Genomic DNA, 71482 nt, shown 5'->3' with positions numbered 1-71482 from the left:
TTTCCCTGCTAGGGAGACGTGTCCCTTTTGCTTATAGTCCATTGGACAGAACTGGTCACATGGGCCCCCTAGTTGCAGGGGAGCTGGGACATTTGGGGGCACACATGCCTATGTGGTGAATGCCAACTGTAGCTGATGGATCTTAGCTTTCTGAACTTTACTCTTTCCTTGGCAAAATATCACCCAACTCACATAGGGGTTGTGAAAACCAAAGAAGATAAGGGCAAACTCTTTTTTCTGTTGACTTCCATGATCCTGTTTTGTCCTGTTTTTTTTTTCTCCTGCCTACATGGCCTGAGTGTTAAAAACAAATCCCACCCACTGAACCCTGACTGTCTAATAATAAGAGCCAGAATTTATTCAGTGCTTACTATGACTCAGGTACAATTCCAGGCACTGCCCCATGTACCATCACAGTATTCAGTGCACTATTTCTTCCATTTCTCAGACAAGGGAACTGTCTCATGCCTAGCACAGTGCCTGGCACACAGAAGGCATTCAATAAACATTTGGATAAACTAAGCAACTTGTTCAAGTCACAGATTTAGCAGCGGGCAAAGTGGCACTCAAGGACAGGACTCTCAGCTCAGTGCTCTTACTTCTATGTCACCATCTCTTCTTCATTTACTCAACTGCTGCAGATCCTCTGAGATGTCTGGGGGTATGGATTTAGGGCTGAGGATGATTTAGATCTTCCTGATCCAAAATTTAATCATGGCCAGGTATGTTAGACTAAATAATGGTCCCCCCCAAATATATCGAGATCTTAATCCCTGGAACCCGTGAGTGTCACCTTATATGGGAAAAAAGGACATCACCATAATTCAGTTGTGATTAAGTTAAATTTAATCCAGATATGGTTAAAAATCTCAAATTGGAAGATTATCCTGGATTATCCAGGTGGGCCCTAAATGCAATTACATATCTACACTAATAAAAGAGAAACATGGTAATTGGCGTACGACCGCTACCCTTCCCATTGGCTAATCAGTGAGTATATGCAAATTAACTGTCGGCCAAGATGGCGGCCGGCAGCCAGGCAGCTGGAAGCGAACATGAGGCTTGCTTGCTGCGAACTCCAACGTTCCCCAACGTTCCCCACCTCACTAGCCAGCCTCTGAGCTACAACTCTAAGAAACTATGTACTATGTTGCAAATAAGAAGATAAACAAAACACCAGAAACCGGCTTTCATTCAGCCGGGCTTTAGCAACATTGTATCGATGTTTTCAGCAGCCAGGCCTCAGAGCTAAAGCTGGCCCAGAATAAAAAAAAAAAAAAGAAAACAAGGAGCGGTTGGGAGCTTTAGTCACTCGCCACCTGGAAAACAGCCCTCAGCCCCTCAGCCAGACTGGCCAGGCACCCCAGTGGGGACCCCCACCCTGATCCAGGACACCCTTCAGGGCAAACCAGCCAGCCCCCACCCATGCACCAGGCCTCTATTCTATAAAGTAAAAGGATAATATGCCTCCCGGCACCGGGATCAGCGTGACAGGGGGCAGCGCCCAAACCCCTGATCGCCCTGCGGCTCTGTGAGTGACAGGGGGCGGGGCCACAACCTCCCTATCCGCCCTGCTCTGTTCGTGACAGGGTGCGGCACCCCAACCCCCCCCCCCCCCACAGGCCCTGCTCTGTGCCTGATAGGGGGGAGCTCCCCAATCCCCTGATCGGCCCTGCTCTGTGTGTGACAGGGTAGAGCCATAACCTCTCCATCGGCCCTGCCCCGAGTGTGACAGTGGTGGCGCCCCAACCCCCTGATGGGCCCTGCTCTGTGTGTGACAGGGTGCGGTGCCCCAACCCCCCTCACGGGCCCTGCTCTGTGTGTGACGGGGTAGAGCCATAACCTCTCCATCGGCCCTGCCCTGAGTGTGAAAGTGGCTGAGCCCCAACACCCTGATCGGCCTTGCTCTGTGGGTGATAAGAGGGTGGCGCCCCAAACCCCCCCCACACACACGATCCCTGCTCTGTGTGTGATAGGGTAGAGCCATAACCTCCCCATTGGCCCTACCCTGAGCGTGACTGAGGGTGGCATCGCAACCTCCCAATCCGCCCTGCTCTGTGCATGACGGGGGCGGCGCCCCAACTCCCCAATCGGCCCTGGTCTGAGCCCGACGAGGGGCTGCACCTAGGGATTGGGCCTGCCCTCTGCCACCCGGGAGCAGGCCTAAGCCAGCAGGTCGTTATCTCCCAAGGGGTCCCAGACTGCGAGAGGGCACAGGCCGGGCTGAGGGACCCCCCCTTTCCAACCCCCGAGTGCACAAATTTTTGTGCACTGGGCCTCTAGTATCTTATAAGAGGGAGGTAGAGGGAGATATAACCCACTCAGAAGAGTAGAGGATGATGCGACCTTCATCTCCTAGAGGCAGATATTGGAGTGATGCAGCCACAAGCCAAGGAATGTTGGCAGCCACCAGAATTGGAAGAGACAAGAATGAATTCTTCTCTTTCCTTGAGCCTCTGGAGGGAGTGCAGCCCACCCAATTCCTTGATTTCATCCCAGGGATAGTAATTTCAGACTTCTGGCCTCCAGAACTGTGAGACAATAAATTTCTGTTGTTTAAAGTGCCCCATTTTATGGCAGCTTGTGATGGTAATCACAGGAAACTGACACACCAGGTTTGGGGGATGACCCAGGAAGCTCAGAGTCTGACCTCTCGCATCTGGGAGGTCAGTTGGTTGAGCACCCATCCTGTGCATCAAGAGGTTGCCAGTTCGAAGCCCCATGAGGCACATGCTGGGGTTTGGGGCTTGATTTCTGGTAGGGGGTGTGCAGGAGGCAGCTGACCAATGTTTGTCTCTCACTGATATTTCTATCTCTCTCCCTCTCCTTTCTTCTCTAAAATCATAAAAAAAAAAAAAAAAAAGAGAAGAGTTTCCTAGTGGCCTTTATGCCTGAGACAGAAATGGAGCAGAGGCTGAGCTTCGTTGATGTTGAACTGAAAGATTTTAACAAAATGGTCTATAGACTCCCAGGAATCAGAAGTTGAAAGCCATCCATCCAGGAATCCTTATTATGTAACTGCTGGGTGGTAGACCTACTAGGAATACAGATATAATAATACTTGGGATGGGGTGTGGGCTGGAGCTGTTGGGACACAGGAAGTCCCAGGCCCATCCTGCTGGCGGTGCTAAGGGGTCAGGCACCTGGTCAGGAAGGGACTGGAATCTGAAATCTCTTCCCCCTGAAGGCAAATGTGAGGAGGGTGCTGGCCCCAAGGATGGGCATTTGGCTTAGGTTTCTCCAGGAGTCAATACGAGGGCGGTGGGGGAACAAGCCTGGCACTGTGCTCGGTGCCTTAGTGTATCAACTCACTTAATCCTGCAACAACTTCCTGAGTAGGTACTAGTATCACCTCTGTTTTACAGGAGAGGAGATGGAGGTACAGAAAGGTTAAGGTACTTGTTTCAGGTTGCAGAGCTATTAAGCGGCACAGATGGGATTCAAACCCAGCAGTCTGGCCTCAGACCTCACGTCCTTATGACATTTCCTCTTTATTAAAATGTTTCTTATATTCAGTTATATTGGCTGGGCCGCAAACATATTTGCTGTGGGCCGCATGCAGCCGGGGGGCTACGAGTTTGACATGCTTGCTCTAGGCCCCAGTGGTCGGCAAACTCATTAGTCAACAGAGCCAAATATCAACAGTACAACGATTGGAATTTTTTTTGAGAGCCAAATTTTTAACCTTAAACTATATAGGTAGGTACATTGTTATTAACTTAATTAGGGTCCTCCTAAGGCTTAGGAAGAGCCACACTCAAGGGGCCAAAGAGCCGCATGTGGCTCGCGAGCCGCAGTTTATTGACCACGGCAGGCCAGTGGTTCTCAACCTTGGCTGCACATTAGAATCACCTGGGAATCTTTTTAAAATCCCGATTTCTGGGCCTCGTCCTCCGGAAATTCTGTTTCTTTGTTACTAATGTTGTGGCCCCACCCCATAACAAAGAAACAGAATTTCCGGAGGATGAGGCCCAGAAGTCGGGATTTTAAAAAGATCCCCAGGTGATTCTAATGTGCAGCCAAGGTTGAGAACCACTGCCCTAGGCGGAGATGGGGCAGGCCTCATCTCTTCAATGGGCTCCTCAGCCTTTCCGCAGAGTGTGACCCTGTTACCTGCCATCCAAAAACTTGAATCTTCTTAAGCAACCACACCGGATGTGTGTGCTGTTGGCCCTACTCAGGAAATTTAATCTTAAAATGATAGCAATCTAGATTCTATCAAAATCTTGGCTCTCTAAGTATGTGCCGGTTTCAATGGTAATTATTGCATTTATGTTCATTGCTAGAAAGTTCTATCCAGAAACTACCTTAGCCCAGTATCCTAGCAAAAGAGCTTCACTGTGTTGGATTTTATGTTAAACCTTTGGAAGAAACAGCCACATGAACACTCTGGCGAGTTCCAATAAAACTTTAAGGATGTTGCCACTATTTTGTTCATCATATAATATGGTATTTTTCTCTGGGGGAAAAACACACACCTAAAAACATTTAAATGTATCTATAGAGACCCTGTGTGCATGTCACAGACCATAACTGAAGGTTTCTTCATTAACTTCTACATTGGTTTTTGGCCTTGGAATACATGTATTTAATGTTACTGTTTTAGCTCATGCCCTATCTTTTTGTCTTGCTTTTCTGAAATGACCATGTTATCCTTCATAGTTTCCATGATTTCTCCTGGATTTTTGTGTGATTTACTAAACAATGTCATTTTTTTCATGCATAGCAATGTCTTCTTAAAATGTGGAATACGAAGAACAAACAAAAATCATAATAAAAAAAAAAGAGCCGGAACCGGTTTGGCTCAGTGGACAGAGCGTCCGCCTGCGGACTGGAGGGTCCCGGGTTCGGTTCCGGTCAAGGGCATGTACCTGGGTTGTGGGCACGTCCCCAGTGGGGGGTGGGCGGGAGGCAGCTGATCGGTGTTTCTAGCTCTCTGTCTCTCTCCCTTCCTCTCTGTAAAAAATCAATAAAATATATTAAAAAAAAGAATCGGCTAGATATATCTCTTGGTATTATGCTGCTGTCCTTGGCATTCAACATTTCAACAAATGTTTATTAAGACATTGGCTGTTGAGAGTTACTGTGCCAAGTGCTAGAACTATAGAGGGAAAGACAGATTTCCAAACTTTTAAGGAGCTCACAGCCTGAGGCAGGGTGTAGGGGTGTGTGGCATTGGAGTGGACAGACCAGTAATAGTCATTTAGGATACAATTTGTTAAGTGTTGTGAGAGACCCACATAGGGCAAGGTGCCAGGGCAGCCTGGAGAGGGGAGGCTGAAGAAGACCTTCTGAAGGAGCTGAGTTTTGAAGGTTGAATAATTAATAAATGTGAGGAATGGGTAAAAGCACACTCCCAGCAAAGGGAACAGCAGATGCAAAGGCGTAGAGAAACGAGAGGGTGGGGTGGAGGTGTTAGGAACTGCACGCTGCCCTGCAGGCCCCTGGCTGAGGCAGGGAAAAGAGTAAGCCAGGCACCTGGGAGAGGCAGCCGGGCTGGTCATGTGGACTCTTTGGCAGGTGATTAGATCCGAGGCTTGGAAACGTCGGCCTTGTCAACATAAACTGCGCAAGGAAGAGGCTAAGAAGGGAAGCGGTGGCAATATTCCAGGGGAGAAACGATGTGGCTTTGACTGTGTGGAGACAGGTGGACACAAAGAGGTGGAGAGAGAGTCAGGGATTTTAAGGAAGAGGAACCTGCAGCAGGGAGGCTGATGGGGGAAGGAGGGCCCTCGCTGGACGTTTGGATTGGGCGATTTTCAGGCAGATGAAGGTTCCAGGAGGAGCAGGTGAGGGCCAGGAGGTGTGGAGCTTGACAGCGGATGTTTTGCGAGACGGGTCAGTCAGACCCGCAGGAGGAAGGTGAGATTTAGGAGTTGCCAATGCCCAGGTGTGGAGAGCGGCTACAGCGTCTGCACAGGCTCAAGCCTCAGACTAATGAGAGGGCACGGTCCTCTCGTGGCAAAGCCACGTGCAAGTCCCAGCTTGGAGGGCAAAGCCCTCCCAGCGCAATGATAGCCAAAGGCTATGGTTGTAAGCTCGACCTTCTGGTCCGAAACTGTGCTCCCAGGTGGCTGAGTGATATGGGCGGCGGGAGGTGCAGCAAGTGCTGCCAAAACAAAGCTCGATAGAGTTCAGGTGCATGTAATTGAGTAGATTCAAAACCCGAGAGAACATTGTCAACATCTTGACCTCGCCCTGACTTTGCCTCGTGGAATCTGGCTATAAAATAAAGACTCGGCTTGCAGGCCGTGGCGCTCTTCATCAGCGTCCCACCCAGCTCCCAGCTTTATTCTCTTGTCTGTCTTCTTTAATCCTTCACTGCCCCACCCGCCTCAGGCTCACCCCTGACGGTGCTGAGTGAGGCACACCCAGGTGCCGGTGAGAAATGGGAATGTGTTCCTACGTGGTGAACATTGTGATGGGCCTGCTGAGGTGTGAGACGGTGTTAATCCATCAAAAATGCTCCTGGGATGCCAGCTGTGGGCCCGAAAACTTCACCATTACCTCCTTCGCCCCCCTGTAAGCCTGTGAGGAAGGGCTTGTTCACTGATGGCGGCCCCGTCTGGAGAAAGGACTGGGTCTGTACGCTTCATTATTTGTCTGGCAGTGAGGTTAGAGAAGTGAACTGAGCACCTCCAGCTTGGACCACACAACAGGCGGCAGGGGGGATTGGGAGCAGGTTTTTAAATTTTTATTTTTAAAAACGTTTTTATTGCTTTGAGAGAGAGGAAGGGAGAGGGAGAGAGAGAGAAACATCAATGTTAGAGGGAAACATCGGTCAGCTGCCTCATGCACACCCCCCACTGGGGATCAAGCCCACAACTCGGGCATGTGCACTGACTGGGAATCGAACTGTGTGATCTCTTGGTTCATAGGTTGATGCTTAACCACTGAGCCACGCCGGCTGGGATTTTATTTGTTTAAAAGAAGTCATAGACGGCATTATTACCGTGCGATGCCACACTGGTCTTGTTGCTGTTCCTTCACAGTTCACTGGTTTTCCTTCTTCCCTCCCTCTTCCCCCATTCCGGCTCACAGTGCATGCTTGCACGGTAGCTCGCAGCAGCCATGTGCTTATTCCACATCTCTAACACCCTCATCCTCAGGGGCAGGAAGCTCCGGGCCTGGGAGAGAACGTGTGCTGAGCCAGGCCTCCCGGGATGGCTAGCTCCAGGGAGACGGCCATGGGAAGCAGCAGCTCGCCGGTTGTCACTTACCTGGACGTGGTTGAGAAACTTTCAGCATTTGTTCAAGTTTTCACTTGTGTTTACCAGTCTATTCTTGGTGCATGAGCCTTGCTCCCCCCAGATCTTCTATGATTTCTGAGCCATTCTGGTCGGTCTCTGCAGCAATCTGCTGAGAATGCTCGATACTCGCCCTGGCCGGTGTGGCTCAGTTGGTTGGGCATTGCTCATGCATGGAAAGGTTGCGGGTTCTAGTCCCAGTCAGGGCACATGCCTGGGTTGCGGGCTGGATCCCTGATAGGGGACATGCAAGAGGCAGCCGATTGATGTTTTGCTCTCACATCGATGTTTCTCTCCCTCCCTCTCTCTCTCTCTCCTTTCCTCTGTCTCTAAAAATTAAATAAAAGTAAAAAGAGAATGCTCACTACTCTGGGCGGCCCGGTGCAGGCTGGCAGTGCCTGGTAAAAGCAACGCCCGTGGAGACTGCTGGTTCTCTACAGTGTCTGTGCCACATGTGACCTTGGCCCCCAGGTGTGGCCGTCAAAGGTGAGCTTCTCACTGCCCGGTGGGGCTGGCAAGATCCTTCGGTAGATTTGACACTTACATCATAGGGCTCTGGAAAGATAGCAGTGCATAGCGTACTTCCTCCTCCATATCTGCCAGCATCTCACTTGCTTCCTGTTGCTTTTCATCAAAATCTCTGATCAACTTCTCTTCTGTCCTTCCAGTCCCCAGGAGCCACTCTGCCCACCCCCCACCCCCTCAGGTCTTCATGGAGGCTGCGAAAATGTGCGGCTTCTTGAAATGCTCAGAGGAGGCTGTGGAGTGGCCATGGCTCGGATTCTGGGACCCTGACCCCTCCTACCCCGGTGGTCAGCCGCCCAACCCCGCAGGCATTTGGGTGGCTGAGCAGGAGATGCTTAGATTGAGATGGAACTGGATGCTCTCAGGGGGTTGCAGGAGTCAGTGGAGCCAGGACGACCTGACCCTGACCTTGACCCAGCCAGATTCACACACTGGGCTCTGCATCTAGTCCCCCCTGGGGAGACTCAGCACAGTGACCTCCGGGTCATGTTTGGAGCGGGCGTGGCACCCAGTGAGAGCGGAGGGCTTCCTGATTCTCAGTCCTCCGCCTCCCCTGCTGCCCTAGCGGCCGGAGTGGGGGACGCATTGAGCCAAACGACACCCGGGCAGGCCTGCCCCTCCTGGGCCAGGGGCTCACCAGCCTCAGGTGTTGAAAGGTTTGCACCGGGGGTGGGAGGCGGGGAACAAAGGGGGTGCGGGGGGCACTTAAGCAATGACACATGTAGTACAAGGCTGGTGCAGTGGGTTGAATTGTGGCCCCCACCCCCGTCCCTGTCCCACCAAGGTGGTCCAAGTCCTAGCCCCCGGCACCCGTGCATGTGACCTTATTTGGAAAAGAGGTCTTTGCAGGTGTAACTAACAGACTCCAGATGAGAGCATCTTGGATTTAGGGTGGCCCTGGATCCCTAAAAGCTGGGTCCCTAAATCCAGTGTTTTCCTTTTTTTTCACTGAGTCAACACAGTCTATTACTGGGCGGCACTTTCACCTTCACACACTGTATTCCAAAGAGCTGCCAACAGGTGTGCGGTGGGGGCTGGGGCTGGACAGGTGCTCCTCGTAAAGGTCACGTTGGGAGGAACCAGGCGTACCAGGCACGTTGCCGTGCGGAATGGATCAGAGCTGGATTAACAGCGTTCTTCCAAGACTGGACCACGAGCATCAGATACGGTAGGAATTCAACCGGGGCTTGCAAGGTAAGTTAGGAAAACAATGAGAATCTGCTTCTCTGCAAATGTACCAAAAACCACTGAGTTGTACACTTTAAATGAATGAATCGCATACCATGTGAATCATCTCAAAAAAAAAAAACCACAAAAAAAACGATACACCCATTTACCCACCCACAAAAGAGAAGAATTAATGCTGAAAAATAGATGGTTCCCTGGAAAGGTAGTTTCTAATTTTAAGATATAATGGCTCAGTGGAAAGAGTGTTAGCCTGCGGACCAAAGGGTCCCGGGCTCGATTTCAGTCAAGGGCACTTACCTTGATTGCAGGCTCCTCCCGGGCCTGGTTGGGGTGCATGCAGGAGGCAACCAATTGAAGTATTTCTCTCACGTTGATGTTTCTCTCTGTCTTTCCCTCTCTTTTCCACTCTCCCTAAAAATCAATGAAAAAATATCCTCGGGTGAGGATTAACAACAACAAAAAAGACAGAAAGACCAGCCTGGGTGGGACTTGGTTTTCTCTCCTACCCTATCCTGTTTAGAAATACTTGTGATCACCCATCAACACCACGGAACCTGGCCCATCCCCACCCCCACAAATCATGGTCCGATGAAAAGGGTGAGATTTGACAAATCCCCCCAAAAGCCAAAGAGGCTAGCCATTTTTTTTACGTTTGGGTTTCAAACTGTATCCTGACTACCATTAATATTAGTAGCTAGCATTTAGCATTGAAAGAGTTACGTACCGGGCACCGCCTAAGCATGTTCAACCCGTAAGAACTCTATAAAATAGTGCTAGTCTTACCTGCATTTCACAAGGGAGAAAACGGAAGCACAGTGTGAGGGAATTGCCCCAAATCACACAGCTGGTACAAGGCCAAGCCAGAGTTCAGCCTCAGGTTCTAACCTTAGTTGCACATTGGAAACATCTGGAGAGCTCTACAATCCCATGGGCCCGATTCCTGCCCCTGGAAATACTAATTTTATGGGTTTGGGGTGTGGCCTGAATGCCAGCTTTGTTTTGGTTTTGTTTATAAGGCACCAAGTGATCTATAATAAAAGGGTCATATGCTAATTAGATCGAAAGTCCTTCCTGACAATCTTCTGGACAAAAGCTGGGGCTGCAAGAGAAGCCCAGGTCCCGGGTGCCAGAGGGAAGCCTGTGCCGGCAGCTGGGGGAAGGAAGGCCTACTCTTGCACGAGTTTCGTGCATCGGGCCTCCAGTTCTATTATAAAATACCCTCCAGAGTCCAAGGTCTTCCTGCAAGAGGCAGCTGATGCTCTGCAGGCACCATGCTCATGACTTGGTGGGCGGGCACTTGCAGCACGCGGAGACTCCTCTGTTTGGGGTTAATAGAGAGAAGAGGAATGTGAGTCTGGGGCAGTGGCCGTGGTTGCAGGCTCCTGTGCCATTTGTCAGGGTCTGTCTGATGTTTAGCCTCTGCTCGCCTCCTCTCCCCACAGTTGGAAACCGTGATCTCACCCCCGAATCCAGTCCCACTCCACCGGAGCCCACTGCCCAGTATCATCCTGGGGAGGAGGTGGGGAGGAGGAAGATTCGAGGCAGCTCAAGAGTGCGTCATCAGCAAGAATTCCTGGTTGTTTATGGACCCAACCCTGTGCTAAGTTCCTATCACCAGCCTTTGGACTTTGTTCTGGGCCTGCACTGTGGACCTAGTTACGGTTCCGCCCAAAATGTCAGGAATGCGGCTCCTTTCTCAGGGGCGATCCCTGCATCTCACTTAGGGAGGGACAAGGCTCTCTCCAGCCTCTGGTCCCTGTAGCTGCCTCTTTGGAATGACAGTCGCTGGTTCCTGTGCCTCAGTCTGGTTTTGTGCTGGTTTCCCTTGGAGTCCTGGCAGGCTTCTTCCCCGGAAATGGTTCCTTTAAAGACCCACAATCTACACTTTCCACTCTGTGTAAGGGTCTGCTCTTCAAAATGGAGATGTAGAGTCCTCTGAAGTCAATATGGAGATGAGGTTAGAAACACACAGTTAAAAGGAAGTGGGAAACCTGGGCCTGAGAAGACGGTGGCCCACCCTCTGGAGCTCTCCGTGGGGGGCTGCCCCCCTTCCCTGGCATGCTGGGGTGGCCTCTCTGCCTGCCCTCCCAGCCCTGGGCTGGCCTCCTCTCGCCTCTCCCGTCAGGAGGCAGCTGCAGGAAAGAAGCAGAGTCGCCCCAGACTTGACCAGCTGAGCAGGAAGTTGGCTCAACTCCACGGAAAAATGTGAGCCTGGTTAGACCCTCGGCTCTCATGGTTGACCTCTGTTTAATACGGGTCTCTCTCGTGGTTGCCCATAGAATGCTCTGATCGGATGGCTTTCAACCCTTTTCTCACTGCCGAGGGCCTTATCAAGCCGTTCAGTTTGCCTTTTAGGAACTCTTCCATTGACCACATCCCTTTCATGGCCGCCAACTCCTTGCGGAACCTCCCTCTCCCTTCTTGTGCTAAGGACCATAACTGCCTGCAGCCGTTGTGCGTGGAGGTGGTTTGTTCTCACACCCCCGATCTACCTCGGGCCGGAACCCAGAGCTGGTTTTCTTGTAGCCTCTCATTGCTGTTCATAGGCAGTCCGTGTCACCGTCCTGAGATCGGTGCCATCCTCCCACACCATCTGCAATGTGCAGGATTAGTTCCTCTCCTGACAGAAACCCTAAAATAGCCATCGCCAACACACCAGATTTTATGTTTTAAGTTAAAGATGTCTCAGAATCAGACAGTCGAGAGCAGGGGGATGGGTTTCAGGAAATCCTCAGGGACCTAGGCTTCTGCCCCTTCACCATCCGCCATTCTTAGGATGGGACCCTTCTCCTCAGGAGCCGAGATGCAGCCCAAGCTTCAGTCAGCACAATGGCCTTCCACATCAGCCACAGAGGGAGGGACACGGGCCTCCAGAGGCACCAGAGGGCAGTCCCTTGGCCACTCCAAGCTGCCAGCTCTGCTGGGCAATGTGACTTTTAAAAATCCGGTGACAATGGTTCCAGCGAAAACTCAAACTGCTCGTTGCTGAGGCAGAAGGGGCGGATGGGTATTGGGTGGCAGCTCTCACTTCCCCACACCCTTCTCTGCCATCTTGATCGCTGCCCTCCACGTGCAGTTTGCAGTTTGGTTCGTCCTCCCGAGCTCTGAGGACGTTGGTGCTAGTTTCCCTCTCATTTGACCATCGTCCTGGGAGACCTCAGCATCCCTGTCAGTCACCGCTCTCTGATCTCCGTCCCAGCAGCTGTTACCTCCATCCCGTCTGCCCTCCAGCCGCCCCACCTCCCTGCGCGCTGCTCACTGTGGCCCGGCAGAGCCTCTGAAGTGCAGGAGACGATGCTGGGAGAGGGGAGGGCGGGCAGGGCTGTCTCAGGAGTGGAAGGCCTTGTATCCAGCAAAACTCCCGGGAGGCTGGGCTTGTGGGCGGTGAGGCATCCAGGGCTGGGCTCTTTATTTTTTGTTTTTAAATCCTCACCTGGGGATGTTTTTTGTTTGTTTTTTGTTAATCCTCACCCCAGAATATTTTTTCCATTGAGTTTTAGAGAAGGTGTAAAGGGAGGGGGAGAGAGAGAGAGAGAGAGAGAGGGAGGGAGATCAATGTGAGAGAAACAGAGATCGGTGTATAGGATGACGCTCCAACCTACCGAGCTACACTGGCCAGGGCCAGGGCTAGGACTTGTTTTTAAAGAGACCGTAAGTGGTGTGGGGCTTGGCCAGGAAGATGGCTGTTCAGACCCGGCCTCCCACTGTGTGGGGACAGTTGCTGTTGGGCTCTTTGCTGGACTCGGTTTCTTTGTTGGGAAAGAGCCTCGCAGGAGCCTGGAAGCCTGGCCCGGCAGCAGGGAGAAGCAGCCGCTCTGGGATGGAGGCCCTGTGGGAGGCCCAGAGCCGTGCTCTCCGCCTGCCCTGCTCCGCTCGTGGCGGGGGAGGAGGAGGAGGGAGGGCTGGTTCAGTTCCTGGGCCCGTAGAGACAGTGGCCGCGCTGACAGTCACACGGATTAGGTCCTGCTTTAAAGAGCTCTAAGCCATCTCTGTAATGCGCCCGGAGACACTCTGCAGAAGAGAGGAGAATGGGCGGGTGGGTGCCGAGCAATAGGGTGATGTCCTGGTCGGGTGGCTCCTGGCACTGCCAGGGTCTGGACCCTGCAGGGGCCTTCTCCTCAGCTGGGAGGGCCTCTCACAGGTCAGGGAGCCCTAGCTCCGGCCAGCGAGCAGCTCTGCGCGGCTTCCCATAGTTCTAATGTCGAGAAATATAAAATCGAGATTCACCAACTGTGCAAAGCTGAACGAAGAGCGGAGCGCTCGGACAGTCTGGAATTCTGCCACCAGGGGTTCTGGGGTTGATCGCTGAAGTCAGGTTCTAAGAGTAGGCCCGGAGGAGGGTAATTTTCTAGCTGACAAATGAGAACATGCAGATGGCAATTCCTGCAGATAAACCACACTCAGAGAACACTGGAGCCCCTGTGAGGCTTTACGCATGTTCTCTGTCCTTTTGCATAAAAGCGATGATTGGCGTGAGCCTGGCTGCTCTGTTAGCCAAACACAGATGTGCACTCGCAGCTGTAGCTACCCTCTGGCTGGCAGGAGGAGACTGTACATGGTGCGTAAAGAAGCAACTAACGAAACAGGGGCAGCTGACCGTTCACCTGTGGGGGCTGTGTTTCCACTCTGACAGCACAGGATGACCAGGAAATGCCCTACCACCTGGGAGGACCTGGTTGGTCTACAGCAAACCAGTTACACCCAAGGCCCCTCTGTGCAAATACTAGTACAAAAACCAACCCCGTTTTCACGACAGTCTTCTTTCATTTGTTAGTCTACTTCCAGAGAGTAATGGAGGCAACTGACAATTAAAAACACATATGTAAACGGGCATCTTACATATGTCAGAAAGAGATCAGAAACCAGAGAGGCAGTGGGGAGAAAATTCTACCGAGAACCCCGGGCAAGAAATAGACAGAGTCCCGACTCTCTCTCTTATCGCGTTGTCCACCTTCCTATACATGTGGCCCTGAAGACGGCGCATTTGCCATAGCTCCCTCCAAAGAAGTTACAGAACATTTCAGCAGGAGTTCAAGGTGGAGCCTGGATCAGCGTCCAGCAGCTGTCGGAGCCCAGAGGTAGTGCTTAGGGCCATTGTTCTTGGTCCTGTGGCGCCTGCTCTGCTGCTCTCTCCTCACCCCAGATGGTCACCGCTCACCCCCCTGTTGTCACAGTCCACAGGGTGGGTGTCCAGGTGGGTGTCTGGGGGAGAGGCAGCCCCGGTAAGTACAGCCTGAGGCCGGACGCTGGTCCTGAGCACAGGTCCTAGGGACAGGCTCGCAGCTGGTGCCCACACCTGTCCTGATTCCCCTCTGGATTGGGGGTGTGGGACCAGCAGCCAGGGAGAAGCCAAGTGGGGAGAGACAGGAGCCCGGAGAACAGGCAGCCTGGCCCATCAGCAGTGAGAAGCAGCTGCTCTGGGATGGCCTCAAAGGCCATGTTGAATATGAGCCTCTGTTCGTGTTTAAAGTAGGGAAGTGACCTACTGCTCAGATCTGATCCTCCTATTCATGCAGCACTGTGACCCCAGCAACCATGTGGGTGACATGTGTGAACGCTCAGCCCACCAGAGAACCGTGAGGTGTCGAGTTCAGCAGTGGACTCTGGCGTGGGTTCAAGGTGACAGGTCCATCTGACAGGCTCCTGTTCCATCTGAGCTGCCTGCCTCACTCATGTCACTCCCCTGGTCGCCCTCTCTCCCCACACCTGTTCTCTGGGCTCCAATCATCTTGTGGAGCTTTAAGTTCCTCAAAAGGGCTTTGTTCTCTCTTGCCTCTGGGCCTTCTCATGCCAGTTTCTCCTTCCATGAACACAAACCTACAGCCTTCACCTGAGTGAGGTCTGCTTCTTCATGAGGGAGCACGTCCCTGACACCTCACCCCAAGTCAGTTTCCTTCTTTGCACATTGCAGCTCCCCTTTCAAATGTTCACCTCACTTGTAATTGATGGGTGGGGTGAACATGTGTTTAAGTCTGAGATCACTCACTCACTCACTTCCACTGACCTAAGGTGGTGATGGTATGAGCCTGAGGTTGCTTGGGCCACCATTCACAGTGTTGAGAGAGAAAACCACAGACCCAGTATGGCGTCACTTGTGCTAAGGGCTCACGGCCTAATTGCAGTTTTGGAATACACCAGAAATATAATCGTAAACAACCAGTCTGGAATATTCTGGTCAACACCAATGAGGTGTTCAGCGTGGGCCCTCTCCATCCCTCCCATAGGAAGAGAGGCAATCTGCATGATAAAACCCTGCATCCCTCCCCCCTCCCCCCAACCCCACCCCTTAATAAAGCTGTCTTGGCCTAAAAATAATCCTTTCTACTCTTTGCTAATAGCTCCCCTCTTCTACCTTTCTTCCTATAAAAACCTTCCATTTTGTATGACCCCTCAGAGCCCTTCTTGTTGTTAGATTGGATGCTGCCCAACACATGAGTCACTTCATAAAGCCAACTAGATCTTCAAATTGGCATGGTTTTGTTCTTTAACCGTAGCCTGAAAACTTACCCAACCCAGAGGGAGCAGAACCAAGGGACAACTCCTAGTGACATCATTTAAGCGCTGAATCAAGCTGTATCTAAAGCCAACTCCATCCCTGCACATTTCCCTTAGAGAACCTTCCAATTCCCTTTTGACACATAGACCTGTTTGGGTTGGATTTGCTGTCAGTTGCAATTGAATTACTCTAAATGACAGCCTTGGCTTCTGTTGTCTTCCTTTCACCATGAACGCAGGGAATTTATCTGTGTCCTCAGGGTCTGGCTCAGTGACTGGCCCATAGGAATGTTCAACAAGCGAATCAACCAATGAAAAGAGGGGCCTCAGAGCTTCTCCAACGCCATGACTTCTTCGTTTGAGACCTGGAACTGAGGCAGCGGGTTGTGGTTCTTCCTGGGTGATGACCTTGTGATGGAATCCCATTGGAACCAATTGTTTATGGAGCAGGGAACTTCAACTCCAAGAGGGCAGCCACTTACAAGTCATGACGAAGGGGCCCTGGGAAAGGCCTGTTGCTCAGTGAGGGTGTCAGTGTCTGAAGTCCTACTGGCAGCAGGATTAACAGAGTCCTGAGAGCTCTTGAGAATTCTCTGTAATTATATAATCTGTACTTGCTTGTATGAGTATAAAGTGACTCTGAAAAGAGACACAAAAACTAACTAAAATGGTCACTTCCACAGAGTTGGGATGCAATGGAAGGCATACAGGCGTAGGAATGAGAATTTCTATATTGTTTGAATTTTGAGCCCCATGAAAGTATTGTCTTTTCAAAAATTAAGTTAAAAAAGAACCATGAGAGCGCAGAACCACTAGGAGCTATTATCAGCTCTTAACAGATGGTGGAGGGCACTTATTTATCAGTTCTTTTTTCGGGGGGGGGGAGTTGTTTTCAGTGGGGGACACCCTGATAGACTTAACAGGATGGTTTGTTTTGGTTGAAGAAGGGGAGAGGAAAAGAGGGGCGAAAATCCCAGGGGAGAACCTGGAGAGATCTGGCCTGTGCAGGTCACACCCTGGACAAGTTGAGAGGAAGAGGGATTAGGCTAAAGGGCAGGCAAAGCATCAAAAATACTCTTTCCTGGGACCCACCTGCTCCTGGCTGGACTTGATAATTTCCAAGACTCCCGACACCCAGATAATCGGTGCCAGGAACTTCCTCAGCCACCTCTGCCAAGCCTGTCACCTTGGTTCCCCACCTCTTGTTGTAGGTGAGGAATTAGCGCATTGCTCCTCTTTAACTTTGAATCCTAGAAGTGTTTAAAGGTTTGGTTTTTGAGGTGAATCAGTTAACACGTTTCCATTTCCTTTCACAAGCTCAAGATGACAAGTGCTTTTGAGTAAATTTCCTGGGTCAGACCAATCTAGCGCCTGGTACCTATCCCTTTAGACAGGGTGGTTTCGACCAGGGGCGATTTCTATTTTCATTCCGATAAAAACAGCAGGCAGATTTTGATGAAAAACAGAACGGTGATGTTTTAGAAGATTTCCAAAGCCCATGAAGGAAAGATCAGGTCCTCGGTACACGCCTGCCCCCTATGGGTTAGATTCTCAATTTATTGGTCTCACCAAATCTGTAGGCTCAGAATGTTGGGTCTTTTAAAGTTCCCAAGTCCCTGGAGCCAAATTTATCTTGTTTTTTTCACGGTCACTAGCTTAGCCCTGTAAAGGCTCCTGCAGGAGAGCCCTCCTTGGCTGGGCCCCCCAGGCCTCAGTGATGGCCGAGGTTGGGCTCAGACGTGTGACTTGATGACTCAACAGCTGTCCCAAAATTGCAGTAAGAATTGTAGACTAGAAAAGGGGAAGTTTCGGCTTTCCTTTCTCCCGCCCTGGAAGCAATGTATGTTTCTAGCACAAGCATTGACACACAGGCTGGCGGTTTCCATTCTGGTGATGTTATAATCAATGATGAGCAAATGGGGAATGTCCAGTGTTGAGTTTCACTAGGTTGTGAAATACCCTAAATGTACTTGCTCGGCCTGCAGATGTTTGTAGTTTGGTATTGACCAGAATCAAAGCCACTTAACATAAAAGACCGACAACTGCAGCTCCCCAGGAAATCGTGACTTCTCCTGTCTGATGACTAGTGCCTTTGGGCCCCGTTGCCACAAGCCCAGCACAGCGTAGGTGGGCACTGTACGTGAAATGCACTGTGCTTTGCAGCTCCCTTTAAGTGGATAAGACGAGGCTTGGAGGTTCTAAAGATGTTTACATCAAAATAGGAAGAAAGCTGAAAGGGAAGACCTATCTAGAATCATGGCAGAAAGTTGTCCCGTAAGGTATGCATTTTAATTTTTTTAGAGAGAGAGGGAGAGGGATAGAGAGATAGAAACATCGACGAGAGGAACGTCATCAATTGGCTGCCCCCCGCATACCCCCTCCCCCGACTAGGGATGGACCCTGCCACCCTGACATGTGCCACGACTGGGAATCGATCCATGACCTCCTGGTGCATAGGTCGATCCTCAATCACTGAGCCACACCGGCCTGGATCCTATCCTGTTGAAACTCACATCTCTTTGACCCCAGAATCTGAGCTCTTCTCCACAACATGTATCTCCCCTTGTCCCAATGTATGGCTAGTGTAACACTGGGTCTATAAAGTATTTTAAAAGGACAGTATTCATACCATTGCAAGCTAGAAGAAAAGCTATGTCATTAAATCCAACTCTCATTTTGTAGATCAGCCTGAAGACACAGCTGCTTACTCACAATGATCCAGGAAGTCAGCGGCAGAACTGTCCCAGACAGTAGAGTCTGACATCTAATCTCCAAAGAGAATAAAATAAGCACACAAATAATTATAATACAAGGTACTATATAAGAAATAGAAAATTCAAAAGCAAATGGGAGCAGGAGAAATTACACTGTTTGGCTGGGGTAGGTTTGGGGAGGGAGGGTAGTCTGGATAGTGTACAACAGTTCTCAATCCTTTTGGTCTCAGGCCCCTTTTTCACTCTTAGAAATTATTATGAACCCCAACTAGCTTGTGTTTTTTGGTAGTTTTATCTATTGACTAGAGGCCCGGTGCACAAATTTGTGTACGGGTGGGTCTAGCCGGCCCGCCCCAATTGGGGTGGGCTGATCAGGGGCAGGGCCAGCCCAGGGGAGGGGCCGTGGGTGGTTGGCTGGCCGGCCCCGTCCGCTGGTCAAACTCCCGGTCGAGGGGACAGTTTGCATATTAGCCTTTTATTGCATAGGATATTTATTATATTAGAAATTAAAACCAAGAACATTAAATACTATTAATTAAAAAAAATAAACCCACGATGTGTTGTTGAGTTTTTGTGAAAATATCTGTATTTCCCAAAACAAATGTAGTGAGAAGAGTGACATTTGTTTCACATTTCTGCCAACCTCCTGAATCTCTGGCTTGATAGAAGATGGCTGGACTCGCACATCTGCTGCTGCACTCACTCTCTTGAGACATTGTTTTGGTCGAAGCCTAAGAAGAAAATTGGGCCTCACGTGACTGTTCTGCATGACGACATCAAAACTTTCTACGTGCAATGAGGAAACTGAAATCATATCAATGAACTTTTAGTATTTGCTACATTAAAAGCCATTGGTCTATCTTGCACTTTAAATGCACAGTTTTGTAATATCATGCATTGGTGGCTTGGTAATATTGGTTTGCTGAATTATACAGATCTTCCAAATATTGCCATGTTTCATGATATAGTAGCAAAGATTTTATTTGTTCATATCACCACTAGTCGTATCAGAAAAGTCTTTAAGTATGAGGAAGATGTCATGGTCACTGGTGAATACAAATTTCCCAAAATTCAAATTTTTGCTTGAGGACTTGAATTTTATCATTGCCAACAAATACTGGAGGTGACTCACTCAGTTCATTTTTGAGAAAATGTATGGCAAATATTCAATATTCTGAATAACCACAGTTTATCTGTCAGTTTTCTTTCAAGCAAAAATGGATTCCATGAGGAGTTGTTCAGCACACAACTCAATTGCACAAGTTCTTTTTGTGTGCTCCCCATAGTCATACAGAATATTAAAAAGATATGTTCTTGAAGGCTGAGATTGATAAAATTAATAGTTTTTACTACCTTTATCAAGGACATTTTTAAGTGAAATTGGCTTTTTCTCCTGCAAGTGCATAGTGCCACTGCTTTGGATCATGTTACGTAAGGTGCCTGCCAGCAGCTTTAATATCTTAACGTTACTAAAATAGGTTTGACCGTATGCCGCCCCCCCTTCCCCCCTCCCAGGCTCCTGGGGACTCCATTGGTGAGAACCATTGGTGTACAAGATATAGGCTTTGAAAAATGAGTCAAACTTAGACAGGATAAGATAAGGAAGAGTAGAAATATCAAGACAGTAAAACATGAGGTATATCTAAGGGACTGTGGGTAGGATATAGATTTGGTTGAAAGAGAGAAGCAGAGGCAGATAACGCTGAAAAGATACTGTGAAAGGCCCGGCATGCCTTCATGATGAACAATTAGGTTTAAACCAGACAGGAAGAGACTAGGGTGAGTGGACTTTTGGTTTGTTTTTGAAAGTTGTAGCTTCAACTTACATAAAGTTAAAGCTGGCCATATTTACATTTACTAGTTATAAAATAAAAACAATAGCATAGCTGCTTTTCTTATAAGGAATATTTAGGGGATGAAAAAATAAACATCTTGTCATAATAATTAAGCTACAAAAGAGTTGTCACCATTTCGTTTAGGCAAATGAAACCAAAAAGTTAAGTAACTTCCCAAGGGATGTGACTTTCAACTCTGATTCTGTAACACTTCATATTGTCACCCATTATCTCAAGGCATTTGGGGAAAGTCTGAAAATAAATTTATCAGCCACATGTATATCTATATATCCCATGCAATCGTTGAAAAGAGGGCACAAAATGGTGTCATTTACACAAACAAATATGTTAACTCTAAAGAGACTGTATAGTTTGAATATTTTCTTCCCTTCAAGAACTATTTTATTTTTTTTGTAATCCTCATTTGAGGATATTTTTTCCCATTGACTTTTAGAGAGACTGAAAAGGAGGGATGGAGGGGGAGAGGGAGGGAGGGAGAGAGAAACATCAATGTGAGAGAGATACATCTAGGGCAGTGGTCGGCAAACTCATTAGTCAACAGAGCCAAATATCAACAGTACAACGATTGAAATTTCTTTTGAGAGCCAAATTTTTTAAACTTAAACTAAAACTGTTATTAACTTAATTAGCGTACTCCTAAGGCTTTGGAAGAGCCACACTCAAGGGGCCAAAGAGCCGCATGTGGCTCGTGAGCCGAAGTTTGCCGACTACGGACCTAGGGGATTGAACCTGCAACCCAGATACATGCCCTTGACTGGGAATTGAACCTGCAATCCTTTGGTGAGCAGGCGGGCCGGTGCTCTAATGTCTGGGCACACTAGCTCAAGAACGATTCTAAATAATAATAGGTTAAGCTGATTAATAGGGGTAGTATGTTAGCTGATAGAGGTTTTGTTAAAACATAACAACTGAGGAAAATCAACATTTGAAAGTGACTGCTAAGTTTCATCAGAGTACTGATTGGATACAAAGACCTTTTAGTTCTTATCTTTAAATATCAGATCAGTAAATGAAGGAGGAAAAGCAATTCAAAATCATAGTCTGATGACATCTTCTTTCACTCAAGAAAAGAAGGATGTTACACCACCATCTCAACACGGCTTGCTCTTCCAGAACTTGGACCTGGCTCCTTTAAATACCCACATTTTGTTATACATGCTTGCGCACACACCAACACACACACTCTCTCTCTCTTATGGTATGCTTCTCCTCCCCAATACATTAAAAAAAATTATCAAAATTATTATTTCAAATTAATCCCAATATGATGTTTTACTACACAATAAAAATGTTACTAAATACAGAATAAAGCTATTTATTATTTATTCATTTTTTGGTAGGATAGGGACCAGAGAGTATAATATAGTTCAAATAAAGTAGCCACCTGGCTTGACAAAAAATAAGTACTTGCTAAAGGTAGAAAATTATTATAAACATTGAAAACAAATGGGCAAACCATCTCATAAATTTTACAGATTTTGCATTTTAAAATTATAGTTCACCAGAAACTATGCTTTTTGTTTACATTGATACTAAAGTAATTGCAGTTTGGCTTGAATTATAACTGGTAATAATTTATCCCTTTGTATATAAAATAACATTTTTTCTGTATCTTAGATTAAAATGTATAATATTAAAAAGCTTTTAAAGTAAATTGCAAACTAAACATAAAGTCATATATATGTTTCTGACAATGGGGAATTATTTACAATTACTGTTATAAAATGCCAGATAGCCCAGCCAGAGTGGCCCAGTTGATCATCCTGTGCACCAAAAGGTTGCCGGTTCAATTCCTGGTCAGGGCACAAACCTGCATTGTGGGTTGGATCCTCAGTTGGGGCACATATGGAAGGCAACAGATCAATGTTTCTCTCTCACATCAATGTTTCTCCTTCTCTAAGCATGTCCTCGAGTGAGGAATAAATAAATAAGTAAAATGCCAAACATGGGTAATATATCCAAGTTATAGGATAGTTATGATGAAATAAAAGTATATTTTTAAATTAATAATTTAGTAAATTTGTTCATTTGCATACAAAGCTAACATCACCATTATGACTAACTAGAGGCCCGGTGCACAAAAATTTGTGCACTGGGTGGGGTGGGGGGGGGTCCCTCAGTCTGGCCTGTGCCCTCTCACAGTCTGGGACACCTCGGGGGATGACCACCTTCTGGCTTAGGCATGCTCCCTGGGGGACTGGGCCTAAGCTGGCAATCAGACATCCCTCTGGAAGCCCGGGAGCCCTTAGGGGATGTTCACTTGCCAGCGGGGAGCAGGCCTGGGCTGCAGTCAGACATCCTTAGCACTGCTGAGGAGGCAGGAGAGGCTCCCAACACCACCGCTGTGCTGGCAGCTGTCAGCCTGGCTTGTGGCTGAGCAGAGCTCCCCCTGTAGGAGTGCAGTGACCACCAGGGGGCAGCTCCTGCATTGAGCGTCTGGCCCCTGGTGGTCAGTGTGTGTCACAGTGACCAGTCATTCCCAGTCGTTCTGCTGTTAGGGTCAGTTTGCATATTACCCTTTTATTATATAGTATAGAGGCCTGGTGCACGGGTGGGGGCCGGCTGGTTTGCCCTGAAGGGTGTCCCGGATCAGGGTGGGGGTCCCGTTGGGGTGCCTGGCCAGCCTGGGTGAGGGGCTGATGGCTGTTTGCAGGCTGGTCAAACCCCCACCTCCCTCCCCCAGTGGGGACCCTCCATGGAGGTTTGGCCAGCCTGGGTGAGGAGCTGATGGCTGTTTTCAGGCTGGCCACACCCCCTTTAGGGTGGGGGGTCCCCACTGGGGTGCCTGGCCAGTCTGGGTGAGGGGCTGAGGGCCATTTTCAGGCTCGCCAAGCCTCCTTGGCGATGGAAGCTCCCAGCCTCTCCTTTCTTTGTTTTCTTTCTTTTTTTTTCTGGGATTTATTTACCTTCTATAATTGAAACTTTGTAGCCTGGAGTGGAGCTCAGAGCCGGCCAGGACGGGCCTCCTGCTCGCTCCAGCTCCGTGGCCACGGCCCGCTGAAAACAGGTATCTGGGGTTTATTTACCTTCTATAGTTGAAATTTTGTTGCTTTGAGTAGAGCTCAGAGCCGGCCGGGAAGCTTGGCTTCCTCCATCATTGGGGCAACCAAGCCTCCTGCTTGCTCCAGCTCAGTGGCTGCCGGCCGCCATCTTGGTTGGGTTAATTTGCATATAGTCACTCTGATTGGTTGGTGGGCGTGGCTTAAGGCATAGCAAAGGTACAGTCAGTTTGCATGTGTATCTTTTATTAGTGTAGATGTGCTCAATTCCATGGGGTTCTGAATGTGTGAATCTTATTGCTGTGCTGTTTTTTTTTGAAATAGGTGACTTCAATCCAAATCCCTCTGTTTCTGGATACATTACAGTGATATAAGGTTTTAGAGAGTAAAACATTTTTATTAAAAGATCTATAAACATATTCATAATACAAAAATGTGAGTTTCTGCCAACAGGAGATTTGATTGGTTGCAATACTAGACTTACTGAGTTTTACACATGTGTAAATGTGTCATGGCTAGGAGAAGGCTTTTAATGACCAGAAGGCTTTTCTTTTTTGCTGAAGTAGGGTGGCTGGATTAAGCACAAGACTAAGAAGATCATAACTTTGTTTCAATTACTCTTGTTTAGCATGCCTTGTGTCAACAATTGAACTATATATTAGACACATGCAGTAAAGAGGTTTTGGCAGATTAGAGAGCTCTTGGCTGGGAGCTGGTAATTTTGAGGTAACTGATTTCCTAGATGTGCTGCTATTGTAGGTCCTCCAAGTCTCAGTAATGTCATAGGCTATGCTCTATCTCCCTTTTCATACTCATCTAATAAATAGTAGATGAGTATGATCCCACCAGAAAAATCAACAGGCTGCCTGAGAAAATATCTTACTTGCTTTGCGTTTTACTTGATTATAGTTTTAGGAATGAAAAGCTAGAAAGTAATGAAAAAACCAACAATGACCTGTCCATATTTGGATCTTTCCTTGGGATTTTAGGTGCATCAAAATTTTAAAAAACATATAAATGGGTATTTGCGAAAATAAAAAGCCAAGTAACTTAATATATATACAAACAAAAGGAGGAGAAAGAAGCTAAAACCTAAAAAGCATACTTATCATTATTGTACATAATATCACTTTGAGTTGGTGAGGTAAGATCAGCTGTAGGTAGTGTATTCATTTACAATATATCTATACTCCTGGAAACCCTCCCATTAGTCACTGCTGACAAGGTTTCTGCCACATCTCAACTCTGATCCTTTGCAGCAACAGCTCTGACTGGACGAGGGGATGCATATACTCCTCAGTGACTCTCCGCACTGGCCGGCTTTACCCCATTTAACTGCGGTGAATGAGGAATATTTACGCTAAGTGTATTAGCGTCAGTAATGCTGCAGTTGCTAATAAATGGCTATAGGTTGGTATAAAACTGCTTAATTAAACTTGCGTTAAGTATAAGAGAGGCTGGCAAAGAATTTGAGTAACTTACTTTGCTTACAAAATGAATGTCTAGTATATCATAAAGGAGTAATTCCAAAACGTTAAAAAAAGCACATTATCTTCTGAAGTCTATTTGTCTTCGAAAATTTGTATAGTCATTAAATGAAATTTATTGTCTTTTCCCAAAGGGCATGCTACTGCTATGTACCTTTACTTAAATATTATGATGATTAATAGAGACTGCTCTCATGGATGTATTTGTTTGAATGTGAAAAGGCTGTATTATTTATTTATTTAATCCTCACCGGAGGATATATATTTTTTAATTGGTTTTTAGAGAGAGAGAGAGAGAGGAAGGTGGGCGGGGAGAGAGAGAGAAAGGAGACAGCAATTGAGAGTAGAAACACTGATTGGATGCCTCCCGTATGCACCCGGATCGAACCCAACCCACAACCTAAGTGCCCTGCCTGGGAATCAAATCCGCAACCTTTTGGGTTATGGGATGATGCTCCAATCAACTGAGCCACCCGGCCAGGGCAAAAGTCTGCATTCTTAGTGTTTACCACAAACCCAACGCAGCTGATGGTCCGTCTGCAGGTCAGTCAGCTCTACAATAGTTCTCCAGCTACACTGGCAGGCATACGCCCGTGCTCCTTTCTTCTTTACCAACTTTGTTTTTAATTTGTGGAATTCTGGCATGTTGTTCCTATTAGTAAAACATGAATGTTTTAGAACAGTGGCTTTTCCAGTGCGTAATGACTTAAAACAAATTCTAGTTGCCTTATTTTCCCATCGTTATTAACATCTGAACACTCAACAAACCTTGGTTCCCTTCACACAAATAATAGCGGATATGCTTCTGTGTTCTTTCTGATGGCATTTCCCCAGTAACTAGCACTTTTCCATGACATTTCTCTAGGCCTGTTTATTAAGGCTATTTAGAACATAATGACCTAAAAAAAGCTGAAAAATTATGATTTGCTTTATCAGAGATGACATGATATGATAATACGGTGCATCGCTTCTCTGACTCTTGGCTCAGATCAAGTGAGAACAGAGTGAAAACGGTGGGGGTTCATCTCCTACCTCAGATACTTACTACACCAAATGCTAAAGTCTATTTGTCTTCTGAAGTCTATTTGTCTTCGAAAATCTGTATAGTCATTAAATGAAATTTATTGTCTTTTCCCAAAGGGCATGCTACTGCTACGTACCTTTACTTAAATATTATGATGATTAATAGAGACTGCTCTCATGGATATATTTGTCTGAATGTGAAAAGGCTGTATTATTTGTTTATTTAATCCTCACCCGAGGATATATTTTTTAATTGGTTTTTAGAGAGAGAGAGAGAGGAAGGTGGGCGGGGAGAGAGAAAGGCCGGCAATATGGCAAATGGAGGGGATATAAGAGGCATAAAAATTATGCGCTTCTGATGGGTTAAGTACAGAAATTTTTCATTACTAGAGAAAAAGTGCCTGTTAATTCTATGTGTTGAACTGACATATCTTTCGTTTTTTAATGATATGTTATTTACTTATAGTGTCAGCAATAAAATAATACTTAACCTACATTAAGTGACAATGTTAAAATAATTAAATCAATTGGCAGGACCATCATGAAAATGATAACCATCTGATTGATGTAATTATAAAAAAAGACTAGAGAAGTTAATTTATGTTTAATTAATTGAAAGTCAATTATGATTTTCAAGTTAATCCACGTACTGAATTTATCTAACTATTCCATGGCAGAAGAAAAATATAAACATTCAAAATAGAATGATAAATGCAAAGTAAAATGACGAAACACAACACAAATATTAAAAAAAAGAGATATAGTCCCGTCTTTTCTTTTTAGGTCACTGCAGAAGGCAGCGGGCAAAGTGCCCTCTGGTGGCCAGTGGACACCACATTCAGTCCTGTGCTGTGCAAAATCCAGGCACAATTTTGAAGGTTAGAAACTCACAAAATCGGAGAGATTTTCCAGGTCAACTGTCTGATTCAAGAAACTGAGACTTTGACCAGCTAAGTCTTAGCTAAGGTTATAGTGAGCCAGGGGAAGAAATGAATCATCTAAGTTTTGTCAGAAAGAAAAAGAAAATCCACAAAACCATGTGTTTAATGAATACAACAAAGTTAAATGAAGAAAAATGTTTTTTTATTCAATCTGCAATATATTTTGACAAATTTAACATCTGATACCTGATTGAATTTTTTAAAAAATGTGTTTTAAAGTTGATTTTTAGAGAGAGAGGAAAAGAGAGGGAGTGAGGGAGGGAGACAGAGAGGGAAACATTGATGTGAGAGAGAGACATCAATTGGTTGCCTACTGTACCAACCTGATCGGGGATCGAACCTGCAACCTGAGTATGTTCCCCGACCAAAAATCGAACAGAGGCCTTTTGGTGCACAGGACGATGCTCCAATCAACTGAGCCCCACAGGCCAGGAAGTGACCGAATCCTTAATTAGGGGTCTTAGGAGTGCCAGAGCTCTGACTCCTGTGACAAAGGTAGAGGTTAGCAGTCTGGGGGCTGCTGCTGACCTGGAATCTGATGCTGAGACAAATGTTGTCAGAGAAAACAGAATCCAAAAGAGCCAACAAAAAGCCCCGCTGGATGTGGCCTTTCCCAGACACCCCGTGCTCGCTTTCCTGGCTTGAGCTGGGATGTTCCCGGGAGGGTTCTGAGCTCTCTCCAGACGATCTTCCGCTTTCATGCCCCAAACCTCACACTCCCTCACCCCTGCATCTGACAATGATTGGCAGTGCCTGTGCCTGACCCTGTGTAAAAATAAAACTTCCCTTTCTCATGAACAAAACAAACAAAACAAACAAACAAACAAGCAAGCAAAGCCAGGCTGCCACAGATCTAGAGTTCTTAACTGAGACACTGCAAGTTCCTCAAATACCAACTAATCACCAAAAAGCTCACTTAATGCCTGTGCTCCGTTTTGGTATGACATGCATTCTATTCTGTAAAAATTACTGTGCATCTTGGTGCCATGTGGGAAGTATCAGTCACTCTTTAGATGAACCAGAAGTAGTATCTAGCAGAGGAGTTAGAAGAGTCAGAAAAGGCAAATCAGACCTGAAATGAAAAGTTAACTTTTCCAATAATGGGATTACAGGTAGGCTAACCTGCCCTGGGATTTTGGGAGGTCACTAGGCTTTATTTGGATTGAGGACTGTGAAACCTCTTAAATTATACTTTTTCTGGATATTTGTACATTTCAACTTACTTTTGTGTATATGTGGAGAAGATTCAAAATTTTCTAAGATTTTTAAAGCAGTTCTTGATGTGAAAAAAATTTGAAAACTATTACATTAGAGGAGACTCCTAGGGATTTACATGAGAATAGATGTGGGAAGAGGCCTGGAAAACTCCCCCTTTTCTTTCTGCTACTGGAGAGTGCTACAAGGTATTATGATTACTTGTATCTGAATAGACAGTCTTCGTCTAGGCACAGGTCAGGGAAGACACTAATGAATGATATGTGTGCTATTAATTTTTAAAAATATATTTTATTGATTTTTTTTACAGAGAGGAAGGGAGAGGGATAGAGAGCTAGAAATATCGATGCGAGAGAAACATCGAACCAGCTGCCTCCTGCAAATGCCCTACTGGGGATGTGCCCACAAACAAGGTACATGCCCTTGACCTGAATCGAACCTGGGACCCTTGAGTCCACAGGCTGATACTCTATCCACTGAGCCAAACTGGTTAGGGCTGCGCTATTAATTTTTAACTCTAAATTTTTATTTAAAGTGAATGCATAGTTTATTTTTATCACTTATAACATCTTAAAAACATTAGGTAGTCAGTAGTGTATAAAAATGTATAAATTGCAAAAGTATGAGGAAGCCTATCCTGACCGAAAGGAGGGAGGCAGACATGTATCAACCTAACATTTAGATAAAATGGGAAGGTGTCCCAGGAGGTGGAGAGCTTGCACAAAGTAATGGGGAATGGAGTATTGAGGAATTTGATGTAGCTAAAATCTTGTGAAGGAGGAAAGTGTACGGTGGAAAGACAAAGCTGGGTGATGGATAGGGGCTAGATCCTGGAGGCCTTGGGTGCCATACTAAGGAATTTGGACATGATTCTGTAAGCACAAGGGTTCTGGGTAGGAGAATGGCACACTCTTAGTTATGCTTTAATTCTCAGCAAGGAAAAGTTGGTCTGAAAGAAGATACTGTAGGCAGAAAAGTAAGTGAGAAGGCTATATCTATATTCTTTTAAAATATATATATTTTTATTGATTTCAGAGAGGAAGGGAGAGCGTGAGAGAGACAGAAATATCAATGATGAGAGAGAATCATTGATTGGCTGTTTCTTGGGGATCAAACCTGCAACCTGGGCATATTAAATTCCCCTCCTGACCAGGAATCGAACCGTGACCTCCTGGTTCTTAGGTTGACGCTCAACCACTGAGCCACACCAGCTGGGCAAGAAGGCAATATCTAGATTTTTGTCCAGAAGCAACATGTCTTACCTAGGCTGACAGCAGACAGATGGGAAAAAAGGAGATGGATGAGAGGAATGTTGAAGAGGTAGAGGCCACACAATCTGGCCAAGTCCACAAGAGACATTACAGCAAAATAGAAATATAAAGTTATACTTGGTACATTTTCACAGTGAAATTCTTTAGAAGCTTACCTGAAAAACAGATAATCGCATGATTTGTCCCACATATAGTCATCATAACTTACAACCCAGAAATCACACGCTGTACAACGCAGATGGTCACATGATCTGTTCAGAGAAAAAGAACTGTACATTAAAGATTACTGGTATGTTTAAATATAAAAATATGGTGATTTATTCATAGGATATACCATATATTACAAACTACTGAGTAAACAACAAAAAAATAAAGATTAAACTGATTGTAAATTTTTATACTAAAGGACTAATTATATATCTAAAATTCCAGGTTAATTTCTACATATACCTATTTTTAAAAAAATATATTTTATTGATTTTTTACAGAGAGGAAGGGAGAGGGATAGAGAGTTAGAAACATCAATGAGAGAGAAACATCTATCAGCTGCCTCTTGCACACCCCCTACTGGGGATGTGCCCGCAACCAAGGTATATGCCCTTGACTGGAATCGAACCCGGGACCCTTCAGTCCACAGACCGACGCTCCATCCACTGAGCCAAACCCGTCAGGGCTACATATACCTATTTTACTAAGATCTTATACACTGACACATTTATGCACACATATATACTGTACAGTTAGAAAAGAAAGGAAACGGATGTGTAGATCTTTTAGTTCAATGGTTTTCAAATTGTGCCTGAGGGAAGTCTTCACTTAACTTCTTTAAGTTGCTTCCTTTCCTAATAAAATTTTCAAGAATGCATTTATCACAGAATTTGCCACGTTATGTAGAAATGAATGTCTCCCCCTTAAGCTACTTAAGTGCTGGGACAGTATCTTATGTGTTTGTTTCCCCAGTGGTTGGCATTAATGCATTTACCACTCATTAAAAAACAAACCACAGGCAAAAGTAGGCTTACAGTTGTGAGTACACGAAACGGTTTATTTTTATATTATTATTTACTAAGTATTGTATTATTTTTCACATAAACAATTGTAAACCTAATTTGCTCCATCCTGTATTTACTGAAAGCCTACTATGTGCTAGTAAGATTTTGTCTAATGAGAAAAGAAATAAATAGTACTCATCACAATGATAGAAGATAAAAAATGCTTCAAATGAAATAGTAAGAAGAGCAGGAAAAATAAAATTGAGAGTACTGGAGGGAGTGGGTTGCTATTTTAAATACGTAGAGTGGTCTGCAAAGGCCTCTCTGAGAAGGTGTATCTGAGTCACTTAAATGGAAGTGGGGTAAAGAGAAAGGAGGGAAAAAAGCAAAGATGCAGTGAGGAGCAGAATGATGATGCAGGAAAGAGGGCAGAACTGCTAGAATCACGCTTAGTGAATATCTGAGGAATTCAAACGCCAAGCAATTTTTATTTTTATTTTTATTTATTTATTTTTTAAAATATATTTTATTGATTTTTTACAGAGAGGAAGGGAGAGAGATAGAGAGTCAGAAACATCGATGAGAGAGAACCATCGATCAGCTGCCTCCTGCACATCTCCTACTGGGGATGTGCCCGCAACCCAGGTACATGCCCTTGACCGGAATCGAACCTGGGACCTTTCAGTCCGCAGGCCGACGCTCTATCCACTGAGCCAAACCAGTTTCGGCATGCCAAGCAATTTTTAAAGCTCATATACTACTTGTAACTTTAGGAATAAATGATTATATGACAAAATTTATGAGTTGCTGCTGCAAACAATTTGATTTGTATAATAATTGTGGCTTACTTTAAAGAATATTGCTTGAAATATTTAAAAACTAGAATCAATATAGATAGATTTGATCACCTAAAAATTAAAAGGAAATAAGAGTTTTTAAGATACCAAGAACAGGAGCATTTGACATCTTGCTTCCCAGGAAAGTCATCAGTTAGGCTCAAATAAACTCTTATAGAAATTCTTAAAAACAAAAACAAAAAACACCAAAACACACACACAAACAAACCCAAAACAAAAACAAAGTGAAAAATAGTGGAAAGAAAACATTTTCAGCACAAGGTTCAATACTTACTTATACTGTTCAGAGTGTTTACAAATGACAAAGACAAAGCTTAAAAATATATTCAGCCCTAACCGGTTTAGCTCAGTGGATAGAGCGTCAGCTTGTGGACTGAAGGGTCTCAGGTTTGATTCCGGTCAAGGGCATGTACCTTGGTTGCGGGCACATCCCCAGTAGGAGGTGTGCAGGAGGCGGCTGATCGATGTTTCTCTTTCATCAATGTTTCTAACTCTCTATCTCTCTCCCTTCCTCTCTGTAAAAAAAATCAATAAAATATGTTAAAAAAATATATTCAATCTCACTAATACAGGTATTGTAGAATGGTAGTTAAGAGCGTAGACTCTGAATACAAATTGCCTAGGTTCAACTACTGATTCTACTATTTTCTAGCTGTGCAACTACAGTCAAGTAACTCAACTTCTCTCTGTAACTGTTTCCCTATATGTAAAATGGGGATACTAATAATTTTTATACATCTTTTAGAATTACAATGAGGACCTAATGAGTTAATATTGTTAAAGTGCTTCTAACAGTGCCTGTTTGTTTAAAAGGTAAAATATAACAAATAATTAAAATTTAAAGCAACAACAAAATAAATTTTTAACCAATTTAAGTTAGCAAAAATTAGCACCCTTAGATATTTCTGGTGGGTATGTGAACTGCTTTAACCTTTGGGATTATTTTAAAGTTAAAATTATCCCTCACTGTTGCACTAGCAATTCCATTTTGGGGAAGCTATTGCATATAAATTAAAGCACCAATATAAGCATATATTTCAAGAATTTCTACTATTGTATTGTAGAAGTGGCAAAAAACAAGATACCACTTGGATACCTACCTAAAAGGGAAAGAAATGAATAACATACAGTATATTTATACTATGGAATATTAGGCAGCTGATAAAGAGAATTAATTTTTCACTGACCTAGAAAGATGTCGAAAACAAGGTGCACAGTAACATATATAGCATGACCCTATTTTTGTAAAAACAACAAAAAAAAATTCCTAAACAGGTATTTATAAGGTAAGAACATGGAAGACAATGTAAACGGTAATATACTATCAAGCCCACACTGACTGTCTCAGGAATGATGGGAATGGAGGGTGGAAAGGAGATTATTATCCTTCTCTTTATACATTTTTCAAGTTTGTTTTCATTTTTTCTTTTTCTTTTCTTTTTTTTAAAAATATATTTCTTTATTGGTTTCAGAGAGGAAGGGAGAAGGAGAGATAGAAACATCAATGATGAGAGAGAATCATTGATCGGCTGCCTCCTGCACGCCCCCCACTGGGGACCGAGCCCGCAACCCAGGCATGTGCCCTTGGCTGGAATCGAACCTGGGACCCTTCAGTCCGCAGGCCGACGCTCTATCCACTGAGCCAAGCCGGCCAGGGCTTCATTTTTTCAATAAGGATATAATCCTTTTGTAATTAAAAAATAATAAAGTAAAACCCAAATATTTTTCACTTATTTTCCTTAAAATTCAAATATAGTAACTTCAAAATTGCAATTTTTTGGGGGGCTTAAAGATTCCTTTGAGAATAAATGCTTTCTATGTCTAAAATTATGTTTAATCATAACAGTAACTAAACATTTAAAATCTACACAAGTTTCATAAGTCCATATTTTCTTTTAAACTGTGAGCAATTTATGAAGTTGTACTTGTACATATGGAAATTCAACACAATTATATTTGTATACATTTGAACTTGGATTTTGAATGTACAAAGTCAGGAAATGCAAAATGATGGTTCCCAAAGCTGCCATAACTTGCTTTCTTATGCATATGTAGTTTATTACATGATTGCACAGAGTGTTAACTTTAATGCTTTAATACATATGTGCAATTTGGCTGAATTATTGCTGTTGTGGGAACTATAATTTTGAATTTCCTGACGTTTTGTATGTGTAAAATCTCAACCATAATGTTACATACAGCTTTTTAATTTAATTTAAAATTTAGTAGTTTATTCAAATCTATTCACACTACCACAGTTTCCTACAAACACTGTCCTTTGAGAAAAATAAAACTCACTTGCAGCTAAGAAATCATTCTGCTGCTACGATTCACTTTGTTAGATCATAATTAGTACCAGTCTATGCAATAATCCAGCCTTGCAAGTAGTTTAAAAAATAATTAGGAGTAAAATTCGATTTGGCTTGAAAATAACGCCTTAGTCTTATCTATACCTTATTAATGCCACCACGCTTCCTGCTACTACTAAAAACTCTAAAATCATTGAGTATTACTCCTAAACCAGAACTCTACCCAGAAATCAAACAAATAAAACACATAAAAAACAGGCAGAATAGACTCAATTTCACTTATGCCCTGGACGTGTAAATCAGTGCTTATATTCAGGGCTTAAAAAGATTTATCTTCCATAACTACGTATAGCTAGAGCATACCGAAAATAAAGTAATGGCCCGACCGGCATGGCTCAGTGGTGGAGCGTCAACTTATGAACCAGGAGGTCACGGTTCGATTCCCAGTCAGGGCACATGCCGGGGCTGCAGGCTGGATCCCCAGTGTGTGTGTGTGTGTGTGTGTGTGTAGGAGGCAGCCAATCAATGATTCTCTTTCATCACTGATGTTTCTATCTCTTTCTCCCTCTCCCTTCCTCTCTGAAATCAATAAAAATATATTAAAAAAATAATGTAAGGATTCCAATGAAAGATAAATTGTCACTTTTCTTTTTCTAAAATGTGGAGGCAATTGAATATGAAGGTGTCATCAACAGTTTTGTCCCTTTGTCCAGCCAATCAATAGAATGTTTATTATTTTGAAGATGTTTATAGTGGGGATTTTCCAAATACAGCCCAATATAGTCTTCTGCCCAGACCCTGTGGTTTTTAGTAAAATCCTGTCAGATCTACACAGTAGACTAGGGACTCTTGACAGCTGGACAGATGGAGAAGAACAGCAGCTGCAGTAGCAACATCAGCCACGGTTCTCCCCTCTTAGATACATTACCTGGCCTTCTACAGACTGGTTTACTAGAAAGCAATGGAGCAGGACTCAATTACACATTTGAGTCCTTGCTTTGTAATACTTTATGTGACCTTGGGCAAGGCACATTACTTGGGAGTCATTCCTAACAATGTTCTCTCTCAGCCATTAAATTCACTGAATTTTGTCAATTCTAGATTCTAAACAGCTCAAATGTGACACCTTTCCCCTACAGCCACTGCCACCACTCAGCTCACAGCTACCATCATCATCTCTTTCCTGGACCACTGTAAGATACTGCCTGCTGACTGGCCCTCTCCTGTCTTGCCTCTCAACTTCCCATCCATTTTCTATTCAGCAGCTAAAATAACTTCCTTTAGAAACACAAATATGATTATGTGACTCCATCTGCTAAAAAACAACCAACCACCCACCCACCAGTAGCTTTTACTGCATCTATGACCAACTTTTCCTAAAATCTTCAGAAGATTACAGGGCCGTCAACAAATCCAATGTCCCTCGACTACCTCTCTGGCCCCATCAGGAGCCATTCTCCCCCCACTCCCTGCGCTGCAGCTCCCCAGCTGCTCTCTGCTACTCCCACACTCTTCCCAGCTCAGGGAGCATCTAACCTGGCATACACTCTGGCCCCAACGGTCCCCTCTCTTCGCTTCACTTCTACTCATTTTTCATATCATAGGCTGAGTCGATGTTACTTGCTTAGGGAAGAATTTTCTAATCCTTCATAGTAACTGGGGTGCCAATGATCTATGCTTATAGTATTCTGTACTTTCCCTTCACATTACACATCATGTGAAAATTAAATACCCATTTTTGGAGTTATTTGTGTAGAGTCCCTCTCCTCATCTAGACAATGCTCACGGCGTGTGGCTTCTCACGTGGCAGTTTGGCCAAGTCAGTGTGGGGAGAACGGCATGAAGCTTCGGGGCTGCGATGCTTCGCTCGTCTTACCAACTGGCTCCCTCTACCCAGAAGGAAAATGATGGGGCAGACGCTCACTCTCCCAGTCCTGTGGGAGCCAGGCGGGGACCGCGTGGTCCAGGCCCTGCGCGTGGGCCCAGAGAAAGGCGTCACCACCATGAGCAGCAGAAACCCACCATCACAGCTTTCAATGGCGATCACCCAGAAATAACTAAGATCTCAGTAAAGCGCTCTTGGACTGACTAAGAAAATGTACTTCTGATTAGGAAACAGATCGATGCCAAGATAACTGTGTTTTAAAAACAGGGTTTCAAATTGGAAAACCTAGTAAGAAAGTGTATTTCTGACATCCCACCTCTGTGAAGTAGTTGTTCCAATTCCACACGGAGCAGTGCTTCCACCGAGGTACACGGGGTTGCAACTAGATATGTTCAACAAGCGGGAGAAAAAGAAAATTACAAGAAAGAAATATGAGACGTTAGTTTGGCTTTGTTAACGCTACAGTCTTATAATCAAATTGTATATTTTCCTGAGCAAGCCAACCATTTTAAAGAAGAGGTATTTATTCTGGGATCACTGCTTTATTGGGTATAACCTGTATAGTCAGGAACACTCAAAGAGTTAAAATGAGTCACAGAGAAATGTGTTTGCCAAATAATGTGAGGGACAAAGTAAATACCGAAGAATATAACAGAACATTAATTTTGAGAAAGTGTTCACACTTTTTTTTTTTTCACATGGCAGAAAATTATTTACAATAGCAATAATCTCTCATTCAAGTTCCTTTCCACTAAGGGGTCACAGACCATAGGAACACAGAAGATATTGCTATTGGTCTTTCTCCTGAAAGCCAACCAGTGCTTTGTTGTTCAATGTCACTGTTGTTTAAGGTAATAAAATCGACTAGACTATGCTCATAGTGTTTGCTCACTAGTGTGTATAACTTACCAAAGCAATCTCAACTTACCTTTTACCGCGGCCTTGAATGGGAGCACTGACAGATGTGTTACCTGAAGATTTAGGTTTTAATTTCTGTTAAGAAAACAAAACAATAAAAGGCCAAGAGTAACTTAGATAATTGTAACATGAAAACTAATATTCTTTATTTTATAACAAGAATATTTTTTAAATGACTTAAAATAAAAAATTTGTATCATTTTAAAGTTTCCGAAGTAAAAACAATGATCAAAACCTTTTTCTTAAAGGCAAAAGGGAAGTCGACCTCCCTGTGGAATTTGCAAATTACTCTGCTTTTAGTCTAGGAAATTGATATACTGCCATTATTAGCATGCTAAGATTTAGAGTCACTTTATAATTCTTCAATTAATACTAAAGTTCAATGATTTAATATGAAGGACCTTCTATTTAAAACCTCATCCTGGAAAAATTCAATTGAGGGAAAAAAAACCCCTCAAACTCATTTTTAAAGGCTGTGAATAGTACTCACCTGAACTAAAAATAAACTAACGAAACTCCTGGGTAACTTCAGGAATATTAATTTTGATCAAGTGGAAAGGTATCAACCAATAGGCATTTGAGGAGAATGTGGACCTACCTAGTCACAACCATACAGTAGTTCCTATATGGTGACATAACATCGTCATCATTAGCAGGCATTTATTAAGTGTTAACTGGTGTATAGTACCAAACAACATAAACCCACATACGAAGCCCACCGCCAAGAAGAGGAAGTGAAATGGAGAAAAGGCAATTTAAACTATGTAGCAACATGGCTTCATTTGACCTAGTAGGTGAGGAAGTTTAATGGAGGCAAAAATATTTTATTTTACTACTTCTTTTAACTCTTCTATTTGATGTTTTAAACAGAACTGGAAAAATTGGGGGCGCACGTCTCAAAAATAATAATGTGCATGAGTCTCCTTCTGCTTTTCCAAAGGTTTCATGTACCATCCAGGCTCCTGCTTATGACCTGTCATGTTTACTGTTGTTTCTGGGCTCTTCTGTGTGGGCCTGAGAGCAGTTCAGAAACAGCAGAACGGGCAAGCAGCAGGGGAAGGCGCAGTACTCCCAGGAGCTTGATCTGGCCTCTGAGGATGAGGTGGGCATGGATGGGCCGTTCAGACGCTTCTTTTCCTTATCCAGTCAATGTTTTACACAGACCTGCTCTCCTTCCGAAGTTTATTTGGGTTTCTTTCTCCCTTGCAGGCTGGAAACCTGGATATAACAACTTAAAAAAGGAGCATGCAGAAGAAGTACATAAACGTTTATTTCCTCATGACTGTAAGAGTTACTTTTATTTCAAATTTGTGTATCTTTTTTTGTTAATCCTCATCCAAGGATAATTTTTCCATTGATTTTTAGAGAGTGGGGGGAGGGAGGGAGGGAGAGAGAGAGAGAGAATCATCGATGTTAGACACACTGATTGGTTGCCTCCTGCATGTGCTCCAACTGGGACCGGGGATCGAACCTGCAACATTTTGGTGCTTGAGGCGATGCTCTAACCACTGAACCACTGGCCAGGGCTCAGATTTGTATATCTTAAAGCCAAGCCGGAGACATATTTCCTTCTGCTTTTGAAATGCCCTGAACTGAATAAATAGTGTCTCACATACAGATATGCACTCTGTAAGTACTTAATCATTAATTGCTCAGGTGATCAATGAATCACAACAAGAACATCAAGTAGTTTATTTTTTTCTACTACTGATTAAATCAGCATAGCTATTTGGCATTTACAATGCATTCTTGTTCACAGAGTATTCAACACCATTGCTATTGGGTTGACATGTAAATCAATGAGGCCATCAGCTTAGCTATTACCATGGATTAATTGAAAATGTTAAATTTAGAGAAATAAAGATAAGGTCTATACTAGTCATTTTATTCGTCTGGTTGACAAAAACATAATTGGCCCATGTCCATATCCTTAACACCAGCACTGCCTAGCGGTTTTCAGTCCACTGTCTGGCTTTAGTTTTCCCTACCCTTAAAAAAACTTTGGTATTATATTTATCTTTTTAGATTTATTTTTCTTTGTGGTCTTTGTAACTTAGACTTTCATTTGGTCTCTTTACTTAAAATCTAACAAATATATTTTATAACTACCAAAATGGTAAAAATTAAAGTATATAAATGCTCATACACTACTGGTGAGAAGAATATAACTGATACGGCACTTTGGAAAGCACTTTGGCAATGGGTAAAAAAATTGAAAATGAGCACACCTTATAACCTAGCAATCCCTCTTCAAGTTTATACATCCTAGAGAAACTCCTATATGTGAGTAAAAGAAGAGTGCCAAGGTATCTGAAGAGGCATTTTTTGTAAGAGCATCAATTGGGCATAATTTAAATGTCCATTACCAGGGAAGTGGATAAACTGTGGCAGAATTACTTAACAAGGTATTACTCAGCAATGAAAATGACTTATGGTTAATACCTATGTAATAAAAGTATACAAGTATGGATAGAAAGGTTAGTGGTTACCTCTGGGTAGGAAGGCAATAAGTAGGATTTGGAGTTTTTAAACTATACTTATAATTTTTATTTAAAAAATTAAAGCAAAGCAAATATGGCAAAACATTAATATATGTTCAGTATGAGCAGTATAGAGGTGGCTGTTATATTATTTTATAAGCTTTTCATAGAGTTAATGTAGATACACAAGCATTTACTGGTAAATATTTAAAATATTAACAATGTAGTCATGGGTTATGGGATCACAGCAATGGCATTGCATCTGAGATGCTAAGCACATTCCTATATGAAAGCTGTTTGTTTTCGGACTTTCAGAAAAGTGTTGTTATAGAGTCTATAAATAAATACAGGTAACCAACTTCAACTATGAGTTGACTTTTGTTCTAGCAGCTTTTCTAATTTCGCATTCTTGCTGAAAATGAATAGCAAAAAACACCGTTTCTAATATTTTATTTCTTCTACAACTCTATGTGGAATAATTTATTTAGATGATAGTATTTCTCAGAATGCAAAGAACTATAGATACTTGTGCATTCTGTAAGTTTTCAGACTATTTTAAACATCTTAAAAATGAAAAAAATTATTGCGTATTTATAACACTTGACTTACAAAGGATTTTTTATCAAAGGTGGGATCTTCAAATATTTCATTAATAAGACTGTCAAGATCATCTTCTTTTTTAAATCTTTCTGTTGATCTGAAAAATAAAACAAAACAGCTGAAGCTTAAGAGCACATAAAGTCAGCCAGTAACAGAAGAGTTTTATTTAAATAAAGTCTCTATTATTAGAGTTGATAACAGAAGGATAAATGCGACATTAATTTTTTTCCTGCTATGGACACAACCTAAGTTTGTTGTCAAAAATGTAAGTTGTCAGTTACAAGTTTACATACTTAATATAAGACATTTAAAGCTATACATTATATTCAAGAAAAAGCTGGGCATGTACTTTTAAACATCGACTACTTATTTAAAGAGCAGTTGTTCCTGGTATCCAGATGTCTCATGGTCATTTATTTTATTATTTGCAGAGCTATCATTTAAAGGGACAACTTCAGTATTTTAACTCTTATAAGGAAAAGATACAGGCTACTTCACTATACAACGGACAGGTAGTCTCCTGTTCATAAATTCATAATATAAATCGGTTCCTAACTTTTAAGTATCAATGTCGGCTCAGGAGGATTTTTTAATGTTTGACATTATATATCCAGTAGGGATTGTATTTGGTATTAGGTTGAGGGCCTTTGCTGCTGTTGCATAATTAACCCTTACAACTACATTGTCAAATGAAAAGTCTGAACACATGAAAACTGTACTGGTTTGCTACAGCTTTTATAAATGTATTACTGAAAAATCTGGTGTAGTAAGGTGAGATGGGGTGCTGGAAGCCTTACGGATGGACTGTAGTCCAAAAGGACCTGTGTTTGGAGAGCACCCACCTTAGCGGCCCTGATGTTAAGCGGCCTGAGGCCAGACATCCTACCACTCTGCACCTAGTTCTCCTAAGACAAACAGGCACGGGAAGGCTCTTTGATAAATTCTCCCCATTCCCTACAGGAACGAATAAAAAGAATAAAAGAAATCGCAAGGTGATATTGCTGTGGGACTGGGATGGTAGAGGTGCTGGGAACGAGCACAAAAGGATCTCTGCACGTGTATGATAATGTGCAAATGATGAGTGATGCCTGCATAAGCGTCCAATCAGATGAACGCTAGCCCATTCAAAGTGGTCAATTTTGTTGGCACTACACCTACTTTTTTTAAAAAAACATACTTTATTGATTTTTTACAGAGAGGAAGGGAGAGAGATAGAGAGTTAGAAACATCGATCAGCTGCCTCCTGCACATCTCCTCCTGGGGATGTGCCCGCAACCCAGGTACATGCCCTTGACCGGAATCGAACCTGGGACCTTTCAGTCCGCAGGCCGACGCTCTATCCACTGAGCCAAACCGGTTAAGGCCCACACTTAACTTTTTTAAAAGAATGCTGCTTAGTACTCAACTGCTCTTTAGAACTTGTGTCTGAACTTTAGAATCTTTTCAATGTATTTATCTTCTGAGGGTGAATTTTTGTAAACAAATGTATGTCATTAGAGGCAAGACTGGTAAATTCGCTAACAAAATATTTGTGGGAATCACGCACATGCACAGCAAAACCAAACCACAGATGCAGCCATAGCGGACAAGAGTGCCTTTCTCGGATGGTTCCAAAGCTGAGCAATTCCGCCAGCGTCGCCAGCAGGGTCTAGCGAGAGGCTGCAGAGGCTCACTCGGAAGGACAATCTCATTCAGACACAACATTTGTGTTTTTTTGTTTTTTGTTTTTGGGGTTGAGGGGGACATGAGACGAAGAAGGACGTCCTCCTCGTGTGATTACACAGAAGAAAAAGATCGACAAGTTCCAACGGTCGTTTTTCGGATCAAAACCCAAATGACTTAAAATCTTTCCCCAAATTCTCCGAGCCAAAGGAAAACAAAACTCAGCTGAAGACAACAGAACGGAATGTTTTTTGGGTTTTTTTGCAACCATTGTTGCAAGGGTTACTCTGCTTGGGGAATGGGGTCAGAGGCAACAGGCCGAGATTCTCTCTGCGGGCACCTCCCGGGGGCCACCCAGGGCCCCGAGCGGCCCTCCTCCCTCTCCCCCCGCCTCCATGAGGACCCCGGGCTCGGTCTGGGGGAGGCGCGGGCTGCAGAGGCGGGGCCCGCCCTCCGCGCCGCGCCGGGGGCGGAGTCAGGCCCGGGGAGAGGTGCCCGAAACCCCCCGCACCCGGAGCTGGCGAGTGCGCGGCCCCAGGGGTGGGGACTGGGAACCGTGGCGCGAACCCGGGAGAAGAGCTGGCAGGGAGGCCTCGGGGCTGGGAGCCGGCTTTCCCAGAAGAGCCCACCCCTCTCCTCCCCTCCCCTCCCGCCCGGTAACCTGAGCTTTTCGTTCTCCTCGGCTCGGCTCCGGTCGTGGCCGAGGATGCCGCCGCCGCAGCCTTTGGGTCGCTCTGCCACGCCCAGTCTCAGCGGGTCTGGTCTGCAAAACTTGGACTCGACCTCATCCAAGAGCTCGTCCAGGTCCTTCGCCATCTTGAAAGGCAACGTCTCTACCGGCTCACCTCGGGGCATCAGCCCAGCGGTTTCCAGGGGCAACGCGGGAACGCGCCGCGCGCGCCCTCCCCTGCGCCCCCGCCCCCCTGCGCATGCGCGCGCGGCCCTCAGGCGGCCCGGGCGGGGCGCGCACACGCTCGCGCGGAGCTCAGCCCTGTGTCCGCGCGTCTGCCGGCGCGGGGGTTCCCGGGGACGGCGGTCCGCGCTCTCCCTTCCTGCGCGACCTCGCGACGCTGCTTGGCCTTCACTCGTTCCAGGTTGTCGGGCGCGTTTCGGTCCCATCTCCCCCTCCTGGGTCCAGATTGTCACTACACTCACACGACTCCCGAGCTCCTTCGTCCGCTCCTCTTCCGGGCTTACCGAGGGGTCCCTGTTGTACTGCGGCCATTCTTACAGCCCCTAAATTATCTGCGGGAGTAATGGGAAACTCAGAAGGGAAAAACAAACAAGTATTTGCAGCAAAAGTTTGGTTCCCGTAGTCGGCAGGATTCGAACCTGCGCGGGGAGACCCCAATGGATTTCTAGTCCATCGCCTTAACCACTCGGCCACGACTACCTCTGCTAATTTCAGCAGTGAAATCTATATGGAGCCTATGCACATGTCTGCTACAGTAACTTTGGGATTGAGGAAAAAAAAAACATTGTAAGAGAATATTTGAATGGTCTGGCTCTAATCATTTTAGCATTTTGAAAGGACTCTTAGAGCACATTCCCTCCAACCCCCCCGCCCCCCCTCAGAAAAACTGAGTTCTAGTCAATCTGTAAAGTTAGAAAACAGGGGAGCGGGAGGAGATCCCAGCGCCACTGTACACCCGCCTGCACGGCGGTGGAGCCATTTCCAGGAGGGAACCGAACGCTGGGGCGGCCGACCAGCCTTTGGGCTTCCTGGCCTTGCTCCCAGCTTCGTTCCCCAGCCTCGCTCTTCAACGAACAGCTCCCAACAGTTCTTTTTTCATCCACTAGGTGACTAGGGCATTAAAATGCTATTTCCCCGCCGATCTAAATTCGTTATGTCCCACCTGTTCCATGAAAGCACTGCTTTGAAAAGAGTAATGGGTGACAACAAATGTAAGGATTGTCACTAAATGGGATTCCTACAAATACTACACAAACGTAACCTGAACTTGAAATATTTCTCAAGTGGGGGTAGCAAAGAGATCGGCACCCTTGGAGACAAGATAGTTTGATCCAGATGATTTAGTGGCTTCATTTATTTGGTTTGTTGTTTGTTGAAAATAACTTGAATGACCCCGAAGAGCGACTTGCAGCAGTTGTGCTGGAGCGAAAGGTACCCACTTATTAGAGCCCCCTGTTAAATTTTCCCCACATTTGGGTGCCAGTTGTTAATGCAAACATTATTAAGACTAAATCATATAAGCATAATAAAATCATGGAAACAAAAGTAATACTCAAAAATCACCACGGTCTAGTTACTTCATTACCTTTACTATAATTTATGCTTGAGGTTATTTACATCTATTGTATCTGAAATACTGTGCAATGGTTTGCTATTGTGAATCTCTTCTTAAGTTTCCATTCAGCGATGTGCTTGGGTAACTTGAAATTAGCCTTCGTGGGTGCATTTCCATTAAGGTACTTGCAAATACAACAAAATAATGGCTTTTTCTCCCTAAAAGGTGATTGTGAAACATTTACCAGCATGCCACTTATGTTACCATCCCACCACCTTGAATATTCCCAGCAAGGCAAAAACGCTCCTCACATGCAGGGCTGCTCTGGTCATTCTCCCTGCAGCTTTGTTTGAGCGACTAGTGTCCTGGCATATTGTATGATTGCCCACTCAATTTTTCAAAGTTTTTTTTTCCTCCTCAAGTTGCCTTGCAGTGTGATTGTATTTGGAATTGTCCCCCAGCACTTGATATTGAAGTTGCCCTTACAGCCTGGTTCCAGGGGGGAGTAATGAAGAGTTGCCATCCAGTTTAATGGGCTTAAGTTAATGATTTGATTTTTCTCTAGAAAAGATGAAATCTGAGATGGTATATGTCAGTAGAGTTGACTGTTGAACAACACAGGGATTAGGGGTGCAGACCTCGACGCAGTGGAAAATCCTCTATAATTTTTTGGCAGCTTTTGGTGAAGATGGTGGAGAAGGTAAATGTTGTCTTTGCATCCTCCCATGACAACTTCAGAATTACAACTAGACTGCAGAACCACCGCCGTTGAGAACCACCTGAAGTCTAGCTGCACAGAAGTCCTGTAAGTAAGGATATGCAGAAGTCACACTGACCCTGGTAGGAAGGGTTGAGGTGTGGAATGAGCAGGTTCCACTCAGCTGTGGAGGTCGCCCCTGCGTGAGGGGTCCCAGCCCCACCCGAGACTCCCAACCCGGGGTTCCAGTGCCAGGAAGAGAGGTCCCCATAACGTCTGGTGGGTAGAAACCAGAGTAGATTGCAGCTGAGTGAGAAGGAGGCTTGCTGGAGTCCCAAATGTTCTCCTTAAAGGGCCCATGCACAGACTCACTTGCTGACAAACTCACTTGCCCTGAGCTCCAGTACTGGGGCAGCAGCTCAGAAAGCACCAGGGACATACGGAGAGGAACTGAATTGTCTGGCTCCAGGGAAAGGGTTGGAGGGGCAGCTTTTCCCCAGACAGAGTGCTGGCAGAAGCCATTGTTCCTTTACTGAGCCCTCCCACTCTAGGCACAGGTGAGGGCCGTATCAGAGTCTACATCAACCTGGCTAACAGTCTCCATCAACCTGGCTAACAGTCTCCATCAACCTGGCTCACACTGTTTGCCGCACCCGGAGGATTCCCTGAGACCCCACCCCACCCAATTTTTGGGCCCACCCAAGCTACTCCCAGTGGTTATTTCATACAAATAGCCTGTCTTGGCTCATGCTGTGAACTTTCTTAACATCTTTCAAAAGTTCACAAACCCCAGACAAGCAGCATCTCGCCTCAGTGTGCCCCGTACCTCTTGCTATGTGGCCTCAGGTCAGCCCCTAGCGGCAGCCAGCCTCGGTTTGCAGCTTGGTCTCTACCAGGCGCATCCAAGCCCAGCCGAAGTGGTGACCATCTACAGATCACTTTGTATGTCATGCTTATGGCCCCAGGCAGGGCATAGGCAATGGCTGACCTTGGCTTGAACCTCTTGGATGCCCTGGAGCCAGCACACCCAGTGGATAGCATTAGACCATGTTGGAGCACCACCCAACCACCTCCATGAGTGAGACACTCAAAGGACAGACTTGGGCCCTGACAGTGTTGTTCAGTGGTTAGAGCAGTGATTCCCAAAGTGGGCGCTACCGCCCCCCGGTGGGCGCTGCAGTGATCCAGGTGGGCGGTGATGGCCACAGGTGCATTTGGGGGCGATGAGTAACTGCTATTAAAATTTAAAAAAATTAATTTCCAGGGGCTGAGTAATATTTTTTCTGGAAAGGGGGCGGTAGGCCAAATAAGTTTGGGAACCACTGGGTTAGAGCATCAGCCTGTGAACTGAAGGGTCATAAATTCGGTTCCCAGTCAAGGGCAGGTACTTGGGTTACTGGTTTGATCCCTGGCCCTGGGGTGTGTGCAGAAGGCAACCACTCAATGTATCTCACATCAATCTTTCCCTCTCTCTCTTCTCTCCCCCCTTTTCCCTTCTACTTGCTCTGAAAATCAAGGGGAAAAAATATCCTCAGGTGAGGCTTAGCAAACAAACAAAAAAAGGGCAGATTTTGTGGGCACCAGAGCCCTGCTGAAGTGAGTTCTGTTCCATAGGGTCAGCCTCCGCATAGCAGCTCCTCCCCTATAGTCATGGCTGGTCCTTGCAACCAATGGCAATCAAAGCTCAACTACCTGGAGCACCCTGTTTGGGTAACCGGGGAAGCTTTACCACTGGGCCTCGCAAGACATCTATTACATAAGGCCATGCTACCAAGACTGGGAGAATGTAGCAATTCACCTACTACATAGAAACAAACTAAACTAGGGGACAAAGAAACAACAAAACTCCAGAAAAGAACTAATCAAAATGGAGACAAGCAATCTATCAGATGCAGAATTTAAAATGCTGGTCATGAGGTTGATCAACGAACCTAGAGGAAGAATAGATCAACTCAGTGAGAACTTCAGCAAACATATAGGAAAGAAAAATCGAGATAGAAAACAGAAAAAAAGGACCAGTCAAAAATGAACAGTACCACAACTGAAATGAAGAATACACTAGTGCAGTGGTTCTCAACCTTCTGGCCCTTTTAATACAGTTCCTCATGTTGTGACCCAACCATAAAATTATTTTCGTTGCTACTTCATAACTGTAATGTTGCTACTGTTATGAATCGTCATGTAAATATCTGATATGCAGGATGGTCTTAGGCGACCCCTGTGAAAGGGTCGTTCGATTCCTAAAGGGGTCGCGACCCACAAGTTGAGAACCGCTGCCCTTGACCTGAATTGAACCCAGGACCCTTCAGTCTGCAGGCTGACGCTCTATCCACTGAGCCAAACCGGCTAGGGCCCACGCCCATTTTTATAGATCATCTAGAAGCTGGTGTTTTCAGAATTTCATTTATAGCCCATTCAACTCTCCACTGAGACTCTTCACTTCAGTTGTGCTCTGTTTCTGCTGTGCCTTAGAGAGAGAAAAGCCTGTGTTTACAAGGAGAAATGCCACATTTCACACATGTGTTTGTGTGATAAATTGTAAAATGATAGCGCACGATTAAAAATCTCCAGATGTCAGGAGTTTCACCCAGTGTGCTTCGGTGGACTCTAAACAATGGAAGTGGATGTACATGATATGTATACATGGCTTGAGAAGATTCTGCATTCATGAAATCATATTAGAAGACAATTTTAAAAAAACTGTATTCCAGCAGTGCCTGTGAGGATACGTCCAAGACTCCAGTGGATACCTGAAACCAGATAGTACCAAACCCTATATATACCATGTTTTTTCCTATGCATGCGTACCTATATGAAGTTTATTTAAAAATTAGGCACAGCAAGAGATTAACAACAGTAAGTAATAAGAAATTAGTTATAATAATTATAACGATAGGCTGTAATAAAAGTTAGGTGAATGTGGTTCTCTCTCTGAAAATATTTTGTTGTACTGTACTCACTTGTCTTCTTGTGATGATGTGGGGTGATAAAATACCTTATTAAGTCAAGAACTTTTATATTTTTACTTAAAGGAAGCACTTTATGGCTTCTCTTTGGCGTATCAAAATTTCTAGCATCACTACTTTTGTGCCTTATTGAGTAAAATAAGGGTTACCTGAACGTGAGCACTGTGATGCCTTGAGAGTCATCTGATGACTGAGTGACTACTGGGTGGGTAGCGTGTCCAGCGTGGATGTGGTGGACAAAGGGATGTTTCACCCCCCGGGTGGGTGGGAGCGGATTGGTATGAAATTTGATCACACTACTCGGAACAGTGTGCCATGTAAACCTTGTGGATTGTTTATTTCTGAAATTTTCCACTTAATGTTTTTAGACCACAGTTGACGGCAAGTAACTGAAAGGGTGGAAAGTGAAATCACGGATAAGGGGTAAGTACCGTATTTATAATTTTTTGGTATTTTCCTTTCGTTTCTCAAAGTGCGGAATCTCATTTCTTACCTCTATAGTTGTGACTACGTGCAGCGGTGGTGTGAAAACTTGTCCCCTAATTCTTTATCAGTCCCGGGAAGCATGCTGAGCAACAGATGTTTCATAAAGGAGTTCAGCCAGGTGTCGTCAGAGGACACATTACTGTAGTTGACAGGGCAGAAGAGGCATGGTGTGTATTATTACATTTAGTTGGTAGTTCCAACTAAGGCAGTGTTTTAGGGCAGTGGTCGGCAAACCGAGGCTCGCGAGCCACATGCGGCTCTTTGGCCCCTTGAATGTGGCTCTTCCACAAAATACCGACTTCTGCCCATGGGCCACGAAGTTTCAATCGCACTGTACATTCGCCCGCACGTGGTATTTTGTGGAAGAGCCACACTCAAGGGGCCAAAGAGCCGCATGTGCCTCTTGAGCCGTGGTTTGCCAACCACGGTTTTAGGGGAAAGGTGTCCAAATAAGAAAACAAAGCCCTGCTGGTTCTCCCAAGTAACGGAAGCCTGCTCGGAGCCTGCCTGCCTGCTAGCACCTGCACGAGGTAGAAGTGGCAATACAGCTGGTTCCATGGTCCCCGCACAGCTCCAGGCCAACCCCTTCCGTTAGAAGGTGTTTTATAATCCTCCTGGCTCTTCACATAATAAATCGCAAGGCCCCTTTGAATTCCCATCCACTTGGGTTTAATGTTCCCAGCCCTGCTTTTCTCCCACACGTCTCAGACCTTAAGGAACACCCACTCCTGAGCAGTGACAGTGGTGTGAGGGGAGGCCTCCTCCCAGAGCAGAGCAGCCTCCGAGCGGCGGGTGCTGTGGAAGGAAGGGAGTAGCGCTGAGGCAGCTCCGGTTCTTTTAAGTGGTCCCTGAATTAGGCCTCCATGTCATGTAGGTAAATGCAGTCCAGAGCACGCAGCATCTTTATTGGAATTTGTACATCCATCTCTCACAGCTGTGGAGAGTTTAGACTAATCACAACTCTCCCTGGGATACTATCGCCTTCATAATTTGAAAAAGGATCAGGAGGCTGCAGGCTTGGAACATCTTGAGAAAACTCTGGCCCCGAGATACATCATCGCACGTGGGGGACACCACTCGCAGCATCATCGCAGAGCTGAAGAATGCTGAAATCCAGTCTTTCTCTGGCGTGATTTCAAGTGGCCATGAGAAATCTGAGAACTGTGTTTTTTTTTTTTTGGTTCCTTTTTAAACTGCAAAACAGATTCTTTCCTCTTCCATCAACCCCATTGCTGTCAATGTGTCCGATGTTAGGTGCCAGAAATGAGCATGGCCTCTTAATGATAACAATGCCAAGGTTAACATGGCCACCAGGGGCTCCCTCAAGAGTCTGCTAGGGTGTATTTTGATCCACAGACACGTTCCAAACGCATGCAACTCCCGAGTCTTTCTCTCCTCAGTCCATTTCTCTTCAGCAGCCTGCATAAAACCCGTCGCTCTCCGCCAGACCTCCTCATGCTCTGGGGCCCCTTGGACATGATTTTTCATTGACCCCAGGTGTCCATATGCTAGGGGCGAGGTTCAAAGTTGGTATTTGGGAGGCAGGCTCTGACAGCGGAGGCCCTAGTGAACTACAGTCATTTGTTCGAAAGGCCAGCGTTCACAGATGTGCTGCGAGAGTGTAATACAATGTTCGACCCCACCCAGAAGGATATTTGATCACCACCCACCTAGCAACCAGCGAACAGATCAGCTTGAGCCGGCAAGTGCTAATGTCTGCCGCTCAAGCCAGTCAGCTCTCTGGGGAGTTAGTAGTTCAGCCTTGAGGCTTTAACAAGAAAATGTTTCTTTCAGTTCTACAGTTATAAGAGTACAGCTCCCTCTTTCCTCCTTTTGTTCCATGTTGTTTTTTTTGCTTTATGATTTTCAACCTTTAGAAAGTTAAACCTGTTTCGAGAAAAAAAAAAAAGGATCAGTTGGGGGATTAAAAGGGGGTGTAGGAATTTCAGCTAGGCGTTATAATGAAAGCAAAGTAGGGACCAAATTTCAGAGACAATCGGATATGTCCCACAGCTCTGGACTTAGGCTTATGGCCTATCAGTCTTCCATTCCCCCGACTGGCCATATTGCCTCTTAGGGAGGAATCCAGGGTTTTAAGCAGACAAGTTTGGTCTATGTCCTCAGTCACTTTTCCACACGTCAACCAATCTTTATGGCCTGTAGGTTTCTGAAACCTAAAAGTTCTCTGAACCTTCGAATCATGGAAGGATAAAGCTAACAGAGAACTTTTACAATGAACTTCCTAAGGCAGTGGTTCTCAACCTTCCTAATGCCGCAACCCTTTAATACAGTTCCTCATGTTGGGGTGACCCCCAACCATAAAATTATTTTCGTTGCTACTTCATAACTGTAATTTTGCTACTGTTATGAATCGTAATGTAAATATCTGATATGCAGGATGTATTTTCATTGTTACAAATTGAACATAATTAAAGCATAGTGATTAATCACAAAGACAATATGTAATTATATATGTGTTTTCCGATGGTCTTAGGCGACCCCTGTGAAAGGGTCTTTTGACCCCCAAAGGGGTCTTGACCCACAGATTGGTGACACACAGGTTGAGAACCGCTGTCCTAAGGAATATTTGGGGCTGCAAAGGACTTTAGTGATTGCGTATAAATAAGCCTCTTACACTTTACAGATGAAGCAATCATGGCCAGAGAAGTGAAACAAATGAGAAATTCTTTGATTATTAGGAGCTTTTCATTGCAACCAGGTATTACATGGTCTTATTTCATTTTCATGCTGGTTATTCTGGATAAAACTATTTCTAGTGGCCATAGATTGATGATATAGATTTAATATCAGATTGCCACCTTTTGGAATCCTTTACCCATCACTCTATAGTTTAGTGACTATGTCTACACCTCATCTTACCTCATATTACATTTGAGGAGAGGGACTGTAACTGATGCATATTTTTTTCTCCTATTGTACCTAGGGAGGGAGGGGGAAGTGCATCTTTTGAGAACATCTATCATCATACTGTGTTTGGGGTCTGGGGAACCCCATTGTATTCTAACAGCGAGGCTGATTCTCTGACCTGTGAGTTGGAAGCCTGTATGAATGATAGTTTTAACTAACAGGCTGCAAAATGGTCATTCAAGGCGAAGGAACTGTTGGCTAAAGGATGATTAATCTCCTTTGAGCATTCAGGGAGGTCTCAGGGCTGGGAGAGGCTGTGGGGGCTACAGAGGAGAGTCAAAGAAGACCCTGAACTCTGGGAGGGCAGGCGTGGGCTCCCCTCTGCACCCGCAGTGCTGGCATGTGCCTGGCCCGTGAATGCAGGGACAGAGTCCTTCTGCAGCAGAAAAAGCATATTTTCTGGCCTTTTGTCTTTTTCTTCTGAAACCAACATCATCTCCGACTGCATGTGGCCAGGTCCTACCAGACATTACCACTGGTTACTGTGTCAGTGCCTGTTTGCCCTGCTTGCTTGTGGGTATTGAAGTATCCTACCTGCAGGACGAGATCTGCCAGCCTCTGACCCAACCTAAGATTTTCTTGTTCTCTCTCTCTCTCTCTCTCTTCTTTTTTTTTCTTGTTCTTCTCCATCACTGTTAAATCAGGATTGGTCTGGAGGGCCTCCACCTGGTATCCAGTGAGCAAAGTGCCACACTGCTGTCTTTCCCATGATCCCCTGCAATGAACTTGTACTCTACCTTTAGATTGAACTCCACTTGTATTTTTGGGCTGAAACTGTGTCCAAACCCTAAACCAGGGGTGGGCAAACTTTTTGACTCGAGGGCCACAATGGGTTCTTAAACTGGACCGGAGGGCCGGAACAAAAGCATGGATGGAGTGTTTGTGTGAACTAATATAAATTCAAAGTAAACATCATTACATAAAAGGTACGGTCTTTTTTTTTTTTTTTTTTTAGTTTTATTCATTTCAAAGGGCCAGATCTGGCCCGCGGGCCGTAGTTTGCCCACGGCTGCCCTAAACCCTTGTCCAGGGCTCTTGTAGTTTCTAAGGGCTGCCAATAACGAATTGCCAAACTTTGTGGCTCAAAACAACAGAAATTTATCCTTTCAGTTGTGGAGGCCAGAAGTCTGAAATGAAGAGGTACCGGGACCACATTTCCTTTGGAAGGTCCAAGGGACAATCTATTCCTTACCTCCTCTAGCTTCTGGTGGCCATTAGCATTCCTTGGCTTATAGCCTCATCACTCCAATCTTTGCCTCAGTCTTCACGTTGCCTTCTCCTTTGCAGGTCGTGTGTGTGTGTGTGTGTGTGTGTGTGTGTGTGTGTGTGTATTTAAATAAAGATACATGTGATTGCTTTTAGGGCCCACCCTGATTACCCAGGATAAACTTCTCCATTCAGGATCCTTAACTTAATCACATCTGCAAAGGCCCTTTTCCCAAAAAAGGAAAAGGATTTGACAGGGATATCCTTTTTGGGGCATCATTTCATAGCTTATTACAAGAGGCCTGACAAGCTCCTGGCCCATACTGACTCCTCTTCCTGGGAGACTGCCCCCTGTCTCTCTTTGTTCTGGCTAAAGATATATTTTAACATGAATGAGTGTGTCTGGAATCAGATTCTGTCGTCCACTTGACTATGAATATATCCATAGCTCACACTGTTTACTGCCTTTCCAAGCCTCCAATTCCAGCCACTTGGGTGTAAGTGTCAGGCTGGATCAGATCCAAGCTTGCCTTTAAATACTGGTCTTTTGCTTGAGGGACTCCTTCCCCCCAAATAAAGCCAGGGTCAGCTCAGCTCTCTTAGGTTAAGCCATACTGGCATGGTTTCCATCCTCCTGTCAGCCTGGCATTGAGGTCCCAGCATGCCTCAGGGCATGATTGTGTTGTTGGGTGTAGTGTTCCCATGTCTATAATATAATTTATTGGACACTGCCCGTATTCTGAGCTCTTTATATAACTTTAATGTCACAACTGAAGAAATAGGGACAGAGAGGCAAAGTTATTTGCATAAGGTCATATAATGTGGGTCTTGAAATTGGGTCTAAGAGTGAAACCCATGTTGATTTTTTTTTTAATCCTTTGATTTTTTAGGGAGAGTAGAAGAGAGAGGGAAAGTCAGAGAGAAACATCGATGTGAAAGATGTCGACATGGTTGCATCCTGCACAAGCTCTGGGTCCAGGCCTGCGAGGAGCCTGCAGCCGAGTTATGTGCCCTTGACTGGAATCAAACCCAGGACCCTTTGGTCTGCAGGCTGATGCTCTATCCACTGAGCCAAACTAGGTAGGGCCCCATTTGATTTTATTGTGCCATACTTATCTTAAGGTTGTCTTCTCTCCTTCTCTTCACTAAAAAAAAACAAAACCCCAAAACTGAGGTGAGGGTAAGAATTTGCTTTAATTTGATTTTGTAATTACTTATAAGGACTTGGCAGGCAAATTTATTCAACCAGACAACTTAATTCTTAACTTCTTGTCTATGGGGGATCTTTCCAGGTCAGTGTACATGAGTTTATTCTTCTCTTGCTCACATTATTCCGCAGCTATCGCAGTTCCCCACTGCGAGTAGAATCCGTCTGTACTCTCTTAACACTCTCCAGCCACCATCCTGTGTCCGCAGAGAAGATGAGATGCGAGTGTGAAGGAAAACGCCAAGTTCAATCAGCCAGCAAAAGCTGAAAAGTCCATGTTGCAAAGAAAAAGTGGTGCCATGAATTTACACACTGGCCTCTCACTGAAATCTAGACCAGTAACCCCACTCCTAAGCACAGTGAGACTAAAATTCTTATTTGTCACGTGACCTTGCCAGCCTTGGTTTTATTTAGTTCTAGCTCTCTTATGTATTATGATCTTGGGTGAGGCATTGATCCTTCGTGGTGTCCAGTCTCCTTATTTGTGAACCGTGACTAGTAAATACTTGTGCTTTCCATACTTTCTATGGTATAACAAACTAAAATGAATGTTTTAGCTTTTTGAATTTAAAGGAAACATGACTTCATGGTGCTGAACACATGCCTTTAGAAATCACACGGGCCTGGTATTCAATCTCACCTCCCCCTTTTGCTAGCTGAGGGTGGGGTGAATTTGAAGGCATTATCTCCTCTGACCATCCGTTTCTTCATCTATTAAAAAACAGAGTTAACAATGCAGTACTTACCTGGCAGGAATGTCGTGAAGGCTGAACGGAAGCCCAAGTTGGAGGCAACAGAACTGTGGAGCGACTGAGAGACCCAGCTTGGTTCCTAACAGTGACTCCAAGAGGAAAAGACCGTCCTTGCTGCCTTGCAGCTCTCCGGGCTTGCCTAATGTCTTCTCTCCAAAGCCAGGGCGCTGCTTTGTAACAGACAAATCACTGGACCCAGCAGAGACGAGTTAGTTTCATTTCTTTAAAACAAACCCGAAGACTGCTTTGCTTGAGCCCCGGGGAGGGATGCTAGATGGAGGTTAAGTCTCCTGAGAGTGAGGAAGTAGGCAGGCAGGTCAAAGGGGGTACATCCAACAACATGGATGAATCTCACAGGCATAACGTAGAGTGGAAGAAGCCAGTAAATACTCTATAATTCCATTAAATACAGTTCAAAAACCGGCAAAACCAGAAAATGGAATAATAACTACCTGGTTGGGGAGAATGACTAGAAAGTGGCGGGTAGCATGAGAAGTGTTTCTGAGGAGCTGGAAGTGTGCTTCTTCTTGTGGGTGTGTTCAGTTTGTGAAAATTCACCACGCTGGATACTTGTGATTTGTGAAATTTTCTGTAGGTAAATTATTTTTAAACTTTTTAAAAAAAGTACATGATGAATAAAAGTTAGATATTATATTAATATTAGCCTGAAAGACCAGATTTTGAATCCTGGCTCTGTGGTCATTGAGACTAGAGAGTCTCTTAAACTCTCCATTTCTACAATGATAAACAGAGATAATGATACTTGTATTGAAGAGAGGTGGGATATTCTTGAGAACTGGTGAGATGAGATTTTTGAAATGGTGTCAGCCTATTAAATATCCAGCAGACAGCTTCGGAGCAGATTTTCATTATAATAGGAAAAATCACTTGAGTACATCCGTTAGATGTAAAAATGCAAGAGTGTAGATACCTCTTACCCTTGGGGTAATATTATTAAGAGATTTTTGTTCATGATCTGACAATGGTAGCCCCCTCACCATAGCTCTTGTTATGAAGAACTGGTCCTGAATAGCACCTGGTAATTTTGCCAAGGGGCCACGGAGCCTCCTAAGGGGAAAGGATGAAAGTCCTTGGCCCTTCTCTTTTGAGGGTTAATATTATTAGACACTGATGTACTGAGATGGACTAGACTGTAATTTAACGGAAAGAAAGAACACCAAGGGCCCTAGACCGGAATTCACCATGATCATGTCTGGCCTGGTGATCTAGGTCAAGATCTCATGGTGAAGCGTAGTTTCTTCGTAGCAGATGGTTGAGGCAGGTCCTTTCTACACCCAGCTAGCCTGTCACAGTTTCATGCCTAGGGATGGTGACTGAGCAGATGCATTTGACATAAAAGTATGAGTGGAGGCTCACCTGTGGACTGCGACAAGCAAGGACTTCTCCATGGCAGGAGTCATTCGTCATTGGATTGGGTGGGACCAGTGTTTGATACATCCATAAGTAGTCACCAAAGCAGTGGTACTGGTGAGCTAATAGAACTTTCTAGTTGTTTCTATCACCTCGCATTTGGAAGTGTGATTGACTTTTTAGAAATGAGAAAGGCCCTAGGATGTTGGACCATATGGGAATGAAAGAGTAGGAAAGGCCTCATGGAAGGAATTTCAGACTTTCTGCTGGTAAAGTGTTTGGGCCTCAAGCAATTCACTAGAAGAGTAAAAGAAATGAAACATTGTTTGTATTCTAAGCTAGTGAAGCCTACATCTAGTTAATAGCTGGAGTAATAGCTATCATTTTATGGGCACTTAACTATGTGTCTGGCATGGAGACTGATCTTTGTTCACCAAAATTTGTTCTCCCCTTCTTCCTGAACATGTGACTAGGCTAGCTTTCCCCAACATCCTTTCAGTTAGCTGTGTCTCTGTGATTAAATTCAGAGCAGAAACATCATGTAGCACTTCCGGTTTTAGGCCATAAGACTGGTTCTCAACCTTGGCCGCACATTAGAATCACCTGGGAATCTTTTTAAAATCCTGATTTCTGGGCCCCGTCCTCCGGAAATTCTGTTTCTTCGTTACTAATATTGTGGCCCCACCCCATAACAAAGAAACAGAATTTCCGGAGGATGAGGCCCAGAAATCAGGATTTTAAAAAGATTCCCAGGTGACTCTAATGTGCAGCCAAGGTTGAGAACCACTGCCTTAAGACAATAGAAGGTTCTCCTTCAACACTATTTCCTTCTGCTGCTTGAAGCCATAGCAATCCAGCTTTGGCCGGGCACATGTTAGCAATGTCCTAGAAATGACACAGCAACATAAAGGCAGGCACCTACAAATGACTGCGAGGAGTCGAGCTTCCCTGCTACCCTGGATTTCCCCCCAGGAACTATTATGTGAGGAAAAACAAGCTTCTCTGTTCTTCGAGCTTGCATTCTCAACCTTTAATGGGCGCAAGAATCACCTGGAGATCCTGCTAAACTGCAAATCCTGATTCAGTAGGTTGAGTGGGTATCTTGAGCGGGGCTTGAGATTCTGCATTTCTAACAAGTTTCTAAGTGATGTGAATGAAGTTGGTCTACTATACATTCAGTCCCTCCTATTCCCCAGGAACTTTAATTTAATTGGGAAAAGGTACTAAAAACAAACAAATAAACAAAACAAACAAAACAAACATAACCTCCCCAGGTGACTACAATCTATAAACAGGGTTGAGACCTATTGAATGGGAGGAACATTCTCTGTGGATGCAGGATTCTAGTTCCTTTCCTGGTACCCTTCAGAGGAGCAGACAATTCCTTCTAGCTCTTCTAAACAGTCTTGTCATCTTATCTTCTAATTAACCTCTTATGGATAATGTTTCATGCCTGCAACTGCTGGGAGTACTTGTCTTCCTAAACTTTATTTTAGCCAGAAACTTCTTTTTTGACCTCCTCTTGTTTGACATCTTGTTTTGGATGTTGAGCTTCAAACAAAATAATTCAAGATGGTGATGCAGAGAGAAGCTGATTGTAGGCTCTTCCCCAAATCTGCCTTTAGGGACCCCATCTTGAGCATTTACATTTTAAATACTGCCACAGCAGCCTAACTTGAGGTTTCAGCCCTAAGACAGTCAGATGCTCGCCATTATTGAGACAGATGATGTAATAATTAAACTACTATTTTGTGCAATCAGTTTCACCTGAAGGTTCTAAAGCCTTAAGAACATCTGGTGACAATTTGTAGTTAACACAACATTTTATTAAGTGTTGATAATATACTAGGTGTTGCAGAGACTACAATCCTTGTTCAGAGGTCAAGGGAGAGAACAAATATGTCCCAAAAGAAAGAAGCTGAGGCTTAACATAGCTAAGAATTTTTCCTAAAAAAATCCCTTTTATTTCAGTTGAAACTTTAGGATTTTGTAAAAACTGTCATTTTTTATAAAACGTCTGCAGTCTACAAAATGTTTCAAATAGATGACCTAACTTAATCTTCACTTTAGCTTTGCTGTCCTGTGATAGAGTCAGCAGCAAGCAACAGAAAACCTGACCCCAATGGCATCCAACAATAAGGAAAGTTATAACTGTCTTCATTTTAAATCCTGAAGTGCAGTGGTTTTAGGACTGTTAATCCATCAAGCTTGTGAGGACTCAGGTAGTTCTCTCTTTCTATTCCGTCATCTAGGGCATCAGTTCCAGCCAAGCCTACTTTCCCTCATGGTAGCAAGAATTCTGTCAGTAGCACCTGGGGCTACCCATCTCATTGTTCGTGTCTAGCTCAAAAGAAGAAACATCTCTCACCCAACCATGGAAGAAAAGTCCTTCTCTTCTCTTGATTAGTCATTTTAGGTCATGTGTCTATCGCATGGGGGTGGGGTGGTGACCTACAGTGGCTGACTTGGGCTCCTGAGACAATTACTGGCAAGGCAGGCGGGGATTACTGTGATTGGCATAGGCCAATCAGGTCCACTCCTGGAGCTGGGCATGGAGCTGGATCCTCTGGGTCACATGGAGGGGGTGGATGAAAGAGCAGTCTGTTCTGTTAGGAAATTAGAAGAAGGGAATGGATGCTGGTGGCACTCACCAGGGTTCACTCCAAGTATTTGGTGCTGATTTACAGAGGAGAATCCAGGGCTTATGGAAATTGAATGATCACCCAAAATCTCAGTTAGGCGGGTGGCCAAATGGAGACTTCTAACTACAGATCTGTTGTCTACCTTAGCAGAAGAACCAGCCCCAGGTAATTCTCAAAGCAGCGGGTTGTCTGCAGTACCTCCCTCTCCTTTTACTCCTCCTCCCTCATTCTCTTTCCCTTATAATTTAGAAGAAATAAAAGCACTCACAGGTGTTGTGTTTTCCCAGACTATTGGTAGCCATGCTCTTTTTTTTTTTAAATGTATATATATATTATTTATTTCAGAGAAAGGAAGGGAGAGGGGGAGAGAGAGAGAGAGAGAGAGAGAGAAACATCAATGATGAGAGAGAATCATTGATTGGCTGCCTCCTGCACACTCCTCACTGGGGATGGAGCCTGCAACCCAGGCATGTGCCCTAACCGGGAATCAAACTGTGACCTCCTGGTTCATAGGTAGACACTCAACCATTTAGCTATGCCGGCTGGGCGATAGCCATGCTCTCGAGTAGGAATGCCTTAGGTTCTTTTCAGGCCCTATCAGCATCACTCATAGGGAGCCCCACAGACACTTACCCAAGCTGGGCCAATGTGGCTGGACTGGTCCTTGTGGTTCTTACTGTGATCACAGGATGCACTTCAGCAAAATCAGGGAAGTGTGGGGATCAAGGTTTGTTACTCATGAGCTTTAGGAGGTACATGGCACACCCAAAGGCCACACAATGAGATCAAGGAGGGGCGTAGGGGGGAGAGAGAGAGGAGATGTGGGGCTCTACCTTTGTTAGGGTTCAAGGGCAGTATGTATGTCTAGGGTTTTGCAGGTTCACTCTTTATTGGTTAATTTAAAGCATAAGCGTGGGAATTAGGGCATGGGAAGGGACCAGTGGGGTCACTCAAGAGGTCAGTTAGTAGGTTACCCAGAGCTTTCTGAAAGAGGGAACTTCACGGGCGGAGGAAACCTAATTCCTTATCTGGTAATTTTGTTAGTAGCTGTGTTTAGCAATATGTTTATTCAAGATGGATGTCTTTTGAAATGGATGCCTCAACCATTAAAAAGCTTAATGTTAGTCACTTACACTACAGGTACGAAGATACCAGTTTCTGCAATGTCATGAGCCCTAGGACCTTGGGCACATTAATTGTTTCTTTGGGTTTCCATTCTTCAAGGAGGGCATTAGGACTCTTGCATTTGCTAAGAACTTGAATCTTCGTGAATTTTACAAATCTTTCCTCTTTTCCCTATGGCCCTTAAGCCTCTGCTTATCAATGGTTTCAGATTTTTTTGGTAAATACACATTATAAGTTGTATATTTTATATGATGACCCAGTGTACCCATGTGCACACATACCCCTGACTTAAAAGTTTCATTGAACAATATTTATCCTTAGTACAGAATGCAGTCTTCTAGTACAGTCTACTATAGTCTATTTTATATCTTATCCTATTTCAACTTACCCTATTCTGTCTTTTTTTTTTTTTTCCTGTAAAAAGTCTTATTGTTTCATTTGGCCCAGTGCATGCGAGAGGGCTTCAGGGCGGTTAAAAGAATGGCTAGTAGTTTCGGGAAGAGGCTCAGGTAAAAGCCAGACCCCAGGGGAGGCAGAGGGGCCCCCCAAAGGCCTCTGGGCTCCACGGGCTCCTGGCCGTGCTGGAGGGTGAGCCTTTCGGAGAGATGCTCGCCCAGCCCAGCCCGGCCGGCAGCCTGCGGAGGGGGGTCAGGTGTCGCCCCTCTTCTTGATGAGCTTCACTCCTGCCCGGAAGTGGTTCTGCAGGAAGTCACGGAGCCGAGGGCCTGCGGGGCAGAACCGGGGCCGGCGGCTCCCCAAGGGCCGGGCCGGGGTCCTCTCCCAGGCCTGGGCGGCGGCCGGGGCCCTGAGCTCGGCCCTCACCTGGGGAGGCCTCCGCACGTCCTGGGAGAGAAGGGCCCGCGCTGGGGGCGCCTCTTGAAGATGCTCAGCGCCCTCAGCTGCGGCCCCACCTCGGGAAGGGCCCGCGCCCTCGGAGCCGCCCCGTCGGGGGCACAGGAGCCCCGGGAGAGGTAGGTGTGGGGCCGCAGAGGCCGGGCGGGCGGGGGGCGCGGCCTCCCCCTAGGGGGGTGACTCTGGCGAAGGTGGGGCTCCTGGTTGTGGGCATCAGGAGTGAAGGTGGGAACCGTGTGCGGGCTGGGCCCGCAGGTGGGTCTGCAGGTGGAGCCTGGATGGGACCAGGAGGGAGGCGGGGGCTGGAAGCAGGGGTGTCGCTGGGTCTGTTCTGTCCAAACGCCGTTGAAGCAGGAGATAGAGTCGGGAGCGCCCAGAGCAATGCCCTGTCTTATTTCATTTTTAAAAATTCTGGAGTAGAATGGACTATGTGGATTTCCTAACCCTTCCATGGATCTCAACCTTTAGGAGAGCTTTCAAGGGCCAACCTTCAGCTGACATTTTGGGCCGTAGACTCTGCATTCTCCCAATCTCCCCATCCATACCTGACACCCAGGAAATTTCTCCATCAGACATTTCATCTCCTTGGGATCCCGGTTTCTGCTTTCCCTTGTGACAGCTCATCAGTGAGACACGCAGACACTTGGCCGACGTCTTTACTCAGCCCAGCACTTTCTGGCTCAAGCTGTTGTGCAATCCCCTGGTTAGATCTGATTGGGTCTTTAGGCACAGTTGGGTCTCTCTTCCCTTCTAGTACTCGTAAGTCACAAACAGAGAAACTATTCTAGAATAGAGATAAAAGACTAGATTAGGGCATTAAAAAAAGCAAGTCATTTTTTTCTTCAGATTTCTGAACAATCGGATTTATTTTGTTTTTCTCCCTCCTGCCTGTTCCCTATCACCCATCTTTTCCTCTTATCAGCGTGAGGTGCACAAGTCTAAGACATAGTAACGGTTTGTCCTACTTAAATACTAGACCTCATCACCACGAATGCTTGACATTAGCGCTGCCTGTAGCACTACAGCTCTGCCCAGAATTCCTGCAGAAATGCTAGGTTCATGCAGGTTCACCAGCAACATTCACCTCCAGAAACCCAGCCCAGTCTAGCTATTCCTAAGTCCATAAATCATTCTAGGGGAGGTGAAAGTTCATCTGGCCCAAATTTCTCCTCTGTTTTTGGTTTATCTTAATTAGGTTTTGCTATTTTTTCACCACACCCTCAATCTTCTCTGTCTCCAGAAGAAGCATAGCTGCCCCGCCTCAACTTTTATAAACTCTGTGAGAGCCACTTTTTCAATAACTTGTTCCATATGTTTCATCCGCGAGCTCCCCCAGAACCCTCCCTCCCCCAGCCCCCTGCTTTCTCATTTTCGCATGGCATCCCTCCGCGTTTGAATCATGACAAGTAAAAGGAGGAAATACTCTCCAATCCCACACCAATGAGGCCTTCTCTTTGGTGTGTTCCACGGTTCCATCCTTTAAAAGGTTTTGTAGAAGCTTTTCTCCCTCAGTGTCCTACTCCGTCTTCCCCGGAAAGCCCCGTGTAACTTGGGTGGTGCCGCCCCTCCCTGACCAGGACACTACACTTCCTGGGAGAAAGGCCAGGCCAGGCCCAGGTCTCCCTTAGAGGCATCCAATAGGAACTCTGAGCAGAAAGATGCTACCTCTCCGGTTTCCCGCTGCAAAAATAGACTAATTATTCCATTTCTCACTAATAAGAATTACTTCTAATTTTCAGGTGGATATAGGTTTTCTTGTGATGAGAGCTTTTCTTTTCTGTGCACCAAACAGGTTTTATCACCGTTTACCTTCTTCCGCACGCATCTCGCTGAAACAGGAGAGGGGGGACTTGTCCGCTTTCCCCTGGGCTAGGCTCCCCAGGTGCTCCCTTGGCGGGGCTGCGTGGGGAGGTGCATGTAATTAAGTCTGATTTTTCTGATATGCCTCTGGGAAGCTACTTTCGAGTGCGTGCCAAGCCTCCCAGGCACTAAACCCTGTGGATGTAGTCACTTTGTAGAGGCTGCACCAAGGTTCATGAAAGGAGGTGTGATGCATGGCGAGTATTTTTTAACAATTTATTTATTTATTGGAGACAGTACTACAGATGTCCTCCTTCCCCCCTTTCTCTGCCCCTCTCCAGACCACGCCTGCCCTATCTCAGCCTTCCCCACACTACTGTCTGTGTCCATGGGTTATGCATATATGTTCTTTGGTTAACTACTTCCCGTTCCCTCCACCCCCATTCCCTCTGAGGTCTGTCATTCTGTTCCATGCATCTATACCTCTGGGCCTATTTTGTTCTTCAGTATATTTTGTTCCTTAGATTCCACAAATGAGTGAGATCATGTGATATTTGTCTTTCTTTCTCTAACTGGCTTATTCGCTTAGCATAATAATCTCTAGGTCCACGCATGCTGTCTCAAAGGGTAAGAGACCCTTCTTTTATACAGCTGCATAGTATTCCATTGTGTAAATGTACCACAGCTTAATTCACTCATCAACTGATGGGCCCCGGGCTGTTTCCAGATCTTAGCGATTGTAAATTGTGCTGCTGTGAACATAGGGGTGCATACCTTCTTTCTGGTTGGTGTTTCGGATTTCTTAGGGTATATTCCCAGAAGGGGGCTCACTGGGTCGAACAGCAGTTCCATTTTCAATTTTTTGAGGAACCTTCCTACTGTTTTCCACAGTGGCTGCACCCGTCTGCACTCCCACCAGCAGTGTATGAGGGTTCCCTTTGCTCCACATCCTCTCCAACAATTGTTTGTTGATTTATTGGCAGTAGCCGTTCTGGCAGGTCTAAGGTGATAACTCATTGTGGTTTTAAATTTGCATCTCTTGGATGATTAGAGATATTGAGCACTTTAAAATGCCTCTTGGCCACCTGTATGTCCTGTTTGGAGAAATGTCAATTAAAGTCCTTTGCCCATTTCTTAATTGGATTGTTTCTCTTCCTGGTGTCGAGTTATACAAGTTTTTTGTATAATTTGGAAATTAACCCCTTATCAGATGTATCATTAGTGAATATATTCTTCCATACAGTGGGCTCCCTTTTCATTTTGTTGGTGGTTTCTTTTGTTGTGCAGAAGCTTTTTAGTTTGATGTAGTACCATTAGCTTATTTTTTCTTTGTTTCTCTTTCTCTAGGACAGCGGTTCTCAACCCGTGGGTCATGATCCCTTTGGCGGTCGAACGACCCTTTCACAGGGGTCGCCTAAGACCATCCTGCATATCAGATATTTACATTATGATTCATAACAGTAGCAACATTACAGTTATGAAGTAGCAATGAAAATAATTTCATGGTTGGGTCACAACATGAGGAACTGTATTTAAAGGGCCACAAGGTTGAGAACCACTGCTCTAGGAGATGTATCAGTGAAAATACTGCTATATGAGATGTCTGAGGTTTTACTGCCTGTGTTTTCCTCTAGGATTTGTATGGCTTTGTGACTTATATGTAAGCATTTTATCCACTTTGACTTTATTCTAGTGTATAGTGTAAGTTGATGGTCTAGTTTCATTTTTTTTTTTTTGCATGTACCTGTCCAATGTTCCCAACACCACTTGTTGAAGAGACTGTCTTTACTCCATTGTATGTTCTTGCCTCCTTTGTCAACTATTAATTGACCATATTGTCATGGGTTGATTTCTGGAGTCTCTATTTTATTCCTGTGGGGCGCGGTTACGGTGTTTTGGCCAGGTTCAAGCCTCGGACTAATGAAAGGACAGGGTCCTCTCATTGACACGTGCAAGTCCCAGCTGGAGGGCAGGGCCCTCCCAGCACAATTATAGCCAACGGCTGTGGTTGTAAGCTTGAACCTATGGTCCAAACACGTGGCCCCACGTGCCTTGTGATAGAGTTCGGGTGCATGTAGTTGAGTGAGGTTGAAACTCAAGAGAATGCTGTAAACAACGTGATCACGCCCCTACTTTGCCTCGTGGCATCTGCTATAAAATAAAGACACGGCTTGTGGGCGCTGTCTCCTCATCAGGGAGCAGCATCCCACCGAGAGACCCAGCTATTATTCTCTTGTCTGTCTTTCCTTAATCCTCCCCCCCCCCTCCCCCCCCTCGGGATCACCCTTGGTCGTGCTGGCGTGGCACAATTCCATTGGTCTATATGCCTGTTCTAGTGCCAGTACCAGGCTGTTTTAATTACAATGGCCTTGTTTGATATATGTTATTGTGATCCCTCCAACTTTGTTCTTCTTTCTTAGGATTGCCGAGGCTATTTGGAACTAGTAAATCAATCAATTCGTTCAATGGAGATTGATTTATTTACAAAGGGAAATGTAATAGGTATGATAATACATGTTGGTTATTTTCTCTGGTCACTCCATTCCAGTGAGCAAATCACTTGAAAGACCAAATCAGGATCAATTGTTGCTAGATGAGCATAAAGCAGAACAAAGACATTAAGAATAATTCATCAATTGGATGGATAGGGAACCAGGACGCGTCATTGATCCCTCTGAGCTCCAGCTTTGCTTTTCAGAGAGACATTCGTTTTTGGAGCTGAGAGGTGATGCCTAAGTCTTTCCCCACAAAGCCTTAAGTCAGTGCCAAGAGTCTGGGGCACCATTACCAGCTCCACCCTGAGAAACAAGCAGAGAGAGAGCCAAAGTGAGGAGCCAAGAGAGCCGAGAACCATGTGTGATGTGTGAGAAGGCTCCAAACAGGCGATGGGGAAGCATTCTGGAAGGGTTTCCTGAGCCAGAATCCAGTGTTTGCCATGGCTCTTTATGTGTGTCTCTAGAGTGGGCATCCTGGGAGGAATGAAGGAGCTGCCAAGGAGACTTGATTTCTAGGACTCAGAGGAAGCTGCATGGGCCAGCCTGCCTTCTTCCAGGGATGTGCTTAGGATTCTGACAATGGTCACACAAACAGACCCTCTCTCTAGGATGGATCAGAGTCACAATAACACTCTTTACTCTCAAATTCTTTTTTAAAAAAGTTTTATTTAAAAATAATTACAGACTTATAGGAAGTTGTAAAAATAGAACAGAGAAGTCCTTTACCCAGTTCTCCCCAGTGGTAACATCTTACCAGGCTAGAGTACAATATCAAAACAGGAAATTGGCATTGGTACAACCTACAGACTTTCTCAGAGTTTACCAGTTTCACATGCACTCCTTTGTGTGTGTGTGTGTGTGTGTGTCTAGTTCTGTGCATTTTATCACAGGTGTGGCTACTAGTATGTGTAAACACCACCATGATGAAGATACAGAACTCTTTCATTACCACAAAGATCTTTGAATTTTTTTTAAAGAGGAAAAATTAACTCCTGAAAGTATTATTAGCTCATGCTGCTACAATACAATCGAGCAGGTTAGAGTTTCCTTTATACCTTTTACATTTTATTAGTATTTTTGTGTGACTACATCCTGTTCACTGCTGAGGACTTAACAACCCTTGGATCTCTCTGATTGGACTGGGAAGTTTAAGTTGCTGACATGTTCAACACACCTCTAGGTGAGCCACCTGAGGAGTGTGCAGGCCTCAGAAGTTCAAATGGACATTGGTTAAGCTGCCATTTGAATTAGCTTTTCCTTCCAGCATTCTCAGTTTGGACAGAAGCATTACCTTTTCCTGCTCTAATGTTTGATACCTGGTTGAAATTCTTTATTCTTAGTGTATTAATTCCCATTGGTTCTTCCTCTGACACAGTTTTCATCTAGTGTCTGGAACCTGGAAACTAAATGTCTAAATGGCACCCTGACTTCAGAAACCACCCTTCCCTGCTTACACCCCATTCATACTTCCCATTATTTCCGGTTGAACCTTAAAAAACCCTGGCTTTAATCAGGAGCCTACGGCTTCCCATTGAATCAAATAAAGTAAAAAAAACCCTGTTATTCACAGTTCTCCTCTTTAACTTTATTCCTAACCCTGTGTCCTTGGGGTCTGTATGCCCCTTCACACATCTAACTCCTATGAATAAATACAAAGAGACACACAGTAATGTTTAAACACTGATAATTTTTCATAACAAATTACCCAAACTTGGTGGATCAAAACAACAGAAATCTATTCTCTCACAGTTCTGGAGGCAGAAGTCTGAAATCACGGTGGCTGCAGCACTGCCCTTCCTCCAAAGACTCGAGGGGGGAATACTTCCTTAACTATTCTGCTTTCTGGGGGGATCCATGCGTTTCTTGGTTTGTGTCTGTATAAATCCAACCTCTGTCCCCATCTTCACATGGTCTTCTCTCTGTGTCTCCCCTGGGTGTCTCTTGTAGGGACCCTTGTCATTACCCATCCAGGGAATCCAAAGTGATGGGATCTTGAGATCCTTAAATTAATTACATCTGTAAAGACCCTTTTTCAAAATAAGATCACATTCACAGGTTCCCAGGGTTAGGATGTGGACATATCTTTTTGGGAGCCACCATTCAACCTGCTACGATAATGAAACAGTCATACCCAAAGAGCATTGATTTTGAAGTATCAAAATACAATTTGGACAACAATACAAAACATGTTTATTAAATTTGTGGTTAAGGTGAAACTGGGTTGGATAGCTATTCACTTGAAAACAAAAGCAAAAAATTTTTATAGGTTATGAGAATGAGCCAAAATTAGCAAAATGGACTTTTGCTTTGTACTCATTTCTATTACATTACTTATCACAAGGCTTTGATTCTGATTCCGTGAGCCTGAACCCCTTGAAGAGAAGAAATTTTGCCTGGGGACAGTACTTTCAGCTATGCAGCCTACCCTTCCTCATGGCCTTCCTATGGATTTAGGACTTGCCTTCCTTCTTTTTTTTTTTTTTTTTTTTTTTTTTTAATTATCTTTGCCAAGCTGGTGTGGCTCAGTGGTTGAGCGTTGACCTATAAATGATTTCTGGTCAGAGCACATGCCTGGGTTGTGGGTGTAATCCCCAGTGGGGGGCGTGCAGGAGGCAGCCGATCAATGACTTTCTCTCATCATTGATGTTTCTGTCTCTCCCTTCCTGTCTGAAATCAATAAAAATATATATTTTTAAAATGTTATCTTTATTGTTGAAAGTATTACAAATGTCCCCCCCCCCTTTATCCCCCAAGGGTAAGCCGGCAAATAATTTGATTGAATGAAATCTGCCATGCTGTTTGAGAAACTGTGAAAGCTATACCCCAGACGTAAAGGATTAGAATCCATAGATAATGTTAAATTAGTACAATGACCTTGTTATGAAGACAGCATGTGCTGGGATTTGTTAGTGTGAAAAAGCCCAACTCAGCTTTGAGGAACAACCGACAGCTTCCTGTGGGTTGTGGATAAACATGGTGGAACCCTAGACGTCATACGTGCCTGTGCGGTGAAATGGTCCAGAGACGGATGGGCAGGCTCAAGAAAAGGTGGAAAGAATGAGAGGTCCAGGGCTTGACCAGGTGAAAGGGACCTTCTAATTGTGTGTAAGTAGTTGACGATGATCAATTTTCAAGAAGAGAGTTCTAAGGGAATTTAAGAAGACAGAGAAAAGTCAGTATTTTTAGGGTAGTCTCGAAGGGGCATTTATTGGCTGGTGGGCTCGGCTTATAATATTTAGCTAGTATATTGTATTTATGGATTAATAGCTAGGACATAAAGTGCCAAATTCTTTGTGTGGGCTTCAGAATGAGCCCCCCCTAAGGTGTGCCTCAGTAGTATGCAGATCACTTTGAGCTGAAGGCAATTTCAGCTTCAAGCTCAAGAGAAACCTCACCCCCTCCCTTTAAGTACTATCTGTACGCAGGGCAAACTTCTGTTCACGAAATGTCTGTTCTTTTTATGTCCCCACGATGACCCTTTAAAGCCCCAAGCTGCCTTACCTCGTCCCCAGCTCAGGATGTCTTATATACCTAATCCCCCTTTCTATCTCTGAACCTCTCATGCTTGTGGAGTTCCCATACATACTGTATGCATGTATTAAGTTTGGTTATTTTCCCTTGTTAATTTGTCTAATGTCTATTTGATTATTAGACTAGACAGAAGAACCTTGAGGGCAGAGGAAAGTTTATTCCTCCCCCACATTTATATCCACTGAAATTTCCAGACTTTCCCCAGAAAAGCTGGAAGCTGAGTTTTCTGAATGGTATCTTGACTCAGTTCCCTGGAGTCAGACAGGCAAGGTTCAAATTCACTTACTCGAGTGCTTGATCCCAGCACAAGTGACCTCTCTGAACCTCAGTTTTCTCATCTTTGAGGTAGGGATGATCGTAGGACTTCAGTGAGGAAATAACATATGTGAATGTGATTTGTGAAGTGCTATTCAAGCACTGGTTGTTATTCTTCCCAAGTCCTGTTTCCTAGCATGGAAGCTTAAACGAGCTACCCTTTGTGGGGTCTCACAAAGACTCTATTCCAGTATCATGACCCAACGACAGTGGAACTTCTGGGACCTGCGCTTGTGAACAGAATTTTTCAGGGTCCTTCTGTTGGCCCTGGGTACCCAGAGTGTGCTGGACCCCAGGCCTCTGGGCTCTTTGTATAATACCAGTCTTAAAGCTCTCAGTTCAGCCTAACCCCAAACCAAGTTTTAGTTAGACAAAGCCAATCTGTTCAAGGAAATCACATGAACTCAAATGAAAAACCCTCCCAGAGTTATTTCCTTGAAAGACAAGGAAAATTCATGAGGGGAAAAAAATCCAAGGAAAATTTCAGTATAGTGTTTTCCTCGGGTAAAACCGACCTTATGTCCCATTGTGGCCACTGGGTCTGGACTGGGAACGAGGAGGGAGGAGCTCTTAAGAAGATCTGGGGCATTCTGTTCTCTCTCTGGAGGGGTTCTCTTCTATCTCTCCCTATATTTTGAAGGGCCTCTCCTTTCTATTAACACTGGGTTGTCACCAGTGTGACTCAGTATACTCTGTAAGCTTGTGACCAGATGGCATATGTACCAAAATGAGACCCAGTCTGAAGGGTATGTGGGAAAAAAACCCCTCAACCTTGCCACATGTTTATTCTCTCAGCACCATTTAGAAAGTTACTGCCATTCCTTCCATTCTCAACCTCTTCTCAAAGTGACCAGTAGGGGGCACTGCAGGGTGAGATTCCCCACACTATCCCACCTCCACACCCACAAAAAGTTATTGGAATGTGAAGTATGGGACATAATACACCCATTCTAGTGACAATAGTACACTTTTACTTACAATCATACATGCTGAGAGACTGATTATGTATACATTTAAGATCTCAGTTGCTCTTGGGATAGATTAGCTAAAGAAGGAAGTTTTAGCCTGAGGGATATGGGGGACATTCTGACCTAGTACTTGGACATGAAGCACTGGGCCCTAATGATTGTGCCTGGAGGAGTAGCTCACACACGACCACCGTGGGATCATGGTGCATTTGGCGAGGCCCCTGAAAGAAGGTTCTGGCAGCCTGAGATTGGAGGCTGTGAGGGAGCCAGAGACGTGAAAGCTGAGTGTTTTAAAACCTTAGAAAGCAGCTATCTTCTGTGTCTGACTTTATTGGATACTGTAAACTCGGGCAATTGAACTTAAAGCCAGCAGCAAGTTTATTATAAAATCAAATGAAGGGACACATAGTTCTTTTAGTCAAGAAAGGGAAATTGAGGTACCCATAGGAAGTAAAGAGAACACAAAACATAGATTTTAAAAGAGTCACAGATGCTAAGACTAAAATCCAAGGCAGATTTTGAAATTGGGACTTTAAAAATTTAAAACGAAATTACTGTTCAATTGGGAATATGTTTAGGTTATTCAAATAAAAAGGTACAAAGAGGCTAAAGATAAGAAGTCTCCCACCCTTTTCTACGAGGGACCAATTTCCTTTCCCCATGGCTTTCTGGAGATGTTTTATGCGTATATACAAATTATATATCATCCTGGTGTTACAATAATTTTAAGCAAATCCAGAATTTTTTTTAACCTGGATGTTGAATTATGCATCCTGACCCATTGGCAAGTGTAGGATTGATACCCAATTGTGGCTGATAAAATATATTAATTCACACTCCACCAAATACTTATGAACAGAGAAGAAAGTAACTTCCAATCCCCCCCCCCCATAATAGTAAAAAAAAAAATCTTAATTTTAAAGGATTTATTTGATGAGATTATAAGCACTTAAAAGAGTAGGGACTATGCACACACACACACACACACAATTAAAAAAATCTCGTCTCCTTTTATTCTCTCAGGTGTGATTCTTTGGGCAGAGTGGACACTATCAAGTGTGATGGACAAAATGATGCTCTAGCGTTCAGTGTTTGAAATGAGTCCTCTTAACGATCTGAAAAGAGGCTGTGGTGATGGAGACAGTGTTTTGAAGGGGATTTGGATTTTTAAAGGACATAGAGAACTTTGAGAGTGTTTATAGAAGAGGCAAAAGCCTCCTAAATATTCTAGATAAAAGGAGCCTGGACTATTTTGATCTCACTGAGTTCTGTCTTCATCTTTGAGCTATGTGATTGTGGGAAAGGTGCTTAAACTCTCAGTTCCTTAGTTTTCTCATCTGTGAAACTGGAAGGATAGTATGTCTACAATATAGGGTTGTTTCAAGATGAAATGAGCTAACATATAACTTGGAGCAATGATAGGCAATAGTATTGCTCAACAAATGTTAAGTATTATCATCACTCTTTTAAAAATATTGATCTTTATTGTTGAAAGTATTACTTATTATAATTCTAATTGCAGCTCTTGGGGGGAAAGGATTAGGGTTCTCTCCTTCCCCAGAACGTCAAATATTTGACTAACATACTTTATAGTGTTCTTTTAACTTTAGAGAGATTCTGATGACCCTTTAAGCAAAGTAATTCACAAAAGTGGAGTCTGTCATACTTATCCCACCACTTCAGGCCCTCTGGTCTCTCTCAAACGCCTCGGGACATGGGTCTTGCGGGCTCTGCAGAAGGGAAGCAGGACCGAGAGGCAGGGTGCCAAGCGGAAGGAGCTCCGAACACGGAGCAGACACCTGTCACCTGCTTCCTGCTCTGCCTCGGCTGCTCACTGGCCCTGGGAGCCAGGGGAGTCACTTAGATTCTGATATATCAAATGGTACCTAGTGAAGTGGATGTGAAAATTTTTAAATAGAGTTTGAAGAAGAAAAACACACATGGGATTATACTAAAATAAGACTGGTAATGTAACAAGTGTGGCTTTTTATACATGCAAAAGGGTATCGTCTCATTAAAATGTACTTGCCCTGAGAGGTACATGACACCCATAATGCTCAAAATAATTTGTTACTCCTTTCAGAGTTGTCTTCAGATTCATGGCTGAAAATCAGTTTCATAACTTTATGTCACACTTAAAAACATTTTTAATTAAAAAAACCTCTTTAATTTAAAATAATTTGACTCATAATAAAGTTTCAAAAATAGTTCAGAGACTTTCCACATACCCTTCAATCCAGATTCCCCAAATATTGACATCTTAGATAACCACAAAGGCAGAAAATTAACATGAAGATAATACTATCATCTAATCTACACACCTTATCCAGATTTCACAAACTGTCCAACTGATGTCCTTTTGTGACCCAGAATTCAATTAAGGACTAGACACTGCATTTCCTTGTATCTCCTTAGTTCCCTTTAATTTGGAATGTTTCCTTGGTCTTTGTCCTCTGTGGTCTTGATACTTTTGAAGGGGATTCGGTAGTTATTTTGTAGATTCTCCCACATTTTGGGTTTGTCTGATGTTTCCTCATAACTGAAGTTGTGGATTTTTGGCGAGAATGTCATAGACATGATGCTGTGGTCTTTTCAGGACATCATATCAGGGGGTACACGGTATCAATCCGTCGCATCACTGATTGCTGGTGAGAGTAAGTTTGCTTACTCAGCCACGGTGGTGTCTGTGGGCTTCCACACCGCAAAGCTACCGCTTTCTGCTTGGTGAGGAAGCCTCTTCTGGGTACCCTTTGAGACTATGTAAATACCCCCTTTCTCATTCATTCTCTAATTTCAGCATTGTATTAGAGTTCTCCAGAGAAATAGAAACAATAGGATGTGTATATGCCCATGATAAGGTACAGGCTCACAAGATTATGGAGGCTGAGAAGTCCCACACGCTGCCACCTGCCAACTGGAGACCCAGGAAAGCTGGTGGTGTGGTTACAGTTTGAGTCCAAAGGCCTAAGACGCAGGGGAGCTGGTGAAGTAGATCCCCATTGAAGAGCAGGAGGGGATTACTAGGCCTGCTTAGGCAGGCAGCCAGGCAGGAATAAAAAGGGGCCGATTCCTCCCTCTTCCACCTTTTTGTTCTATTCAGGCCCTCAACGGATTCGATGACGCCCACCCACATTGGGGAGGACGATCTACTTTACCTAGTCCACCGATTCAAACACTGATTTCACATGGATACATCCTCACAGACACTACAAGAAATAATGTTTAATC

The 71482-nt window shown here is 44.6% G+C and overlaps 1 protein-coding gene, 1 long non-coding RNA gene, 1 other non-coding gene and 1 pseudogene across 8 annotated transcripts; 1 reads left to right on the top strand and 3 right to left on the bottom strand.

Annotated features, from left to right (window-relative positions):
- Positions 1-7105: 7105 nt before the first annotated feature.
- On the bottom strand, positions 7106-11345 carry LOC138993032 (vesicle transport through interaction with t-SNAREs homolog 1B pseudogene; annotated as a pseudogene).
- Positions 11346-18360: 7015 nt separating this feature from the next.
- CFAP418 (cilia and flagella associated protein 418) lies at positions 18361-41532 on the bottom strand. Of its 5 annotated transcripts, none has more exons than XM_070392190.1 (7): positions 41326-41529; positions 39012-39099; positions 35933-35997; positions 35321-35386; positions 29117-29212; positions 25028-25163; positions 18365-18900 (listed from the first exon to the last, which is right to left on the bottom strand). In XM_070392190.1, the coding sequence occupies exons 1-7, from the start codon at positions 41517-41519 to the stop codon at positions 18691-18693; spliced, it is 855 nt and encodes a 284-aa protein (XP_070248291.1). In that variant the 5' UTR covers positions 41520-41529; the 3' UTR covers positions 18365-18690. The 5 variants fall into 5 exon arrangements, 4 of the variants coding, with proteins under 4 accessions (XP_070248288.1, XP_070248291.1, XP_070248289.1 ...); XM_070392188.1 differs by having other exon boundaries at positions 18782-18900; positions 25021-25163; positions 41326-41532; XR_011468225.1 differs by having other exon boundaries at positions 18822-18900; positions 24945-25163; positions 41326-41532.
- Positions 41533-41686: 154 nt separating this feature from the next.
- LOC138993189 (uncharacterized) lies at positions 41687-53775 on the top strand. 2 transcript variants are annotated; one of them, XR_011468243.1, is made up of 4 exons: positions 41687-41758; positions 43590-43718; positions 46945-46999; positions 53157-53775. It is a non-coding gene; the product is annotated as an uncharacterized lncRNA (long non-coding RNA). The 2 variants fall into 2 exon arrangements; XR_011468244.1 differs by lacking the exon at positions 53157-53775 and adding an exon at positions 52087-52263.
- Positions 41976-42057, bottom strand: TRNAS-AGA (transfer RNA serine (anticodon AGA)). Its single transcript has one exon. It is a non-coding gene; the product is annotated as a tRNA-Ser (tRNA).
- Positions 53776-71482: the final 17707 nt, after the last annotated feature.

The sequence above is a fragment of the Myotis yumanensis genome, unplaced genomic scaffold (genome assembly GCF_028538775.1).
Source record: "Myotis yumanensis isolate MYYU_CA2020_CCGP unplaced genomic scaffold, mMyoYum1.0.hap1 SCAF_15, whole genome shotgun sequence".
Classification (NCBI taxonomy): domain Eukaryota; kingdom Metazoa; phylum Chordata; class Mammalia; order Chiroptera; family Vespertilionidae; genus Myotis; species Myotis yumanensis.
This window is presented reverse-complemented; position numbering and strand designations above follow the sequence as displayed.

Coding starts and splice junctions, on each gene's coding strand:
- CFAP418 (XM_070392190.1), bottom strand. CDS start 41,519: ATGCCCCGAGGTGAGCCGGTAGAGACGTTGCCTTTCAAGATGGCGAAG. Junction 35,387..35,932: donor ATTCAAGGCCGCGGTAAAAG/GTAAGTTGAGAT, acceptor GAACATATCTAG/TTGCAACCCCGTGTACCTCG. Junction 18,901..25,027: donor CGGACCATCAGCTGCGTTGG/GTTTGTGGTAAA, acceptor TTTTCTTCTTAG/GCTTCGACCAAAACAATGTC.